Source organism: Sinohyriopsis cumingii, chromosome 17, assembly GCF_028554795.1.
Source record: "Sinohyriopsis cumingii isolate HCF-2022 chromosome 17, ASM2855479v2, whole genome shotgun sequence".
Lineage (NCBI taxonomy): Eukaryota > Metazoa > Mollusca > Bivalvia > Unionida > Unionidae > Sinohyriopsis > Sinohyriopsis cumingii.
Genome location: NC_142977.1, coordinates 99,173,335 through 99,245,423, shown reverse-complemented (window position 1 = coordinate 99,245,423; position 72,089 = coordinate 99,173,335). Strand labels below are relative to the sequence as shown.

Here is a 72,089-nt window from a genome sequence, read left to right as displayed (position 1 = left end):
GTTTACCAAAACTGTCTGGGCATATTTTACTTGTTGAAAATAATATTTCTTTGAATTGACACCTTTATACAAGGAATTGATAACTGAGGTTATCATCCCATATCTTTATTGCATATCTAAATGCATACATAACACAATGCTGTAGCTAAAACATATACCATCTGTATCTGTAATAATGCATAGTATAAATGTCGATATCCTTCTATAAAATATACTAGGCCGCTCTTACACTAAAAACACCAAAGAAGAAACAGATATTATCCACAACAACAGGTCAGTAAATACTTTAATCAATAGCAAAACACATATTCCTCTCATGCGCCATCTTTCGTATGAATTATAAAATAAATAATTACCGTGGTACTCGCCAACACCACAAGAAAGGTATAAATACACCAATGCATCGGCATTTGCTCGTACAGATATGAAAATATATAACGAATCGCAGATTGGTCAGCATTTTTCAGAACTGTTCTTGAAATTCGATTATTCCGTGAATATGTTACAATCGCCACTGATTAAGGACTATAAATAGTCCAAAGCTGTCGTTTGTATCACGAACATCTGCAAATGTATAAAAAAACAACTGTCATACACAATCGTCAGCAGGTTGTCCCTTTAGCACTTGTTCAACAAAGTTTAATCAGTCAGATGTCTAGTCACCTGGTCGATACTGATTGGGCCATATTTAAAACCTTGTCATGGTTTTACAATAAACCATATTGCTGGAAAAACTTGTCAGCGGAAAATCGAGGTCCTATTACCCTGAGCTGGAAAAAAAAACTGCAACGAGATCGAGAGAACCCGTTTGATCCATTTGGCGGGATTGGATTTATCAAGAACGTTTGCTTTGTCTCATCATATGCGCTACGATATAAGCACTCTACAACACACACACACACACACACACACACACACACACACCACGGGTTCGAAAAATACGTCAGGATCGAATATAATCTTTGTATGACTAGTGACCTTGAATAGACTTGGAAGTTTGCCTTGACAGATTGAAGAAAGGATTTTTCACCATATTGGTAGGAGTGTTCGTGTCATTCGGCCACATTGTCTATTTTTTACACGATTTAATCATATTAGGTTGAATGACCGTAAAAAAGCAAATAAACACTGCTGTTTACAGGGACTGCCATCTTCTGCGCGCTTCTCAATTTCCTTTTCTTATTCGGTGATATCTATATACTTTCGTGCCCCATAAAACACTTGAAATGCAAAATATTGTGATTGCTTGGAATTTAGTGGTAGAGAACGTGGTAAAGCCATCGATTCTGCTATCTCATGAACGTGTGAAGGGAAGGGAAGATAGATCTTGTTAATACATAGCTAATATTTTTCCATGATTATAGGTTAAATATTAGGATCATTATCAATGAAGGTGAATATATTTATATTGGGTTTGGGTCTAAGACAATGGCATTCCCTCCTCTCAAGAGAATCTGTTTATTAAAAAAAGTTTTCCATGCTATTTATTATCATTTTAGTAACAGAATATATCGCTTTGACAACTTAAAATATTCTAGCAGGGAAAGTTTGACTCTTATCCTCGTTATACTCAGGTTTCGTAGCATTTTACGTAATTTTGAATGCTTCAGAAATTACCTATTTGCAATCCTGCGTTTAACCTCTGAAGTATAATCGGTCTTTTTGTTGTGTTCGATTATTCATTGGGGGGGGGACTTTTTTATTTAAAGTATTACTCGATGGAAATACAAATGCTCATTAGCAATATACTCGGAAAGCAAAATTAATTTGGAATTATAGTTGATTTTAGACAAATCTAATGTGTATATTATATATTTCTATGACACAACAAAAGGCTATTAGCACATCGCCACAATTCAGGTTATTGGCACAGAACTACATTCGATACCATAGTCACATCACCACAAACATTATTGGAATTTACATGGAATACCACTGTTAATCAGTAGGAACTTTATAAATGTGGACTTGTAATAAACATTAAGAACTGTTTGGGATTTAATTCACAATTTTGTGAGTTCTTTTTAAATTTTCATTTTCTGTTATAGGGACATACATTATTTATTGAATTTTGCAAAAACTTGTTGGCTTTAGCTCGTTTCTGTTACTAAGTGTAAGACCATAGAGACGTAATACCACGCTGTAGCTTGAACTGGGTACTATTCATAAACTAAAAGCTGTTAATAAACCCTCGCTGTCCTTGTGAGAATGTCAGGTATATTTTCATATATGTTTCGAATGACGTTTATCATATTTGTCCATGCTGATCCGATGTTCTCCATGATCAAGTGACTATCATATAATGATTAGGAATCATAACAGTTTATTTTGCTGAGTAGATGCGTAGCTTGAGATCGCTTGATTAATGTGTGGTGTTACGGTATGTTCCGGTAATATAGCAGTGATATCGGACGCTTTCATTGTCAAGTTTCCTTAGATAAATGTTACAGTATACTACTTCCCGAAAATTCTTTCAGTCGTCTTTATTCAACCCCAACCGGCACAATGTCCGAACACCTCTCTGATCTCTTCTAGAGAGATTCTTGGCAGCTTCATGGCCTCTGTATAACGTGGGTTCCTTGTATAATTTCTCAAAGCGGACAACCAGATATCAAACGTCATGATGAACCCAGTCAGTGATTTTCTGCGTGCTGCTTTTATCCGGATTGCTAGTAGTGTTTTCTGGGAATAAAGTACCTTTCTCCATTCTGAATACACGCCGTAGTTTTTAGCTTTTCCTATAACAGATCAGTCTTTTAATAAGTCATCATTGTAGGACGACCAGGCTGGAGAAGAGGAGGCACTAGTGGCAGACGTACTTCTCATTCTTGTATTTGTTTTTATTGTGTTTTTATTGTGTACGATTACGGCATTTGTCTTTCATCTCGATGTTGTGTGTCTTTTTTGGTATTCCTACTGCCGCTTCATTGTCAGCGCTAGTCATGCTAGCAATATTGAGAACTTCAGTGTATGGGACCTTGTCTTGCATCTTATCCTCATTATTTTTCGCAGGCGGCTTATGTGAAAATTGTTCAGCATCTTCGTATGGCATTTGTACATTGTCCAGCAGGGTAAGCAACACAGTGGCTTTGTGAACCATGAGGCTTGGCTGAGACGGATGCCTCCGAGCTTCCATACGTTAGCGTGTAGTCTGCAAAAGGCCATCGATGTGGACTATATGTGAAGGGATGCTGCCGAGATACGTACACCTGTCCCATGACAGGAGGATTTCGCGATTTCTTCTGATATCATGCACTACGTAAGGCTTTGCTGGTGCTTGTTGCTGTATCAAATCTGTCTTCATGATACTTGTTGTGTGACACAAATTGCCATAAGCTGAAGAGGAATCTCAAATACTCTGTTTCATCTTCTACCTAGATTTGGCATTCAGAGAATCGTCATCATCCAATAGGAGATCACGATCTGTCCCTTTCTGTAACTTCTACTCCTTTAGTCTCCTCAGATGGTGGAGTTAGCCATCAGTCAAAATTCTGATATCAATGACAGTGTCATAATCACGGACGGCATCAATAAGCATGGCGTATTATATGATAACGTAGAGGGTCTCGGAAAACACGCAACCTTGTTAACTCCATTGGTGAATGGGAATGGTTCACATATCTCACTGTCGTCCCGGGCAGGAACGAGCATGACCTCTTGGAGTCCCCGAACCATTACGATAAGTTTCTCCGGGAAACCAAATTTTGTCAAGATCTTCTCAGGTCCATACAAGATTAAGTTCTGTTCCTGGCATTTCTCCTGGAGTCCACGAGCTACAAACACAATATCTATGGTACCACGTAATTTCCTGAATCTACATGGACTCCCAGGCAGGAGACCTTAATTGATGGCGATTCTGCAGAACTATGGCTATGGCCAGAAAAGAAATGCACTGATGGCTCTAGCAGGACTAAATACTACTTTTCCGCGTGTACAGGTGGACGATGGATGCAGTCTTGTGCCCTTGATGTTTAGTTCTTTGAGTCAAAGGTGACGGGATGAGTTCATTCAGTAGCTGTGTCATGTTCAAGTATCAAGCTTAGTAGACTTCTGTCATTTAAGAACAGGTCATTTGCCTTATCTATTTCAGTCAGCTTTGGAGAATGAGCAGCTGATCAATTACCTCTTCACTGACAGATAACTGTTGACTGAGGTTGTTGTTTAAGTGTTCCGCCCTTTCTGAAGCATCATTTATTTGTCAGTGAACAGTGAACTGCTGTCTGCATTCCGTATTGGATACTGTCATCGTTAATTTGGCCAGTTAAGTGTCTTCAAAGCATTATAGACATTATTCATGTCATTTCAATTTGCATAGTACAGAATTTCATCAGCCATAATGCTCAGCCGTGCAGCTCTCTGAGTTTGCACTCAATAGTTTTCTAGATAATGTTAAAGAATGCTTATATGATGCTGAAAAAACGTGTTCTAAATTGCCCTTCTAATGCATTTGCCAGAGAACAGACAACTCAGCTGTTTACATTAGGTGGTCGTTAATGTGAAGTAAATATGAGAAACGGGAAGATACTATTAACTTTTGATTTCCAAACTTGACCACTAAAGAAACTACAAACCCGGGACGATGTAAGGGCGGCACATGTGCCAGGCAGTATCCTGCCCTCTCTATTTGTTCATTAAGCTGTAGACACGTGTTCATTTGCATGCACTGATTGGGAAATATATTTGATATCAAATACGAATGGGATCTTCAATTGTCATTGGTCTTCCTGAATAAACAGACAACTGGATTCTGCAAGTGAAATAATTATGATAATTCAACATAGTTAAATGCAAGTTCTTGCATTATAGCATTTTCAGTAAAGTTGACATGATTGGTTGATCAATTGAGAAATTAAGTTACTCTTCAGGTGTATTGTTTGTACCCTAATGAATTTAAAATATAATATAAAGGGGACAATTCATATTAAATGTTAGGACATTCTTAAATTGCACGTGGTCTATCTGAAGAAACAGACTAATGGCAGAAATGTTTCGTCATCAAAGGCCGTGAATTACTGAATTTTCCAAATGAAATAAGAATGATATTTCATTGTAGTGAAATACAATTTTTTTCATGAATATAACTTTAAAGGAAATACTTTTGATTTGTTCGCTAGTCAAACGACTGGCATCAAATTAAGATATCATTCGGCTATGAAGACAGGAGACAGGATAAAGTGAACAAATGAAATATTAATTTACTCTTAGGTGTTATTACTCCACTTGTTTCTAACAATAGTAGAGAAGAAAGAAGACGAAAAAGGTCGTATTTTAAGTCTCCTGCTTATTTCTGATTCTTAGAAACAAGATTTAGATGAGATCAGAACAAAGCCCTAATTTGTTTTAAAATTAGTTAACGTAATTACATACGAGTAAAGTGTAGACACCCGAGGCAACTACGGTACAGTGATGACATATGTTGGAAAGCATTAACATCCAACAAAAGATATTGTACAATAGATAACATGTGTTGCAAAGACGTCAAGCAGGGTTAAACAATAGATCGACGCGAAAGGACATTTTTGGATATAAAATGAACAAAAGGAATCAAACAGGTACCACACATTTCACTTGTCAATAGACATATATTCAATAAGAGGATGTAATCAAGGACTCTTGTTTGGATACAGTAGTCTTTTTAATTGTTCTATCTCGTATCCCTGAACCCATCTCTTGTTTTGAAAATAAAATCAATCATTCTTTTGAGTCAGTCTTTACTCCTGCACTTAACCCACTTTTATTGATAAATCGGGCCAAGAATTGCGAAATGTCGTAGAGGATTATGTCAGAAAACGTCTATGTTCCTGGTTATATCCCACTAAAATAATGTTATATGACCTTTATCCCAATAAATAATTTCACAGTTATACACTTTGATTTGGGTTAATTTGATGGTTTATTAAACAGTAATTCCATTCAACGTCATGACCGTGCAATATCATTAATTATCTGAAATCACTTGGCGTTCGTTGCACCCATGTAAATGGCTCTCCAACGGTATTAATTTTATCATAATTACCACCAATAACCGCATGCTTTACTGGCCAATTACACACCAATGAACGCAAAAGCGGTTGGAGATGTAGCAGCACATCAAAACATTGGTGTAATATTAAATGGATCATTTGAGGATCAAGTATACACATATCAAAACAGTCACGACACGTGCAGAAACTGAATAATACACAATATTTAAGGAAAGATATGTTATCAGTCTTCTTGATCAGAATGTATGCATTAGAACTACCCTCTTGTTTACTCGCTAATCACTATGTCAATAACTATGAATTATCAATAACAGTTTATCGAATGTTTCCAGATTAAATTAATATAGGGTACGTGCATCCTATACCTATGTCCGTATACCTGTTTATAAGAGCTTGTGGATTTCAGTAACGATATAGCACTCATCTATATATATGGTTTTATTCATGTCTATTATATATGTATAACCCTTAAAAAATTAAACTGAAGATGAATGGGTCGATTGAAATGAATTTATGGATTGTTAGTAAATTGAGACTGGTTAGATGACTTGACGGATGGATACGGACATATACATGAGGGAAAATAGAAATAGACAGGGATGGAAGCATGCATTAAAAGTTGAGTAGACCTATTTTCCAGAGAGCATATTAAAGTGCATGCTGGGTTGTTTAGTCCTGAAACAAGGTGAGTAATATATTACGAAACCTTTTTATCCATAATTTAAATTACATATATGTAACATTTACATTTGTTTAGAGTTTTTCACATAATAAGGAATCCTTGCAAATTTGTATTTTACATCAACAATTATCAGTTAAAATAAAATTATCTATAGTCCTGATCTTTTATAGAGCAGCAGTACACAATTGTACATGCATAAACTAACTTACAAGTATTTTGCATAAGATTCGATAGTACATCGGAAATGAGGTGGTAACAAAACTACAAATCTGGTCATATCCTCTTTATTTTTCATTAAATGAAATATGAAATTAAATAAAAGAATAAGAGAAAATGTGGTTATGAATTAAACAACGGATACAACTGCATACTATCATACATATTTAAATGTTGGTCTTGTTTCTTCCAGTGACTTTTTCAATGGAAATCATATTGTATGTATCCTGTAAAATCACTAGATCAAGTGTGTTTCAGTCGTGCAGTAGGTACATTTGCCATATCACACGCTAATTGTATAGGTATTTTTTAATGTCTTCCCTACCTATCGGCTTACCTTTGAACTATGTTAACATTAATATGTTAAACACATTTAAAAGATTATACTCTTAAATTAAAAATACAAATTTGTTCTTGCCATTAATATTACCAGGTCAAGACTTGCAAGTTACTCAATCTTCTCAACACTGCGTAATGCAAAAGTATAGTTATTTACTCATTTGAAATTACATTTCGTTTCTTCGTACACCAAAACTCCCACTCATACAAGTTTGCTTAAAATATTTTAAATAATAAGCAAAGACAGTATCATATAGTGCAAATAGTCCAGCGACAGAGAATACATAATATATTTTATATCAGAGGTTCATACTGCCATTGTAGGCTATACAGTTGTCTCCCACCTCTTTGTCAGTTTTAAACGGTACGGTAGTGTGGTTTACGTCCTTTATCAATTTACTCTATATCTCTAGTCTACAGTCCCTCGTTGATTGTGGACCCGATTGAGTATGCAGCTCTATGATCAAAACTATGAAAATAGCCATTTGCTTATTATGCAGACGTTCAACGGCAGAAGTCATCAAATGATACAGATGTATTACTGTCTTGCATGCTCATTAGCAATTAGATGAAGTTAGTATGATATGCCCTTCCACGCAACGACTCTAACTGCAAATGCAAATATTAATTACAGTTCATGCTAACGTTATGTATGTACACGATCGTCTGCAAAACATGGACAAATGCACAAATATTTGTGTATTTAAGCCAGATTTGTAGATACACCAGCCTCAAGAGACAACACAATCACAGTAAAACTTAATGTCAAAGACTTTAAAAACTGATATTGCTATATCTTCTTTTCAAATAGTATTCCTTCAAAGTATGACCCATCTCTCTGTCTGTTTGTCTGTCTCTCTCTGTATATGAAGAGCAGCAAACGGTTATATATTCCTTCATGATGAAGGAATATCATCAGTCTTCCCTTTTCTGTCTCCGGTAAGAACATCAAGATGACCCTTAGCCGGGTACAATACCGATCGAGCATATATTTATTGATTAATATTTACACCAATCAGCATTATTATCTACATCTACATATAAACTATACAGATTTCTTATTAGATGTGACACCGTTGTGAACGAAAAATAACTTGCTAATGAAAGTGAACAACAGAACTCGATTAAGTTTAATGGGAAAGGTTTAATGGTAAAGGTTTTTTTTATTAATATATTTTGAACTTTTGAAACGACTCCTGTAAAACTGCTTAATTTTAAAGTCTTTACATTTAATATTCTCGAATGATGCTGAATATAACTGAAGATGACGGATAAAATTCAAGCTATATTTTGACCATAGTCATCTGATAGACCTTGACCTAATTTAGATAGAACAAACTATACTAAACCCAAATTATTTGCATACGATTGTGTTTTGAATATGGAATATGCATTGAGGTCGATGTCAGCAAGATGATCGATATCATTCGAGCATTCGACTTTTGTTGTATTTCTTTGTAATGCATGCTTTTTCACCGATAAAAAGTAAAGTTTCTCGAATTACAAAGAATATTTGTCAACCTTACATTTAAAAGTCACTTTTATTGCATCATATTTGATATATATAAAAATTTGCAACTGAGATCGCATACAAATTTTTCTTTCTATATTTCTTTGAGCACAAATTTTCATATGAATTCTCCAAAATTTCAAAACATAATATTTAATGGGCACATATATTAAATAAAGTAAATACAATTTACGTTTGGAAATTATTTGCTAAAGGAGGCAAATTACAAAATTGCAATAGAGCAAAAGAAATGTTGCATGTAGTATACGTTAATGTTTGATTAAATGTCGATTAAAGATTCTTTGTCTAATACACATTGTCTTCTACATTTAAATATAGAAAATATTGTTACCGACACTGGTAGAATATGTATGAAGAACAGTCTGGACTGAATCTATATCTTGAGGTGTAATAAATCTCTTTTCGTCATTGCTGCTCCGATGGGTGACTCAGACGCAGGAGGTAAATACCCCCTGTCAGAACAAAAAGTTGAATCTTCATCTTTGTAATCTACAAATCTTATGTAATTGCATTATATGCATCATATCTATTACGAAATTCCATATTATATCCTTTCATTAATCAAGACTTTATAAAATTTAGATAATATAAGTTGGTTACACCTACTTGGCCAGTTTGTTGTTTACTACTATTTTAAGATCTTTAGCGTCTTTCCTTCATTTAGCAATATCTGACAGAACGGACATGTTCAAGAACCTCGAATTCAAACTAAAACAATCAACTTCGACATTATATTGTAAATTCGGTTTTCCTGTTTCTTTATGTATATATTATATAAAATACAAATAATATTATCATACAGGTTAGATAATTTTTAATTCGTAATCTACGGAGATTCGAGCCCAGGTCCGTGGGTAAACGGCACCCATCGCGTTTCCTGCACACACGAGCCCATGTTCCCTCATGACTAAGCACATAGCGCCAAACAATGATGCTACTCAGTCGGTGTTATATGCAGTCGTGTGTAGCAGACAGACTCGCATGACGACCCAGTAATTAATTTTCATCTATCAACATAGTTATTCCGGATTCCTATGAAAGAAATAAAGGTACATAGAATTAAATATAGAGAATTTTAAATATACACCATACAGAACGAAAAGTGCTATTTGTGGATTCTATAGAAGAATGCTTGAAAATAGTAGGCATAATTAAAATTTTATACAAATATTATTATCATACGGGTTAGAGAATTATCAATTTTTAATCTCTCTCTCTTTGCACACACACACACACACACACATATATATAGATATGTATATATATATATATATATATATATATATATATATATATATATATATATATATGTATATATATATGTATATATATATGTATATATATATGTATATATATATATATATATATATATATATATATATATATATATATATATATATATATATATATATATATATATATATATATATATATATATATATAGGTAAGTTTGACGCTTACATCTCTTGTTTATTTGACAGTACTTCTGTTCCTCTTTATGTTGGGATTGCCTCTGTTGGTTTTCATCTTGATAATATTCCTGATTATATGGTGCTGTTGTTGCCGAACAAAACGAGCCAGAAGGTACAATTACATAATAACTTTGTAAATAATAAGATCAATTTTATTTGTTGATAATGCTGTATAATTGGAAATGAAAATTATTTATATACACCATTACTTGTCCCATGACCATTTACCGTCGCGGTCCCGATACGGTATTATTTTTCTCCACAGTGCGAATGTGTGTGTTTCCAGCTTTCTTTTAAGAGCAATTATGTTAAAGAAACATTCTATCACTGTATCCAAAGCTCCTTTACTGGAACGACACCTTTCCTTACCTTTTCGTTAAGTAGGGTAATGACGTATTCGCTTCATTATTAAATTGGCATGTTCGTCCATCGCCATTTACACATAGCTGTCAAAAATAAAATTAACATGAACTTACCTAGAACAAGGTTAGCTGGATGTTGATCGACCTTAGAGTTTCAGCTCCAGAGTAATAAATTCTGATTCATACAGCAGAATGTGTCCGATGAATGTATCCGGTGAATGTATCCGATAAAAGCCTAGAAGTTTACCAAGAAACCAATGAAATGGAAAGATCCAGCATGAATATATGATTTCTTATTCTTAGATGACGTCGATGGTTGTTTCAAAGTCAGTTAACTTTAAGTGCCTATATGTGTCCTTGCTCTTACTCAAATTTGCATGTGAGGACAACTAAAGTGTTAAAGGTGATGTTAAAAGAAAAACAACAGGAAAACAAAAACACGAGTTAACTCAAGATTGAGGTTGGTGGGTGGGGGTGAAATTGTGTAAATATGTGTATGGTAATATTACAATCATTTTGGTTTCGTTATTATGCATGCATTTCTTATAAACGTAGTAGCAAAAGTAGGAGTAGTTTTGAATTTTTGTGTTGCTGTTCTGACTGTTGTCCTGGTTGACATTTCTGGAACATGCGTGTAACTAGTCAAATTTCATAAATGCGAACTGCATATCCAAATCTAAAGTCAACTTAAGCGGGTGCTCCTTTTTAATTTTTCAATTAAAGTAATAGAGAAAACGTTAACTTTACATTTTACTTGTTCTTAAAACAACATTAAACTAAACGTTTTAGAATACTCTTCTATTTATACTTAAGCAATTTGTCAAAGAATAAGCAACTGCGTCTACTGCAGGTAAAACAACACTTTAAAATGTTCAAAGGTTTAAAGGAATAGATGATGTATTAGTGATATAGTCCTTATCAAACAAGTGCTTCTTAACAATTTAAATGATCATGAAGCTTTACGTGAGCAGTCTGCAACAGAGAGTGCCCAGTTTTCTCGTAACTATATGCAGATCAGAATTATACCATAACGTTAAATGCAATGTGGCAGTAAGGATATATGTTAAAATATGGAACTGTTAAAAAAAGTTATGTATTATTTAATTTCAAAGACAGCAATGCGTTTTGGGCACCAAAAAGTATGTATCTTAGGGAATGAGGAATAATATGTAAATATGTTCACTGTCTTCCCTATATCATCCACCTGGAGACTTATTCACACTTTCATGGTGATAACAGGCGTTTAAGAAAACATCTTCGGACGCCACCGCTCGCGTACCTTACCACTTTGCTATCAACGATTATAAGGGATACAAGTATACGAACATGAGTAAATGTGTATTTAATTGAAAATTTGCAGTTAATCTGTCTTTCTGTTGAATTTATGGTCAGGTGAATATCCATTGCAGAAAAAAAGAACGTAATGTCCTTGAATACATATATGCTATATTCATCAAACTACATGATGGGAAAGTAAAAATTCTCATTCTCCAGACACACACGCAGCCACACGCAGATACAACGATAGACGTGTACATGTATGAAAATATGAATAGGTCTACGTGTCGATTCACAGATATATAAATATATATGTAAATTCAGCAGGATATCATTTATCTAATATCTCTTTCTGTGTGTGTGTGTATATATATATATATATATATATATATATATATATATATATATATATATATATATATATATATATATATATATATATATATATATATATCGCATTGAGTCCGGAAAATCGGCTCACCATAATGTATTGTTCAGGATCTTTGTAACCTTTACAATGATCAAAGGAAACGTATTCACATTTTTAAGTCAAATAAACCAAAGTTGCCAACCTTATTTCTGGCCAACAGTCTCAAAGATGGCCTTATCATTATTTACTGATTTTCGATTGCCCGTGTAACTTCTGGACTGTCCATGTTTTAATATTTGATGTATCCGCTGTTAAGCATTTTTGTACGTATACACAATATCCTTAAGGTAAACTGTGTGCAATTTCAGTTCTCCTTTATAACACTCGTCTTCAAATAATCGTAGAATTTTCTTAGTTATTTGCTTCAGATCTTAGCTATATGCGAGTAGTCCTTACTAATTACCATGCAAGTGCCCTTCAGTTGATATAATTTGGTTATAACGATATTTCTGTTCTTGTGTTGTACTAATATTACTATTATGCAGTCGTTTTAACCCTTTCTACGCGTTGCATATCAACGTCCTCTTATCTTTTCAGATAGTTCAATCACTTGCGATTGTTCCGTTCGCACCGATCCCATGAATATTTTTCTGTTTCTTTCTTGATTTCAAAGGACACAAAGCTGTTTCTTCTAGACCGATTCTCAAAGTAGCAACCTATTCTTCCAAAACTATTGTTGCTGTTAATTATGACAATATAGTCAATAAAACCTGCCATCAGTGAGAAGATTCTACATGATTTTAGTAACGTTACCTACGTATTTAAAAGTGCCCAGCCTCTTTATATATTTTCAGCTAATACTTTTCCTCAAGAAAGTCTCCATCGAAATCAGGACAACAACTTGAAAAATAAAGTTAATGTCATTTGAAACCACGTCTAATTCCATGCTTTTGTCATGACAAAACCCCCAAACGTTTAATCACTAACCTCTCTCCACGATCTAGATTACAATTCCAGACGGTATCCCATGAGTCACAACCCATAGTCCTCTGCTATGATGTTATGTATTATGTATCAAATGTATATATATAGATATATATTATATATACATATATATTATATATACATATATATATACATATATATATATATATATATATATATATATATATATATATATATATATATATATATATATATATATATATATATATATATATATATATATATATATATATATATATATATATATATATATATATATATATGTATACATACATATATATACATACATATATATATACATATATATATATATATATATATATATATATATATATATATATATATATATATATATAGATATAGATATACATATATATACATATATATAGATATATACATATATATATACATATATATATATACATATATATAGATATACATATATATATATACATATATATATATACATACATATATAGATATACATATATATATACATATACATATATATATATACATATCTATATATATATATATATATATATATATATATATATATATATATATATATATATATATATATATATATATATATATATATATATATATATATATATATATATATCAGCAGGGTGGGCGAACAGACCAAGGATTTCGACGGACTAAAAACCTCTCCACGGAAATCTAATCCGGAGAAAGATTCTGTTTACCGAATTAAGGCTTCCTGAAAGAGTTACCTCGTTATTGACCCTCAATCCGAGAATAAACATTTCGTTCGAAGATCTAGCTGCAGAATAATATGTTCATGATTTTTTTGTTTTTTGTCGACCGACCTGAGGTAGGCGCCCTCCCTGCTGCTGTCGTATTTAAATGGATTTTTAAGATTCTCATCGCTAAAAGATTTTATCTAGACCGATTCGATATCTGGTTCTAGGATCACATAAATTCACAGTGACGAATCCATACGGCGTAGATTGAGCTCGTCCAAAGAAATTCTTGAATTTATTTATATCCATATCTCCGCTACACCAAGTCTGATGAATATTTCTCAGTGTATGTGTATCTACACCGTTGAAGATCGCCAACATGTTGCAATTATCTCTGATTACCTTAGGTATCTGAGTATATCTCTCTGAGTCACATAAATGACGTCAGTGTTTTTATGACGTCCACGTGAAAAGATTCTAGCAGGATTCGATTGTTTATCCAGCATGACGTCGACGTAAACTACCAAATTATTTATTGAACCATCTAGAACATCAACTGAGGGTGTTTCTTCTACATCAGTGATAAAATCAATTATATTCTCACCGTTATTCAACAACGCTGCGTTTTCATTGAATTCTTTCAATACCTGATAGCATCTCTGATCATCCACAGATGGTGCAACTAAATATAATTTGTCCCATTTTAACCACCTCATAATCAGATTCAATAATAATTGCGTTTTACCTGACCCTGACGGTCCTATTATAATCATTCTGATTGAATTAGGTAGCGCAGCATGATGTTTCACAGGAACAGATTTCTTTGTAGCTGAAAAATCAATTACATTCATGATATAATTATACTATGAATTTATATTGTGTGCGGTGTAGAACACGAACACCAACTGTGGATGTAGCGACTGTCGTTACAAAAAATAATAGATCAGCCGTTACGGGTAAATGCGAAATATGTGGAACAAAAAAATTTAGATTTTCCTCATCTGGTGAAAAACCGATTAGGGTAAAAACCATTAAAAAGAAAACAAAAAGACACGGAGGTGATATTGCCTCAGGATTATCGTCGTTACCGGGATTCTTCTAAATACCCCGGAGAAAAACACCTACCAGGATATAGCTACTGTGGACCAGGAACACGACTCGATATCAGATTAAACGATCAAGATCAACCTAATCCTGGTGAGGATCCTGTAAATGCAATTGATCGAGCGTGTTATATTCATGATCTTGAATATCGAAGCAAGGATTTACAACAACGGCATCTAGCTGACGTTAAATTAATTCACGCAATAAATTCGATAAAAAATAAGACCATCAAAGAAAGATTAGCCAGCTGGGTGATTAATGCCGCTATGAAAGGTAAGTTAGTTTTTGGTGGTAATTAGTTATATGGAACAGATTTATTATTCTCCTGTTGGATTTTGGAAAGGTAAATCAGCAATCAAGAAACTAGCAAAAGCTGCTAAAGTAAAACCATCAGTAGCTGCTATCTAAACAACCCATATGGCAGATTTATCTACCACCACCCAAACGAATCGAATACGCACATTTTGATGTCAGCGTTCCAAATGAGGTTCATCAGGTTGATATAATGTTTCTACCGCACGATACCGTTAACGATAAAACATACAAATACGTATTAACCGTGGTAGATATCACCAGTAGATACAAAGAAGCTGAGCCGCTAATAACGAAAACAGCAGCTGAGGTTGCTAACGCATTTGAGAGAATATATCAACGAGGTCCGTTAACGTGGTCGAGATTACTTCATGTTGATCCTGGACGAGAATTCCTCGGCGCCGTTAGTTATTTGATGAACAAGAAGAATGTAGCAATACGACGCGGTAAAGTAAATATTCACAACGATCAGGCTATTGCTGAGCGATTTAACAAAGCACTAGCTGAAAAATTATTTGGATATCAGTACGCGAAAGAATTCATTCAAGATAAACGATCCAGCGATTGGGTCATTAGGTTACCTAATGTTATCTCAGCAATAAATAACAAGGTAACAAGATCGATAAAGATGAAACCAGCAATAGCTATACAAAAAATTTTTATTCCGATCATTAGAAAAGATTTTTCAATTCGACCGGTATTAGGTGATGTCATCGTCAGATATTTATATAAACACGGTGAGGCTGAGGGAAGCAGAAAAAGAGCGACTGATCCTATCTGGAGCGTAACAACACACAAAATAGTATCTGTAACAAGATCATCAGGTAGACCAGCCATCTACAAGCTTGATGTTTTCGCCCCTCAACGAGGTTTTACTCGAGAAGAATTACAGGTAATTCCTGCTGATACTCAGTTACCCCTCAGTCACTCAAATAATCTATTCCGCGTCTGTTACACTCTAAACAGGCTAGAGTGACATTTTTTCTGTTATGTCCTAGATTGTTGTTTATTCTGTCTAGGGTAAATTGTCTTGAATCGTTCTTTTGATACGTCCAAGTCATAATACAATTACAACCGGAACAGTGATTATTTTGTTTTTCTTTCAGCGATAAAATAAATTCGACATCCAGATCGAATTCGTGATTATTTTTCTTATCAGTTTGTTTATAGCTGAACAATTTTTTTTTTAATCACGAATTCGTTAGTTTCGTCGTTAATAACCGATCTGTCTAAGGTAATTCTACCCAACTGAGATATTTTTCTCACTCTAGATGCAGCTAAATACACTAGATTAGACCATTCGATGTTGTCATCTACAATCCAAACCCGACAATCAGAGATAGTTAATCCCTGTGAGGAGTGTATTGTCATGGCGTATCCTAACGTCCACGGAGATTTTTCTGCATTTAGCATATTATCAACGAAATCAATATCAACGACGACGACGTCATTTAACACAAGATTCTGTTTACCTTTACCAGGTCCAGGTATATCGACGTCAATATTTTGTAGTCTGGTATCGATTGGTCTATAACACAACGGAACAGGCATCAGAGGGAATTTTTCTTGATGTATCTTAAATAGCTTTTGTTGAAGTACGTCTCTGATTATTTTTCTGGTTGCAACTATCAAATCATTCGGTGTCCACGTTGATAAGAAATCTTTCATTGATGTTTCTTGGATTACCTCTCTCATTACGTCACATTGAATTTTATTTGATTTTAATCGAATTAATTTCTTAAATTCACTCAATCTGCCGTCGAGAGATCTATAATCAGTATCAACCTCCTCGTAATAATCAACAAACCCCTTTAGCCATTCATGAGGAGATTCACCATCAATAGGATTAGGTTGACCGTGATCACCGCACATAATAACAGCGGTATTTTTTGTTGATAGCCATTCCAAGAACATTTTTAGTGTACCAGCGAATACTGTACAAATTTCGACCCATATGATTTTTTTATTTATATATTTTTCTCCCATTCTAGATGGATTCCACGTACCACCGTTGTACTTGAAAAAGCTGTGATACGTACACGAATTTACTCCTCGTTGTTTCATCTCCCGCGCTAATCGATGTGTTGGTGTCAACACAATTACATCAGAGTTCTTGAAAAATTCTATCATTCTGGTAGTTTTTCCTGATCTACCCCGTCCGTTTATGTAGATCGTCTTGTATCTTGCAGCGGGATCATATACAGATGGTGCTGTTGATGTTTCTGATACGCTATCAGCGTCTTCACAATACCACAAGATGTGTTCGTCTTTCACTCGCCATGTTCCCCACGATCCATCTCCGGTCAGTTTTTCTAACTCTGGCAGGTATTTTTTGTCAATATAAAACGAATCAGTAGCTACACTGACTGCGGTATCGGGAAATCTGTTTATCATCGATAAAAGATTTATACTCGCATAAGCTAACATCGACGATCTTAGATGAACATATTGCGGTGATTCTCCCTCAAGATAATTAACCACGTTACCTAATTTCATTCCATCAGCGACATAAATATCGTCTCTGGTACAAAATATACCTCGTTCAGCGGTATCAGCTATTATAAAATCTAACTCAGCCTCATCCATAATTAATCTGCAACTACGTCGTTGATGATCATAAGCGCCACCCTGAGTGAATTTTCCAATAATTTTTCTACCTAAATCCTTTGCGTCATCGTGTTCGGTTGGTAGCCAATCGTCAAATTGTTTCTGATACGAAATAATCGCTTCGCTGACCATCAACGACGTTAACATAGCAGAATCTAGCATGAATCTCAATAATACTATTGGAACCCACCTCTGTTCTGATAGATGCCTTCCAAACCAAACGTAACATATTTTATGTAACCCTGTGGCGACTTTGAATGATGTAACCTTGGCGAATCATGTCAGGGGGAAATCCGGCAACGGACCGTTAAATGATACTCTTGTCATCTCGTCGCAAGGATGACCAAACTGAGTGAAGTATTTGTTGCATTCTCCCATTCCGAGAAAACTACCAGGATAACACGCTATCATGTCAAACGAAATCATATCGATGAAACCGTAGTTGGTATTCCATAATCCACCATGACCATATTCAACGCAACTATCTTGAATGTCCTTGAGAAAATCCCTTCTGGTTGGCTTCCACGAATTTTTCTTTCGCGCTGCGTGAGCAACAACGGATGGTATCGTGAAACAATTAACCAGTAATTCTTCATTCATTGAGTATTTTTTCGCTATCTCCGTCATAGAATCTTGTAAAGATTCACTTCGATACATATCTCCGTTGGGCCTGACGAATTGATCATATCGATCGTCGCTGGAGAATAACCAAACAGATACTGGATCTAATTTACTTATTTTATGAATAAAGTCGAATATATTTTCAGAATAGAATTTAATAACACGATTCCGAGGTAAAATAGTTACTGCGCTACTCCAAGCATGCGAATTATGATCAATTATCTCAATAGGAGACCCTTTGGATTTATACGCAGAAGAATACAGTATCTCACCTGATATCGTTTCTACCGTGATAGGGAATTTGAGTTTCGCCGATAACGCAGCAACGTGGCTTATTGATGCACCATCAGCAACTGATTCCGCCCAGTCATTTATTTTCTCTTGTCTTAAATCTGTCAATCCGTTTCCGCGTTTTATGTTGGTAAATTGTTCTATCACTCGCTCAGCTACACAATTGATTTTTACTGACATTTTCGTCTTAGCGAGATTCTCAGCAACAGTCTTATTCAGCTTGTAAATACCATAAACAACAGCCGCTACAAGATGTGCTCGTACATAATACGGTTTATCTATTCCTGTCAGTAATCCTGGCTTGGAATTATTACTCACTGTGACAGATTTTTTACCGTTAATTACAGGATCGCGTTTATCCCGAGTAATTCAAACGTCATTTTCGTTATTCACAATGAATTTTATTCTGAATATATACTTGTCGTTGCTGAGTGAGCCAATTATTTTTTAGCTCTTGTATCGTTCATCGTGTTATCGATATCGGCTGCCTTCCAAGTCGACCACACATGAGCTGCTCCATCATCGTAAAATTCCTTTTTGGCCTGATCTAGCTCAGGAATGATATATTCTGCTTCGTCGAGATCAAAAACCATTTTGTTATATGTTAAACAAGTATATCTTTAAATAAATATGAACAATTGTAAATGGCTCATGGTTGGTTCGTTTACTTGCTGTGATAGATTGTGTAGAAAAGAATACTGTGGGATACATTTAGCTTATATACGAAAAGGTGGAATAGGTCCGACGAGATGCATCAGATGCAATATTGGAATTCGTGGAAAGACTAGAATATGTTTAGAATGCGGTGGAAAAAGATACAGAGAATGAAAACGACACTACGATAAAAAATCACCCAATAGCAATATCGCTATCAGATGCGAGGAGGATTATCTGAGTAGATTCTCAGACAAATTTTGATTTAGACAAATGGATATTATATAATGACCGATATATTCGTGAAACATCCAATCATTGATAGCTACGAAGCATCTGCTGATGGTACCATCAGAAATTGCAAAACAAACAAACAGGTTGGTGGTGGTGTTATTAATTCTGGATATCTTCATCTCAACGCAGGAGGTCGTCACTATCTTAATCACAGATTTATTTATGAGTGTTTTCATGGACCGATTAAGCACGGTATGGTAATAGATCACATCGACGGAGATATATTGAATAACTCCATAGAAAATCTGCAAGCAATAACACAGAGTGAAAATGATGCAAAGGGTGATACTGGTTACGGAAGAAAGATTCCAAAAGCAGTAAAATCAATAAATACAGAAACCAACGAAGAGTTACATTTTCAATCAATGAGTTTGGCCGCAAGACATTTTGGTATCAATATGAGTTCAGTGCGGTTTGTTGCAGAAGGGAGAAATAAATCAACTTTTTCATATAAATCTGGTAGCTGGATAAAATTTTCTTACTTTCCTCTCATATTAGACGAGTAAAATCATTATGAATATGAATCAAGAAAATATCAACGAGATAATCAAATCTATTGAGGCGCTGAGAATCAAAGAGATACCGTTATCAGATGATATAGATTATGATAGAATCATTGCTGATTTTGATACAATAGCGCAACACAAACAAGAAAACAGATACACGCTCGTCTGAATACAGACTCATCAAAAAAATACAATCTGCGATGTACAAATCGCTCATCAACATTGATGAAGCTAACATAGGCGATTTTCCTTCGTTGGCACGTGCTGTTGAAAAGATTCGATCATCGCTATTTGATGAATACGAGTCAAAAAAGACAATAGATACACGTGCGAGACAATTGCAAAGAATGATTGATAGTGAAACCCAATAAATATTTTATTTTCTGTAAATATTTTATTTTTTCTGTGAAATTTCTTTTTTTCTGTGAAATTTCAGTGAATTTTGGCTATTTTGGGTGAAAAATCGACTATTTTGGGTGATTTTTGACTGTTTTGGGTGATAAATAATCGGGTAGGATGCCCGTTTCTCTAAATGATTTCAATTAGAGATGATACAAAAGTCAGTAAAAACCAGCGATTTTTGATTATTTTGTTTGTTTTCTGAGCTGATTTTTGATTATTTTGCTTGTTTTCTGAGCTGATTTTGGTTGATTTTTACTTGTTTTTGTTGATTCTTGTATCTCTTCTAATTGAAATCATTTAGAGAAACGACCAGGTTGGGTAACTCATCCAGGGTAAAACAATCAAAGAAACGACCAAAACAGTCAAAAAACGACCAAAACAGTCAAATTTCACTGAAAAAAAATAAAAATCTGCAGATGAAAAATAAAAATCTACAGATGAAAAATATTTTTTATTTTTTATGATTTTATTAACAGATTTATGCTCAACGTTTCTCCGCGTGTATCGAGTAGATGTCCAGATTGATCAGTCAGGGAAAAATTTACATGCTGTAACATCCTATTGTGACATCGAAAATAAACAGGATTGATTGGCTCTTATATCAGTAAAAATCCTGGTGGATCCTTTGGTGAAAATGAATACAAAACAAAACCTTGTTTCGCCTGATCAGAGACGGATGCATCAGCGATGTAGCTATTCTCGACGATCTCACAATTAAGATTGACCGCGATGGTGGTTGTTATATTGACTATCTCAGGCGATAGATGCCTGCCAGTGCCATCACCCTCGGCATTATCGCGTTTAAGAATAGATGGTGGTTGTAGCAGCAATTTTTTCTCCATGCAGCGTGTAATTCAGAAAATTTTTCATCGATGATATCATCGATCGATTTTTTCATCATGCCGCCATCAAATCCAGGAAATTTATAATGAAATATTATGTTTATGTTAGTCGTTCCTCTCAGTGAATATGCATCAATAAATTTTTCCTCCATAGCAGGGGTGGTATCGTGCAATATCACGGTGTTCAGTAGATTGTTGATATTAATCATCATACTTAATACATAATTGAACCTCTGTATTTGATCGCGGATTTTTTCATATGAAGCTGTTGAATCAAAGATACATTCATCGAAAAATTGCCGCAGTATTTGTAAATGCTTCTTATGTTCATCGTTGAATTCTCTGTTCCATTTAACGACGTCATCAAATTCAAGAGAAAATTCATCTTCATCTCGATGATCATCGGTCCGCGAAGCTCGAAAAGTCTACATCATGTCATCCTTTCCTCGGAAAATATATCCGTTGTTGCGATTTCTTTTAGCGGTTTCATCGAATCTATTTGTTTCCTTTAAATCTCTTAATTTTCCCATGAAGCTGAGGTTTACTCCGTGATTTGATTTATCAGATGTATTGAAATCCTCCCTCTTAGGTTCTGGAGGTATCGGTGGTGCTGGTGGTTTGATCTCGGGCCAACCTAATACGGTTCTTATTGAACTCGCGTAGATATCTACCTGATAATTCGACCTGATTTCAATGATTGATTTTGATGTTGGTTCGTGTACGGTTATTTTTATTCCAGGATCGGATCCTGTTATATTTTTTATTCTATGCACGAGCTCATCATTGATTTGATCAATCTGGTAACCAACCACATTCCAATCAGGAGTACCATCGTCTTTGTTTTTATAAGCAAAAGCAAAAGAATTGTTTGAATGTAGTCCACCAAATGATTTCGATCTGATATTTGGCCAGTTGTAATAAACTCGCAACTGAGCTAATGCTATCTCGTCGATAGAGATAGGAGTAGGAAAAATGATACTGAATTCGGGTTTAGTTGAACTAGCTCAAATCATTGTTGCAATCTGTTGCAGTAACTGGGTCATTATTTACATTGATGTCTTTAATCGCTTGTTTGTAAATCCTAGATATCAGCGCGAATTCTACGTCGGATATAACACCGTCGTTGAGACTTTCTGACAGCAGCAAAGATAGTTTGGAGTACGCCGTCGATGCTGTATTTAGTTTGTCTTTATACGCGATTAATTTTATGTTGGTACACGAAGATATTTTTTTTTGTTACGATACCGAATATACCAGCTAACGTGGTGGTTGTGGAAACAATCACCCTAATAACAACAGGAGCGGTCATCGTTAACGCAGATAGGACTATTCCAACGCCGGTTATTATCGCAGAGACAGAATAAACAGCAACATCGATGATGACTAATCTACGCTGATATTTCTGTATTTTTACCTGATAGACGTCGATGATACTCTTCAGCGACATCTGCCATGCAAGAGCTTGACTGTATCTGTATTCCATTATATCTATCTATCAAAAACCAAATGAAGAAGGCATCACAGCGAGGAATTCTATGAACCACCATATAGATATCTCTGGTGGTGCTGGCTTATTAGCATCAGCTAATTCGAATTTAATTGTCTGTTCGATATTTGTATCTAACAAAATATTTAACGTACCGAGAAATCTGTCTGAGTGGTGTCGCTATTTATATTTTTCACAGGTAACCCTAAATTTCTCTGAGGAAAAATGATTTATTCTATACGCGCCAGTGACAGGTGCTGTATACTTAAAAGTATTTGATACACTCGTCCATTTTAATACTCCTGATGCAATGATGGTAGTTAGATTGATGAATAAATCCCTCATCGCTGATGGGATCCTGTTAAAATCAATTTTACCATCAACAGAGGTATTAATCACAGCGAGTTTTCTATTGATTTTATCAATATCATCTACGCCAGCTTTTTGAATCATTTGAGTGGATATGATCTCGATGTATCCGCGATTTCTCTCGGCGGCGTTAGTATTTTTCCTAGTATTTTCTTTAACAGCGTTAAAATCAGCCACGTGAGCGTTGTATTCGTTTCGTTTGATTATATCGCCTATCTTCACGTTGCTGGTTTTTAGTTTTCCATAATCATCCTGAAAAATGGCGACCTCACCAGGATCTGCTTCCGCCAGCGATAAAATTTTGTTAATGTCGTCCTTCGTAGCGTATCTTGATAAATCACCGGTATCAAATTTTTCTCTCTCCAGTATTTTTCTTATTGTTCTCGTCAACAGAGATCTACCGTAAATGTCAACCATTATACTGTTGTCGTTGATCTAATTTACTTGACGTGTATTCGTGCACTGCCTTATGATATTTTTTTTTACTTAGATATCGCTGATAAAATATTTATTGCTTCATCGCCACATATCGGTGGATCGGTCAGTGTTTGTGTTGGTAGCGTAGAGTACCACGTTGGAGTACTTAGCTGATCTACATGTTTTAAAAACTCTACAGGTGGGGCTAACCCGTATGAGTCAGCATAAATAATTTCACGTGGATTTATCGCGTGAGCTACCCAGTGAGTACCTGGTCCGGAGTTGTTATCGAGATTTATAATTCCTGTCTCGTATTTATTCGGACGAGGCGGTAATTGATCTCGCATAAATACGCCTCTGAAAAATTTTATTTTTCCCTTTATAGCAGCGTTAATTAGATCGTAATTTGACAACGGTGTTATCTTCTGTACCACACCGCGTGAGTTCCTGGCAGAGGAACCCCTTTCCCGTAGTACCATGGAGGTGTTCCTGGTAATCGGAGTCCTCGTCCTTTTTTTTTTTTTTGTTGTATCTGCCACCGGTGATTTTATCGACGACCTTTGAACCAACAGCACCAGCAGCACCTATCGCGATCGCCTTTGCCACAGCTGGTGCAGCAATAGCTGCCTTCGCCGCAATTAATGCTGCCAACGCAGCTAATAGTGGGAAAAATCCACCTACCTTAACCATATCTTTTAACGCAGCTGGAGATAGCGCGATTTGTACTCCTGTGTTAGATGATCTAGCTGCGTTAAAATGTTTTTGTTGTGTTTTTGTCAAAGATAGTTTATTTGGTCCACCTTGAATCTGATCGTGTTTTAACGTCAATTTCGTCCCGTATTTTTTTGCTAACTCTGATTGCAGCTTTTTTATCTGACCCTGAGTCAGAGTCACACTAACGTGATCATACGGCATTTATAAAATCTAGATTGAATTTAAATCACATTTTTTCTACAGGAGCATCGATGATCCTCATTTTGCCTTTGATACCCTCGAGAATCATGGTTCTATCGCTGAGTATAACAGCAACAGCTCTGTATTGAGTAACCACATTAGGTTCATTTGCCTTGAGTGGACCGACTCTGGCTTTAAAATGTATATCAACGACAGATTGTTTTATCAAATCTATGTGTTCCAGTGAAAAATAATAGATCGGATAAAAATTTCTGAAATCTAACTGAGATATTTGTAATCCGGTATCAATATTTTGATCTCGACCCATACAACTCCACAAACTATGATAACCACGTGCTACTGATCCTTCTGCGTAATTCAGCTGAATCTCTTCAGTTGGTTCTTGATGTCCGTTTATCCTCAGTGATACATCGCTAACATTAAAATGATCGAAGATCATGTGAGTTTGAGTTTGAACACCTACTCGTTCAGTTTTTTGAAGGGCCACAAAAATATGTCTTGGTGCAGATACACCCTGCTGAGACGCTATATGCCAAGTAAAATTGCCCTTGATGTTATTCTGAATGCTATCTGTGTACGTCGTAAGCCACGACATCACTGATTTACCACCTTGATTCATAAACGATAACAAATTTCTCTCTTCTTCTATCGATGGTGTCATCGAAGGCATCCACAACGTTAGTTTTTCTAATACAACCTTGCCGTCGTCAGGTCCATTCCTCCAGATAGCGTCGTTGCTGTCGCCTTTTCGATAAAAGACAACCGTGTGTTTAGCTCCAAATATAACCTTTCTAAAATCTCTGCAGAATCCAAAGATATGCGACAGCGGGATAGCGCATGAAAATTTTTTATTGTCACCCTCCAACATAGCTTTACGAGCGGCAAATCCAAGATTAAATGTGGGATTGGATTCAATTGCAATAGTCTCTATGTTATCAACATTCACTGCATTAGGAGCGACGCTCTGCTTTGGTATTCTGATTTCAAGTGGATCAGGATCAGCGGCATCCGAATTATCCTTGGTGAACATCATGCTGGGACCAGCCGATCTGGTGAAATCATCTGAGTACCTCGCTAAGCCTAAGACTGTGGTTGCTACATCGACGTTGTCATTGATTGATTCGATTTCTCTACCATCGGTCATGTACGCGGCACTCTTGAATAGCGCCATAATACCGTTGTTGACTAATCCAACCTTGACAGCTGCAACGTAATTGGTATCATTGTTTTTCACGATCTTGCCAACAACCTCAATGAATGCCTCGCACGGTAGAAAATATCTTGTTGTATCCTGTACTTGTAATTCAATTCTACTGAGACTGTTTGGTGTTATCGCGTCGTATGAATAATACTGATAATCTCGTACTGAATCATTTCTCTCTACTGGTTCACCTAATATGAAGGCTTCATTAGACGTCCGCGAGAACATGTTTTTTATAAAATATCCTCATCGTCTAAAACGAAGACGCCCTCCGAATGCAGAGGTACTGATTACTTCCTGCTGTGGTTGTGGTACCTGTATTGAGGGTTGTACCTGCTCTAACACCAGTGATGTTAATTTTTCATTGGCTGCGTTATTTATAATTTTGCTGACATCGCTAGGCATCTCAGCGGTAATAGGTAATTTATCGGCTGGTTTTGGTTTTTTTCTCACCAATCGCAGTATTCTATCTTTGATGGCATCATATGCTTTGCTGGTAACATCACCAATGGTGCCTGTGACCTTGTCGCGAACGACCCCTATGGCCTTTGACGATAGTTGCTTAGCTAACGGACCAACCTTAGGAGCTATTCGAGTGAAAAATTTAATTATTGAATCACCTATCCCCGATCCGTATTTGAGTTTATACACAGGTAACCTTGAATTCATGATACGAGCTTGTATCGCTCTCTGATGACTCTTGTGAGCGATCATTTTATTTTATAATCCAATTATTCAATCACTGTGATGATCATCTACGAGCTCATCAATGAGATCGCGATAGATAGATACATCGATGATTTTTCCTTGAAACAATCTTTGGCAGATATCGGTTGCTTCATTGACTATCTCGTGTGAATTATTCCCAGCTCGTTTCCCTCCAGAAAGAACCTCAAGCCGAGATATATCGTTAACAACGCTATCGGGACAAATGGTAATCCGCTACCTGTTTTTGGACTACCCCAAAAAGATCCAAAACATCCTGGTTTTTTTTCTTTTTCTTTTTCCTTATTTTTTATCATGATGTAAATTTCATCTCTAAAATTGTCGTATCCTTCATCTTCGAGATTGACATCTTCCCCCTTGCTGGCAAAATACAACAGAGTAATCCAATCATCAAGATTTAGACGTTTGTCGTGATATTCTTTTCTCAGATATTTATACCTGTTTTCGTATTCATACGCAGCTAAACGCGCTAATTCATTTTCATCTTCCTTAATATCAGCTAAAACATTGTGAGTAAAATATTTGTATGCAGGTTCACCACTCGTCCTTGATTCATCCTCTGGGATATCTAATTCTTCTTCCTCTGGACACGATTTTTCTTATTCTACCTCCTTGACAAATTTCTTGTAATCTGTGTCATTCAGATTATATTTTTTTTCCTGATAAAAAGCAAAATATAACACTGGAGTCCATCCAGATTATTCCACACGATCAACATAATCCGACATCAGATACTTGCTTCTTTCATCGTAATCATGTGCAGCAATTTCGGTGATTCTTTTACGATCCACGAAAAATTTGGCGATAGCCTCTGGTTTGAACATCCATACGGTGTTTTTGAGTGTAAACTGACTCTCTATTTAGGCATAAAAATTTAAAAAATCTGGATCCTTATCTTTAATCGGTGATCTTTTGGAAGCAAAATACACCATTGGAATCCACTCTGCTGATGGAATATTTTTTCTAGCATGTTCCTTTTTCAGATATTTATCGCTCTCATCGTGTTTTTTTAGCTATCTCGATCATTTTACTCTTCTTTGATATCTTGAAGAACATTTTTCTTGAATACGGTATGCGGCATAAATTCAGGTTTCTCTGCAGGTAGAGGTTGTGCCATAGGTTGAGGCGGTTGCACAGGTTGTTCCACAGGTTGTCTAGGTTGTCTAGGTTGTTTTCCTAAACCTTTTATCGCATTGAGATACATATTTTATCCAGGATCTTTACCGCTGACTCGATCTACGTTATAACGAACGTAATAAATCCACCTGTACCAGACTTTGCGATCAAGAACGTCAACATACTCAGGTTTCAACATTTTTTTTTTCGATTAAATGAAGCAACAGCAAAATTAGCGAGAGTATTGATATCCGCTATCGCTTTTATTCTTGTTGCGCTATCTTCAGTGAATTTGTCAACGGCACGGATCTTAGCGGTGGTTTGTTTTTCAATTCTTTTCAACAAGGGTAAAATTCCTTCCTTCGCTGCCTCTTTCAACACCTCAGGATCTTTTATATCACCTAAGATGATTTGCTCTGTTGCTTTGGTTACTGGCCTGAATAATTCTTGCGTTGTCTCGGCGAATCCTTCCTTTGCCTCTCGAGCAGCTCGTATTTTCTTTTTGACTTCCTTTTGCACTGGCAGATACTCTTTTATTGCCTTTAATCGCTCCAGCGCTATTCTTGAACTGAGTGATTCTCCAACATCCATATTATTTTATTTTTATTCGTATCTTGAAATCGAAAATTAAAAAATATTTTAATTCGATATTATATCTCATTAACGATGAAAATCTTAAATATCCATTTAAATACGACAGCAGCAGGGAGGGCGCCTACCTCAGGTCGGTCTACAAAAAACAAAAATTATCATGAACATATTATTCTGCAGCTAGATCTTCGAACGAAATGTTTATTCTCGGATTGAGGGTCAATAACGAGGTAACTCTTTCAGGAAGCCTTAATTCGGTAAATAGAATCTTTCTCCGGATTAGATTTCCGTGGAGAGGTTTTTAGTCCGTCGAAATCCTTGGTCTGTTCGCCCTCCCTGCTGCTATATATATATATATATATATATATATATATATATATATATATATATATATATATATATATATATATATATATATATATATATATATATATTACATACTAATCTTCACAGTTTTTCGTTATGTTACCATTATTCCGCTCTCCCATTCACAGGAGTATGGACCTCACATGATATCAAACCTAGCTGCAATATGCCATCTGTCAGTAGCTCAAAAATCCAGTTCGGCACTCTAAAAATCGATAAATTATGGATTACGTCTGGTAGATATCTGCAATTTGTTCTTGAATCAAAGACTGTTATGCAAATTATGCAACTTGTTTTTATTTTACATTTACTCCACTTATAAGAATTCCAAGGATACGGCCCAGTAGTATAGTCATCTCCAAATAGATACACTATAAGACCGTTTTAACTATTGTTGAAGTTTCGCCCAGACATTTAAAAGGATAATGTCACTTTAGTCATTCAGGACAAAAAGGCCGTCTAACATTAGTAACGATTCAAATACCCATTTTATGGTATGTATGTATGTGATATTTTTACACAGACATGCAGTAAACATTTTTCCTAAACTAAATGTATGACCAGCATTGAAAATGCTGTAATGATTTCGCTTTTAAATTTTTAATTCTACTTCAAGGCAAGTTCAGGAGAGTCTACAAAGATCTGGCACAGAACTGCAGGAAATACAACGAACGACACATATGGCGGTAGAAGAGCAGATTTACCATGAAATCACAGATCTATCCAATGATTCCTCACAAATACAGTACGGCACTATAAAACTGGATAAATCATGGGTTAATTCAAATAAACGTGTACAATCTGTGTCTCAAGCGAACAATGTCAGGGAGGGAGATGTTGACCAAAATATATATTACATTCCAAGAGCGGAATTTCTGAGTCATAAATAATGGCAATGGAAAGTCAAAATTCTTACATATGGCGCCAGTAGAATAAGTTGAAAATATACATCGATTGCACAAAGTACTTTGAATTTGAAGTTGCCTCGATTGTTTATAAACATACGCTAGACTGAAAAGTTAGGATCGTTTTCTCCGAACATTCAAGCCTTGAAGGAATCTCAGATTATGTCTTCACTCCTTGAAATTATTATATCCTAAACTTGTTTTGCAAACCTTGCTTTACTTATGGTTACGCATACTTATCGAATTCTTCAATATTGGTCGGAATGTCCCAAATGTTGAGTTCATCAGTACAGGGTCGAGGACGTTAATAACATACTATGTATTATCACAACTTCATAAATACCCTTTTAGGTTTACATGCTTCATCTTGCTTTTATGTTGTTATTATATCAATATTACATTATCACACAATGTTTGTTCCTCTCTGTTTTGTCGCACTATTTTTAAACACAGTGAATCAAATTTTATAGCTAGGTGTGTAATTAATACAAGGTAGAGAACTCGTTTATAGCTACTACTAATATTACTACTACTATTACTTATTATTATTATTATTATTAGTAGTAGTAGTAATAGTAGTAGTGGTATTATTATTATTATTATTATTATTATTATTATTATTATTTAGTAAATTTAATCCATCGGCCAATATTACAAAATACAATACAATTAAATTGAGGATACACCATGGTGTATATAAATTAAATGTAATGTTTAACATCAGTATAGACACGTAATTTCCTATAAATAATATGTACATACTATAATAAAGGTCTTACTACAACTATGTATATTAATCACCATTCGTATGAGTTATCAAAGATTGTCTAAGACGTAAAGCCAAATTGATAAATTAAGAAAGATTTCTTATAATAAATATTTTACAAAATATTTCTACAGACGGATATTGATATTAGACTTCATTAAAATGTTTCGTTCTAAAATGATCATAAGCTGGACAAACACAGTCCAAATAAAATTCATCTTCTACCAAATAAACATTCTTTTTCCGCGTAACTCACAGTATCTATTATGTTTCTCATTCCTATTATGCCGACCTGTTTCTACCTTTAGCACAAGCGTTGAGTACCTGCATTTACTAAACAACTTCCTAACATGTTATGATTCGCATGATAGGTATTTTTCTAGTTCCAAATCAGTTTTATACATACTATAACATGCACATTTATGTGAATTGTTAATGTCACTGTACCAGTTTTGGAATGTCGAATCCTTAATTGTTTGCAAAAATAGTGCGAAAAATTGTTTTGTTTTTCTTGATTTAAACAACGTACCCATAACCAACGCTAAATAACATGTCATTTTAACTTGGCTAGCATATGCGTCATGGTTGGTTTCATCGAATATTTTCAACATTAAAGAGCCTTGGTGTGGGTGGCGAGTTAAAAGTAATTTTACAGCCGGTATTTGATATGGGAGTGAGGAAGATACACTGAGGTACAAAGTGCGTATCTTCCTCACTCCCATAACATTATTAGTAGTGTTCAAAAATTGTGCACAATTTCAATCTCAATGTTAAATTCATATCCACAAATTCCTGACATATACCTCGCAATTGATTTTATCACAGAATCGAAAATGTTGAAAGAAATTACACTAAAACAGAAATCCATTTGGAATTGCTATCTTTGCCTCTAGCATCTGCTCAGCCTGTATCCAAATAAACTTTGCAGAAACAAATAGATCCGTATACTTGGAGAAAGGCATACACTCAAAAAATCTTTCTTTTTAAAACCAAACCCCCTCTTTTTGTTTGAAATACTCTCCATTTCTGAAAGCAATGATTTTAGATTCATAACCATTATAGCCGTTTTATCACAGAAACGTTCAATATCGTTTATTTGGCTCTAAAGTATCTTTAATGTATCAGCACAATTAGCAACATCATCAGCATCACGTATTGCAAATGTATTGTTATGTTTATTTGATTTAACTTATATTTGATTTGATTTGATTGTTTGTTTGTTAGTTTTAATTTTCTTTATTCCATTACATGCTATTGTAATGTCATTTTATTTACTGGATTTGATATTTCCAGAAATTTAGTTTAGTTTTTCGAAAACCTAAAATTAGAACCTTGTATCTAAAGCTGACCTAGTTCCTGACCTTATTTCATGACTTTAAGTAAATAAATCTTTTTATTTTTTTAGTTCTTTCTTAGTGTAGTTTTCTTAGAGTGAAATCGAGGCGATACTGGGAGTACATGACTTTAGACTTGTGAATAGCTTCTACGTTGTTATTTCGAAATTCTGGTTTTACCGGATTTTTTTACGCAGTAGCCAGATTTAATAGTGATGTTTTGGGAGATAGTTTCATTTGGTCTTTTAAACACTTAGACATCAAGTTGTTTTTTTCTGTTGTGACCAGTTGGAGTTTAATTTTAATTTTTCTTCAGATCGTTTGGATTCTAAGAGATTATGTTTGCCAGGAAATACTTTTACTCGGAATTAATTATTGGACAAAGATAGTTATTGAAATTTACAGAATTCAATCGCCGGATTATTGTTTTCTGTGGTTCAACAGGGAACTGTTGACAAGTCAGTACTATACTGACTACAGTATAAGTCATATCCTTCCATTTTGGATTTTCGTCGCGACTCGAACTCAAATTCATTTGGATATTTTGTCACTAGGACTTCCTTTTTTTAATTCTTGGATTATTCTTGGAGTATTTTTGGATTTGATTCTTAAAACCTTAAGTTTGTTTCTCATTTGTTACCTTGTTTTTCTAGGGAAATAAATTATTTGTTAAATTTTACAAAGCTTGTTGTCTTCACTATGTCCTTGTTACTGTTTAAAAGAGCATAAACAAGAAACAATATAATCAATCATCGTCCGCGATAAATAAACCTCTGTTGCGTTCGAGCATTAGCTGAGTAATAAATCATTACTGAAAAGGTAGAAAATTATAGGCACAATCTCGCCTTTTTACCTAATTTACATGCGAAGTATGTAATTAAACATCTACGTGTTCGGACACAGCATTTCAGGTTTCTATGCATATCTTGTTAAATCTTTTACTATTTTACCACTCATAGCCTTACGTACTAATGACAATCCTAATTTATCATGCTGTATTTAGCAAAATCATTTTTTAAAATCGGCAAAAATGCAATAAAATCTACCTTTTCTTTTAGAGACATATTTTATTCGCTAAAATGCCTAAATATATAGTGTTATGAAGAGTATTATTCCATTGTTTGACATGGCTTATGAAAACGTCTTAATCTGTCGCACTCATCGTATTCTTACATTATATTAAACATATCATTTCCATCTACTCAGACCAAACAAAGTGTGTAGTTATATCAAGGGACGTATGAAATGAACCACTGCACTTGACGTTGTAGTAGCACAGTTTGCTCTTCTCTAGCTTCATTGATGTGATCAGTTTTCGCAATGGACTCCTGAAATGCTTTACTTTTGATATACTGAATTTTTATTTTTATGCATGAAGTCTTGAATATTTGGACCAAGACTGTTTTAAAATGTCATGGCAAATTAGGATAAAGTTATTTTAATCACTTGAACAAAATCTATCGTATATATATAATGTGAAGACTTTGCATGTTGCATTCAAAAGTTCTTTTCAATTTTCATATTTATACACTTCTAATTCAAGAGATACGTTATCTAAGTACTCGAAATATCAATAAACTTTGATTTATAGCAAATATTCCTTTTATGCAAATATTGATTTTGAATATAGAAAATTAAATCAGTTCTCTCATAGGACAATGATGGGAAATTATAGTACATTATTTTTCCATTGCAATATTGACTCTTTGCTTTCGTTATAATAGCCTATAGATCATCGGGGCTTGTTTCCTAATAGGGACACCGTTTTATATTTTAAGCATGTAAACACTAAACTATATTTAAATTGAACGGGACTGTTTTTTGCTTTACTACTTTCTGTTCTGTGCGATAATATTCTTGGCAGCTGCGATCATATTTCTTAGTTAAAATTACTGTCAGAGGATAACATTGTCTCGTCATTAAACGAACTGGGTTTTGATTTTGATGTTTAACAATGTTATAATCCAAAATGTTTTTGTGTCAATTTACAATAATCCTAAATTAGTTTATGCCCAAGATGTCAGTCGTCACTTTGTACTACCAATGAATGATTTTGATATAAAATATTCCTTTCAAAATACATTCAATTTTTGAGCGTAATAATTTCCTTCCCCTTACCATATCATTTGTATCTGCAATATATTGCTAACGAAATACGCTCAAATTCGCGAATTACTGATACATTTCAAGATTTCAGGTACATAGAAGAACTCGCACAAAACATTTTTTACCACATGTAGCATACATATTATCCACAGGGTGATAACTCTTTGTCCAGGCTAAGTAGAAATTAATGAATTATTTACGATGTTCTCTGCTTATGACTGAATAAACCTTCCAATATTCTTGACTACTGAATAAACTTTTAATACTCTTGACTACAACATCTTAATCCGGATTAATTCATTCAGTCGTACACTTAAAGAATAAAAAGGTTATACCTTCATGGTAGCAAAGTGGTAAGGTACGCTAGCGGTATCGTCCAAAAATCTTTTCGTAAATGCCCGTTATCATCCAAAACAGTGAAAATGTGACATTTATCACTGACATTAATAGGGATGTAGGGACTATTATCACTGAAATTAATTATCCAGCTGCACATTGCTGCAGCTGGATAATGAATGCTACTGATAATAGTAATGATCTTCAATTATGTGTCGAGCATCTTTATCAAAATTACTCTTCGCAAGTACAGACCGGAGCTTTCGACGTTCGCTATATCTTCACAACCACAAAACCAATCCAGAAACGTATGACACGAGAGAGAATTATATCTGTATTAAAACTGACCTTTTATCATTCAGTACTCGATAGGCAGTACATTTATTTACAGGTTCATATTGTTTTGTTTACGAATAATCTTCAATAATTGTCAATCATTTGACCTTCAGTGATTGTACTTTGGATATAACGATATTTCTGTACTCGTGTGGTGTGTGTGTGTGTGAGTGTGTGTGTGTGTGTGATACCAGGCCGACCAGTCATAACACTAACCTCTTAATGCTGAGCGCCAAGCGAGGCAGCTGTTAGTACCATTTTTGTAAGTCTTTGGTATGACTCGACCGGGGATCGAACCCACGACCTCCGCATCCGAGGCGGACGCTTTAACCACTATGCCACCGGAGCGGTATACTAGTGTGGTAAAAATGCTACTAATTTACGGCTACTTGAATCTATCGTAGTGCATATTTTATTTGCACTCAGTGTCTTGCTAAACCTGATATTTGGCAAAGTGTTACAAGCCGAATTCTTATAGAAACATGATTTGACAAGAATCCTTAGGTGTTCTGAAGAGTATCACATCTAAAATACAACTGAAAAATATTTTGTATACTCTTACTTTGAGTTTTGTGAATGCGGGGGTCGATACCAACCATAATATTCAAAGAAACATGTTCAAATAATCTGGACCTCACAATGAATAACATATCGTTTTGAACTAGATTTGAAGTGTGTTTTAGTTGCATTTGCCACTTAGTTTCCTTTCATACATAAATATTTACATTAGTTTTGTTTATAATGATGACATAAAGATATCGGACAAAGTTTGCAAAATCTGTGGGGATAAAATGTGAATGATTATATGTCAATGTGATAACGAACAATCACACCTGCGTATTCTGCTAAATCTTGTGTATATATTGTTAAGACTCTGTGGTCTTAAACTAAGAGACAGAAAAGAAGCGAAGCAAAAACGTTTTACAATAAAATCCCAACTAATTTATTTCCATACAATACAACCTGAATCCAAATAAACAACTAAAGAATTGTGACTTAAATACCACACAATCCTAAATAGCCTATCTCACGTGCGAACATACGCAATATTCTAAATGAATTTCAACATTCCTGAATGTCCTGATGTATCACAGTAATATAATCGAGAATGGCTTTGAATGAAATCTCACTAATCCCGAAATGAGTGTTTAATTCGAAAATGTCAATGATCACATTTTATTAAAAATGAACAATTTAAAGAAATAATTCCTTAAACGTTAGCCATGCACACAAATATAACTTCTGATGATACATTCCCAAAGAGTGATATTAAAGAGGAATGATAATTGTTTACAAAATTCTATATATACTAGTTTCATTTGATCTACGACACGATATAATTTCCCAGTGAAGAGGAGTTCTTAAACTCAAATTCAAGTAAACATCATGTTTACTCCTTAGAACCAAACTTATTACGAGAGGAGGGTTTCAAATGTACGAGAGGGCATCGAAGATAAGAAATGCACGTTAAGGTACACAAAGAAAGCTTATGAGCCTTTCTGGGCAAGATACGATTTAGCATTACTAAAAATGAAATGGTTTCTGCCATCTCGGATAATTAGGCCTAGTAAGCACGGTCCAATAAATCCAATGAATTCATTTAAACCCCAGTTTCGCCGCTGTTAATATTTATGAGTGAATTGTTGTTGTTGCTATTTGACAGAGAGAAATGTTTTTGTTTGAAATGTTTGGGTTTAATGCAATTTTTTGACTGTAAAAGTATTTTAGATATAAAGAGCTTGTGGCTTTGCAGTTTATGTTGCCTTTGCTGTGATAATTTTATTTTGGTGACAAAAACAAATAAAATCATACACAGCATGCAAAGATCAGTAGAAAATAACGAATTTATTGTATGAAATAATATCAATAGCTTCAGAAAGATTTGTTTTACAACAAAATAGTTCTTGCATCAATTCAATGATTAAGTGGTTTATGGGTTATGGCTGATTTCTTTCTTTTCAGAAATAACACCATTTAAGGAGATAATGACATTCATCACGAGGCAAATTTTGCATAGTCTTTACTGTAAAGGCAAGCATTGCCATTGTCCCATCTCAATAGGCAAAAAATGATTACATTTATAAATCTTATGCTATTCCGCTTATGTCTGTTTTTATAATCGGGGATACAGCTCTTTACCTAGCACATTTACTCCTTTTTGGGACACAAATGTGTGACCAGTTTGAAACGGTAGACTCTGACATGTGCAATCTGCTTCAAGTTTACCAGTTATTGATACGTGAGTTACTTAGTATTCTCTCTCTCTCTCCACGTGCCATTATCATATTCTCTTTCTCAGGAACGGCAAGATTTATCAGTTTAGTGAAACTGCACTGGGCGCCATGTTTTTGGTAAATAATGTTGCTTTTACTTTCCTGGAAATCGATCATCCATCCTACTTTCCTACAGCTCTACAAAAAAAAGAATTAGAAGTTCAACGGTACTTTGCATATTTTAAATATATTGGATAAGGATAGAATCATAATTCGGAATTGTCACTGTTTTCCTTGCTTTAAAATGTATGAATGTATGTGTTCTTAGTTGTTTATTTGTCCGTTTATACAGCCTGTTAAATCTCAAATCGAGATCTATTGCAGCCGACCATGTTCAATTCCCACTGAGAGATACACTCACGTCTTTAAAATTACCATAACGAGCAATATAGATAATCGCTATTCCCACAGGGACATATCGTCGCAAGCGTGATGATAGCTTTGTACTGAGGGGCATACCATCACAATCATAATATTAAATTGCCATAGGTACAACATATGTTCAGACATGTCAGGGCTACAGCGACCCAAAGGTAATATTAGATTCCCACAGGGGACCAACGCGTAAAAATAGATTCTCATATGGGCCATAAAGCTTAAATGTAATATTAAAAACAGGTTGAGGGGGAAAACTCTTAGAGATTTCCAGAAAAATGTACCATTCCTGTCTATGTTCAACCATTCACGTGACATGAAATCTGATGTATGCTTATATAAGTGAGTTGTGTATACCGTCATCCATAATTGCCTTGTGTATTTCAAAGTGAAACTGATTTGAATATTTCGTGTACATAATCCATTTCTGAACCACTTTCCACATAATTTATTATCAATAATCAATACCATGCTTGCTGTAATCTCCACTGTAACGTCAACTTGACTTATTCTTAAAAAAAGAAGCTTGCTGTTAAAGGTTATCAAAATTCTGTATACCAATACTTGTAATAGTAACCCTTAATCCTTAAACTATAACGTGAGTAGGATATCAAGCGTAAACACCGTTTAATAACAATTTCCATGACAATATCAACTTTATTTAGCATCTAATATATTATTCATGATATAAGGTATCGTAAATGCTTCGGAAAGTTTACGGGTAGCTTTCCAATCAACATTTTATCACTATTCCGCCCAATGAACAAAAATAGAACAAACCTTAGAAGCTGTTGTACCCGTAGCAATTTATATATCTTATGAAAAAGAATTACTATTGGAAGTTTGTTGTGTACATTATTGATTGTACGTATTTAGGTAGAAACAGTAGTCACATTTTCATTGGCAATAAGGAATTTGCAAACAACTTCAGTTCTAACTATAACAATTAGGCTATGGTGATTATATATAATATAGAAAGATTCTAATACAGGATGCATCCCCAAGGGAGGATGGTATTGAGGTCACATTTTACACTTCGACATGATTTTCTTACACATGCGATAGAGCAATATAGCTGATTTAACAGCCTTACTTTTCTTATTCCCAGTCCGGTTGTCTTAGTTATGGTCTTCACGAGTTAGAAACTACTTTTTAGGGAAGGTAGCCTTGTTGACATCTGCTGTGCCTGGAGGAGTTGATTTAATATCAACCATAAAATACCATCAACAACAAAGATATGACTAAAGAGACTACACACCTAAAGCAGTGTAAGGTCTCCCATTCATTGCTAATACATCATATAAAATAGTTTTATGAGCAAGCATACCAACGAAGTCTAGCAATTTTGTAGAACTCGTGAATTCAAGTTTATTATATGACCCAAAACTGCAAAGGTCATCAGTACTGATCAAATGAATACATGTACACTGTTTAAATCCTAGCTTTTGGGCCCTAGCACAGTATCAACTTTATTAAAATGTTATGGTTTACCGATATGTTGCACTTTGGTATACTGGAAGGGCGTGAAGAACATAAACCTCAAGGAGGGAAATATCTCTTTAAAGCATGATTGTAGATTAAATTTATGATATTTTGAGTTTAAAAAGAGACACACGGAGACAAACTTGCACTCTACAATTCATCAGCATTTTAGTTTCCAATGAAAGGAATGACTTATCTTCGAACAAATAGCGAACGAAAAAGGAAAACAAGATCATCACAATTTGCCACGCGGTAATAGACTCTTCTCCTACAGCTACCTGCAGCATACTTGTAATACAGTTATTAAGGTTACAAGTAGTCCAGGTTCACGTATGGATTCTGATGACGTTGCAAAGCTAATCATTTCACCTTCTGTTTCCATTTCACTTTGGACTGCCTGATAGAAACTGACAAAAGTAGTACTCAAAACCTTTTGCAAGTTCTGCAAAGTAAATGCGTACAACTGGTCCACAGCATGACTATATTTCTAGGTTAAAAAGGAAGACGAGAAAACAATGCACAATGCCACAAAAAGAATACCATTGATCTAACTGGGCTGTCTTAAACAGCGGCTCAACTACGACTGCTCATCGTTAGCAAAGCACGGCATTATGTTTACGGAATCTATCAAACCACTTTACAAGTCGAGGAGTAACATGGATAAGTTGCAGAGATAATAATAGTTGCGGTGCAAAACATCTGAAAGTACTGCGGCTCCTATTTATTAACTGTATTGAAGTTTGCAGCAAAGAGAATGTGGCAGGACATTAGCCCTAGAAAGGAATAAATCATACATTGTATAAATGTATTTTAATAGTAGAACAACTCCAAAATAACCTAATAAAAATGTTGATATGACGCAGCATTAAAGAGGAGTGACCTAGGCACACGTTAGTGAACGACTTAGCTCATGGAGCATAACAGAGCAAAATAAAATTTGTCCCTCTAATTTAGTTCTAGTAAACACTGTGAAACTTCATTCAACTTCCTGCCTAAATATAAAGTAAAAGGGGTAGAGGAAATAGGTCTTGAACGTTGTGCGCCGTTGCTGCTTTTAGCTATATATCTGATAAAAATGAAGCAGAGAGTATCTGCAATGATCCGATGTACTGCAAAGGTTTCAAAAATCAAAAATCCTTCTGACCAAATGCAATGTTCGGTTTTGAGACGTTTTTAGTTCACTTAATGTTTGGCAGATGTAAAATTATGTCTTTTAATACGTGTTTATATGACAATGTTCATCTCATAGCTTATTCCAAGCAGAACTTATCATAAATTCAAACACATCGGGTTTCCGTTTCACGTGTGTGTCCAAAAAAATAACCATATTTTTAACCGTTATTTCCTTCACTACCTTTTGGCAGTGGTCTTTATTTAACTGTACAAAAAGATCGGGTAATATATATGGAAACGTATAGTGGTGTGGCAATAAAATATACAGCAGTCTACAAGCTTTTGGTATTGGGCTTCGGTTAGCAGGACAACAGTTTCAGGTTGTTTCGGAATGACATGACTCGTATTAGTTGTTGAAGAATATCCACCAGTGTAGCTCTATCATTTCACTATTTTGGTGCAAGGTTCTCACACAAAATAATGGTATGCTTTAAAATTTTTACAAACTTCATGATATGGTAATATCCGCAATAAGTAAGTTGCACAGTATAGACGGCAGGGAAATCTGTGATAATGAAATCAGCCAAGAGGAGTCAAATTTTGATCGACAGCTAGTACAATATATACACAAAGAAATAGAACTAAAAGCAACCAGAAAGAACAATATCAATAAATGAAACCTAGAGATATGGGGTTCACTGATGAACATAGAGGGATTGAAATAAAAATGGCATATTTAGTAAAACTAGCTCCTGGATAGTCTTATGTTAAAGTTATGCTAGATATTATATTCCTTGGCACAAATCTCAGGCATATGAAATTTCGCTTTCTGTGTAACGAAAGTGTGCGTAAAGTGAGGATCGAAATGTATTGCAAGTTATGACTCAGAGGCACGACGCCAGCTGGTGATGACAGATCAAGGAACCAATGTTACAGTATAAGGCAATTTGCCAAGTTAGTGGATATACTCATTTTGGGTGGACCTGTGAATTTTCTGTTAATAAACCTATATACTATATTATAATTCCATTCAAATATTTGGCATAAGAAGGCATTTCCATCAACAAGCAGCAATAATCATTGTTGAAATTATTACACAATTGTATAGTCAGAACTCAACAGCCTTGTTACCAAAACCATGCATAATATACATTTGACCATTGCAAATTAAGAATGTCCCCAAGAAATTATCTCGTTTTTCAGCGTAAATTCAGTCAATTTAGATCATTCTATGATGGCTGTGCATCCTTGCATACAGACGGTTGCAAGGATGGATATGTATTTATGCTTGTATGAATAAGTGTGCGTGTGTGGTATGTGTGTGTTCCAAAACAAATATTTAAACCTTTCTGATATGTATTTGGGACTTAATCTCTTCATTACCGAGGATACGATTTCTGTAATCAAGAGTTCAAACGTTTATAAATAAGTGTGTATACATCTAAGTAAACTTTCTATAACAAATGTGTTTTTATTTGATAAATCTCTTGAATCCAACATTCTAATTGACAATTGATAGTCAAACCTACCTATTTTTGCAATCCAGTAGACCACTACCCACTTTCAATGCAGGTTCTATTTTATTACATAATAGTAATATCACTAACTTAAACGACAATAACAAAGAACTACTTTAACGCATGCAATACATTCCGAGTAAAATTGATTAGTCTGTAACAATCCTGATCAGTTATCGATTCACGTTTTATCTACCCCCAACCCAATAAAACATGCATACTTCCCCATTATGACGTTGTCAGAGTAAATTCAATCACTTCACAGATAACAACTCTGCATGTTTAAAACGGTTTGGAACGAGACATTCAATGGTTGATCTCACTAGAACATTTTCACTTTCGAATATGAAGACAATATAGGAGTTCGGTTGGAACTTACGAAAAGGCTTAATTTTGTCTTTGCGATTATCATGAAATGTGATTTAGATAACTCATGTCCTTCTTGATCAGCCTTATTTTACTAGAAACAAACACTGAAGATAGAGCCCTGGAGAGGGTAAGTAAATCATGTTCTTTTCTATTTCGTTGCATTACTATGTGTCCGGAATAAGTCAGATGCGTATGTTTTATCTTAAATTTATACCTCACCAATATACAATAACATATTTGTCTTCCAAAAATATTATGATTATACATCGTTTTTTGTTGTTTAAAAATAAGCAATCGTATATGATATATATGTATGTGTAATTGTGTGTTTGTGTTCCAAAACAAACCTGTGAACGTTTGTGATATTTATTTGGGACTTAATCTCGTCATTACCAGGTGTTACGTTTCCTGTAACCAAGAGTTCAAAAGCTTTGGATTGAAAGGCACGGAATAGGTTGTACATACATGTAAGTAACCTTTATATAACCAAAGTATGTATTTTCATTTTTCATTAAACCTCTTGAATCCATCATTATAATTACAAATTGATGGTCAAGCATAACTTATTGTTCAATCCAGTAGACCACTATCCACTTTCAAATCAGATTCTGTTTTTTTTTTTACGTAATGACTTCTGAACTTTTAAGACAGTCTGATTATAAAGTGGTCTAATTAAGCAATGGTGTGACACCTTGCACAGCTTCAGTAAATAATATATGCAAATTCAGTTATGCTAGGTTCACCATGGAACTACGTTTGTAATGAAATTCTCACCACGGACTACCATATTATATACTATAGTGATAGAAAATAATATGCTAATTAGTACGGTTTATTTTCCTTAATTAACGATTTGTGAATTATCTGAGTAATATCACTAACTTAAACGACAATAACAAAGAACTACTTTAATCTATTCTATACATTCCGAGTAAAATTGATTTGTCTGTAACAACCTTGTTCAGTTATCGATTCACATTTTGTCTACTCTCAACACTATAAAACGAACATACTTCCGCATTGTTTCGTTGTCTTTTAAGAACACTAGAAAATCAATAGATAACAACTCCACACTTTAAAAACAGATTGGCACGGTACAATCAAAGGTGGATTTTAGTGGATCATGTTTCACTTTCGAACATTAAGACAACGTAAGAGTTAGGTGGAAACTTACGCAAAAGCATACTTTTGTCTTTGGAAGTATCTTGCAAAGTCTTATTTAACTGGGAAAAAAATGAAGATAGAGGCCTAGAGAGGGTAAGTAAATCATGTTCTTTTCTATTTCGTTGCATTAATATATGCACAGAATAAGTCAGATGCAAATAAATATGCTTCAACGTTTACCTCACTAATATACAATGAGATATTTTTCTTACAAAATCTTTTGATTATACATTGTATGATGTTGTTTAAAAATAGGCAACCGTACCTGAAGCTTTCAAAGGGTGCATTTAAATCACCTAATTGTTTCATCTCTCTCTCTCTCTCCCTCTCTCTCTCTATCTCTCTTTCTCTCTCTCTCTATCTGTATATATATATATATATATATATATATATATATATATATATATATATATATATATATATATATATATGTCCAATATTCCATGATCTACGCTCGATTCAACAATTTGTTTAATTTAGTTTGTGTTAGCATTCAAGTGACGTTACGTTTACTTAAATGATTGATGAGGACGGGTCTTTTAAGTTAGATAACATTCTGGCACTGTTCATTTTGTATTGTCTTTGTGCAAACTTCTGGTTGGCTTGATAGCTACATATTATGCTTTGATGTGTAGACCGTTATGGCCGATATATACGTTCATAATTATCATGTAATGTATATGTTGTGGCCTATGGGCGGACACTCATATACCCCATCTTAAAATTTATCCTTAGGTTCTGTGAATAAATTATATAAATACAAGTCAAAAATTAGGACCAGGCCATAAATGTCTCGCAGCTTCGTTTGCTTTCTAATCAAGGAGGATATATCAATGTTTTCCACTGACAATCCATTTTAATAAAATTATACAGTTTTAGTACTTACGTAATTTATGTGATTGTCATTGTAATTTCAGTGTTTCAAAGAGAAGGTATTTAATACAAAATATATGTTAACTGGCAATTGGTCTTATATTTCTGGCTTCTATATTCTATATTTTACTCCTTTGACTCCTCACGTTAATCAGTTTATATAATTATGTTCACCAATATACAGATCCAGTTAGCTATCAGACCAGTAGTAATTTGGTGGTAAGTTTTAAAAGGTCAAAGTCATCGCTCATTAGTTTGCCTTTTCCATCACACCTTTCTTTCCGCTCTTTAAAAGCAGTGTGAGGTTAAGAGACGAAATAAGATAAAAGTATAAATCATCACTATAATACGGGTCACTTGCTGCATGGTGTTCAATCTTCTTGGTCAAGGTTTTGGTTAAATTTGTTTCATAACTTTGTCATCATACTTTTCCTTTTCTCTTCCGCTCTGTAACTTTGATGCCACTTTAGTCTCTAGCTTGGTTTACTTGCTTACCTTCAAGGGTCAAGGTCAGGGCATAATAATATATGTATTTGTGTGCATGCTATACATGACACTTACATTTCGACTCTACAACTTTAAATATGTTTTGGATAATGTATTTGGTTCTATATACATGTATGATATCTTTGGCAGGTGTTCTGTGTACCGTAATGAGAATCTTATATTCAAGATCATTGCTAATGTAATATATGCTAAATATTGGCATTACAATCTCCGTTCTATTCAGTAATTATAGATAAATTTGTGATGAAGAGATTAAAGTTGGCATAAATATATATCATCACTAGAAAATGTAGTGTGTACCGGATTGGGACCCTATCATCATGGCCAAGGTCACAAATCAATGTGGAAGGTTTCAGGTACATCTACTATCTAACTTAATAGGCGTTTATGATTAATAGATAAGGACTGGTGTATTTCCGTATTGTCACTAAAAGATGTGTCGCATTAGATGTTTGATGAATAATCCTCAGGGTTAAGATTTTTGTCAATTGTGTTAAGTTTTCTTTTCATAATATTTATCTTATAAAAGCAGTTTGAGGTGAAAGGAATGAAACGCGGTATGCATATACTTCAGATTTTAATGCCATCTCTTGTATTAGAATCAAGGTTTTCCTTTCTGCCATAAGGTCACAATTTTAGAGCTTTTCTTCTGATGAGATATGGCCATGAAGCGTGGTTACTATCCATGTCCGTAGGTATACGAAAATTTGAACAAGAAACAAGAATACGAGCTTTATAGATTTTGCCAAAGAGAGACTGAGCACAAATAAAATATTGTACAACAACAACAGTAAGATAAAAGGAACAGGAAAGTATTTAAAACTTATTCAGTAGAGTGAGGCAGTAGGAAAAAAAGGCGAATTGTGTGACCAAAACAGATTCATTCCCATTGCCAAGAATTATGGCCAAATTGACACAATTAGAACTGTAAATTATGTCACCAAATTCGATATTTTGAAAGAATTATGTCAATATCTACTGTCGTTAAAAGCAAGGAAATTTTGGCGTTTCTGACTCCAGAGGGACTTTATCAACATAAGTAATGCTGTTTCGGATGACAGACTTGCCGTTTTCTTTTCCCGTTTAATAATCATGATTATATCTAAACTAGATTAGTGTGATGCGTTCATCGATAATCTACAGCTTCACCTAGAGACTATTCGGAAATATTTTGACGGACTCACCGATGCAAATTGGGCAATTGATTTATCCAAACGTGAGTTTTGCCTTGTTTGTGGTACATTTCTAGGACATTTCTTGTGACGTAGACAAGTTAAACATATACATTCTAAGATCAGGGCTATCTCTGAATACCCTGTACATATCAGTAAAGAGCAACTGATCTTTTCACTATGCCTGGATCTTATCGGAAGCTTTGTTCCAAGTTTTCCGTAATTAACGAAGCCCTGAAAAATGAATTGAATAAAAACAAACAAAAAACAATGGTCTGAAAATGTCAAAGACCTTTGATATGTTAAATGACATGCTTACGAATGAACCAGTTCCTTCAGCTTCAAAGTTTAGTCAATCATTTATAATGACTGCTGATGTAAGTGATGTTGGGGTTGGAGAGGTATTGATTCATGAATACAAAAATGGTGTAGATCATCTAGTCTGCTATTTTTTAAGACATGAAACAAGCACCTGAGAAATTATTCCACAACCGAGATGGAATATTAGGCATTGATATTAGCATTGCAACACTTTAAAGTGTATATTAGTTCAAATAGTTCTCCGATTATTGTGTTTGGTGATGATAACTCCCTTCTTAAGGTGGAGTATATTGTTGCAGGAATAAGATATTAACATCAAGCACGTCAAGGAAAAAACAATAAATTAATCATGCACTTTCATGCACACTTTGTGTCATTCATAACATTTCATCTTATGTCATATTTTATCACATGTACATTCGACAAATAGTTAGCAGGGCCTTTTGATCAGAATACATGCATTAGAAATACCCTTCTGATTACTCGCTAATAAGACATTTTGTAAATAACTACGAATTATCGATTACAGTTAACCAAATGTTTCCAGATTAAATTAAACTATGGATGGTGCATCCTAAGCTTATGTCGGTATGCCCGTTTATAAATGCTTGTGGCTTTCTATAACGATATAGCACATATATAACGATATGGCATTATTTCTATCAATTAGATATGTCCAGATAACAACCATGTAAAACTAAACTAACGATGCAGGAAGGACGGACAAACAAACAGATAAAGAAATAATTTATGTAATAATAGTTAATTGGGAATGGTTAGATAAATTCACGGATGGATACGTAACTATATACATATAAATTTGGGGTTATATTCATGTACATTATATATAAGAGTGAAAGACAAAAAGACTTATAAAATTTAACAAATAATTTATTTCCCTGGAAGACAAAGTCAGAATAAGAAAAAAGAACGTACTGTATTGCGAATTAATTCCAAAAATAAATCCAAGAATTACAGATACAAGTCCTAATAATATAATGTCCTGAGTACAACTCAGTACAAGTCCCGATGGCTCCAACACTGAAGGCGATGACGTGTCTGTTGTAGCTTATGGAGTGCTGATGTGTCATAATTATTTTGCTGAATCTCAGTAATATCATTCCAGGTTTGACTATATTATAAGTTCCATTGAATGTCTTTATTCAAGAATTTTATCGGAGCACCTTTGTATTTCCAGAGGAAATAATCACTTGAATTCAAAATATGGAAGAAAATAAAATTCAACCCAAACTGGTCACAACATAATACAACTTCAATGTGCTAGCTGTTAAAGCACGAATGACCAAGTCCTCACGATTACAAGATTATATATTTATCTACTTTAACTCAGGTCACAATTAGAATTTTCTAAAAGAAATTACCTAATGGAAAATAACCATTCAGAATAATCTAATGAGCCTTGTTTACTTACAACACAATATCTGTAAAATTCACTTAATAATCCCAAAAAAAGCCGGCCGAAATCAACATATTTGCTCTTTCGTGTTTACCTGAATAATAATCCTAATATTAAGTTCACACACAGAGAGAATAATGTACCTATGTATTAGTTGTTGACATAAAATGAAATTAAAAAGTTCTGACAAAATGTGATTTATATGCTGAATGTTTGACTTTTGCATATGTCAATTTTAATCTTCTTTCCTATTTAGTTTTCTTATTCCTGTTTCATTTTATTGTTGTCGTTTTGTTTTGTTGATTTGGATGCGGAGGTTCGAGGAGAGTAACAGCAAAATGTATATCTTTTGTCACGTGGTGGATGTTTACTTTTCATTTGGAGTTGGGGTATCCTTTGTGAAATTTAGCGTGCATTTCACAAGAGTATATATTTTGTATATTGTCTTTGTTAGACATTATCTCTCACGATTTATTCTGATGTATCGGCAAATTACATACATACATACATACATACATACATACATACATACATACATGCATACATACAAACATACATACATACTATCGAACAGACACAGTCTAATTCTGATTTACAGAAATATATATGTTCGTTTGGCTGTACCAATACCGAGATAAATCAAATTATACAAAGATACATTTGCATACTATCGTAAATATTTAAAAATAGGTCTTGTTTCTTCTAGTGATTATTTATTTTAGATCCTGTTCTGTTTATATTGTAAGATCATACATGGTGTGTGTTAATTGTGCAATAGGAATGTTTACCACATCACACTTTATTTGTATAGTTGTTTTTGCATGATATCACTACTTATTAGCTTATATTTGGAGTATGTTAACGCTAATATGTTAAACAAATTTAAATGCTTGTGCTCTTAAATTTATCTTCCACTTTGCTCACAACTTTAATATTGCCAAATCCAGACGAGCAAGGTGCTCAAAATTCCCTGTAGAGGGTGACGCAAACGTATTTCGATTTAACATTTCGAAATTATATGTATTGTCTTCGTAAGCTTAAGCTCCCACACATAGCATACCAGTTCCCTTAAAAATATTATAAATAATAACCAAACAACGACTGATTGAAGTGGCAGTATCATATAGTGCAAATATTGCAGCGACGGAGGATACAGAATATATATCATACCAGAGGTTCATACCTCTGCTGTAGGATGCACATGTGTGTCCTACGTCGTTGTCAATTTTATCTCGGCATGGAACTGCGGTTTGGCTCCGTTATTAATTGACCCTCCATCGCTATCCTATGGTCGCTAGTTGATTTTGTACCCGTCTTGCTAAGCAGTTTTATTATTAAATATATGGAAATAACCACCTTTTAATTATACTGACTTTCATCGGCATTTCTTAACACCAATCTGAAAAGTATCGTTATGACTATTTACGGATTTCCGATTATCCCTGTAAGTTCTAGACGGTCCATGTTTCATTATATGTTGCATCCACGGTTAAAAATGATCTTATGTATATAAAATGGCTTTAAAATAAACTGTCTGTAGTTTCAGCTCTCATTTGATACCTTCTTATTCAAATTATGGAAGAATTTTCTTAGATATTAACGTGTGTTCATAGCCATTTGCGAATAGTCCTCACTAATTAACGCGCAAGTGCTCTTCAGTTAATATACTTTGGATATAACGTTATTTATGTTCTTGTGTCGTAAAAATGTTACTACCACAAAGTTATATGCAACCCCTTTGGGTATTTTACATTTATCCCGCTCTCATTTTCACAGGAATACGGGCCCCACGTCATAAAATATCATAAATACCTGCAATATGGGAAATTTACACCAACTGTGTTGAAGATTTAAAAAAAAAATTTTCTGACAAAGGGAAGGACTAAGAAACTGAACGACGGAAAGTATGACTGTAAAGCGATTGATGGGTTAATTATGTAGTGGCCTTTAGTGCCACCTCAGTATATCGCGTTAATAAAAACAAGGTTTCATCCTTGCACAGGGGACGAATTGCATACACTGTGAATTTCAAGTCTTTTCGCAAGGGTTCGGTTCAGGGTGGGGGCTATTTTACATCCTGCTACTATAAAATATGGCTAATTCGTCATGTGTGAAAGTGTAAAACTATCTAATCATACTAATAATTCATATAAATTATATTACTTTTCACACATAGAACGGACAAAAGTATCCATTTCATAGCATGAACAAATGAAAGTAAATAAGACATTAAAAAACTTTGTCTAGAATAAATGCATTACCAGCATTCATAATACGATTATGATGACACTTTAAAGCCTTAAATGTTACATATAGCAGAAGAGAACAATGCACAGAACGACAGAAAATACAAGGAACGGAAGACAGGGCGGTAGAAAAGGAATTTTGCGATGAAATCACTGATCTACTCGACAGTTGCTCAAACATGCAGTATGGCACTCTATAAAGTTTGATAAATTATGGATTAATTCTGATAGATATGTGCAATTTGTTTCGGAATCGAGAACGTTACGCAGTGTGTTTTGCAACAACAATATATATTACGTTCTACTAGCGCAACTCTTTTTCCTCCTACCTGTACCCCTACCCCAACGATTCCAGGGATATAGACCCCATATTTTATTCATCTCAAAATAGCTCCACTATGTGCAACTTTTAACAACTGTGTTGATGTCTCGCTCAGACATTTAAAAGGAAATGTAACTTATTGTCATGCAGGATAAAATGTATCATTTTCATGCTTAATGCCGTCTAACATTAATGATGATTCATATAACTGACGCTACCTTTGTCCGTAAACAATATACAAAAACTACCCATTTCATAGTTTATGTATGGCATGTTCACAGGGAATACAGTAAACGTTTGTTTCTAAACTAAATGTATTACAAGTATTGAAAATAGTATAATGATGACGCTTTTAATTTTCTTATTCTACTTCTAGGAACGATGAAGAGAGGCAACAAAGATCTGGCACAGAACTGCAGGAAATACAAGGAATCTCGCCTATGGCGGCGGAAGAGACTATTTACGCTGAAATCACAGCTATATCTGACGATTCCTCACAAATACAGTACGGCACATTAAAATTGGATAAATCATGGATCAATTCTAATACAAATGTACAATTTGTGTCTGAATCGAACAATGTCAGGCAGGAAAATATTAATAAAAATATATATTACATTCCTCCAGCGCAACTTACACCGTCAGCATCCGATGTTAGTCATAAATAATGGCAACGTATCGTCAAAATTCTTACATATGGTGACATCATAATATATAACTGCATGGTGTGAGTATTTACTGTTATCAGTTTCAAATTGTAAAGATACAATGATTCTATTTATTTAATTTTCCATTTCCAACGATGTGCTATTTAGTATTTTCTACTCAACAAAATCTTTGATTTTGAAGTTGCCTGGATTATTTATAAACATATGCTAGATTGAAAGTTTTGAAGCTTTTTTTACCAAACATTCAAGACTCGAAGGGATCTCAGATTAAGTCTTCACTCGTTGAAATTATTATCTCCTAAACTTGTTATGGAAACCTTGCGATGCTTACTGAATCGCTAAATATTGGTCGGAGTGTCTAAAATGCTGCCTTCATAAGGACAATGTCAAGGGCGTTAATAGCGCACTATGTGTTATTAAAACTTTATTGATACGTTTTAGTTGTACATGCTTCATCTGGCATTTGATGCTGATATTCTATCAATCTTGCCGTATTTTCACTACTTCTTTTCCTGTCTGATGTTCGAACTTGATATTTTTCAACACTGTGAATAAAACTTTATAGCTAGGTATGTGGTATGTACAAGAGAAAGAACTCATTTGATGATTTGATAATAATAATAATAATAATAATAATAATATTTTTTGAGTACTTTAGGTCACCGGCCAGTATTACAAAATACATTACAAGTAAATATAGTCTACGCCGTACAGAAAATAAATGTTATGTTCAACAAGAGAATACATATATTTTTTCCTATAAAGAATCTTTGTAATATTATTAATGTGTTGCTACCACTAAGTATATCATTCACAATGAGTATGAGTTATGAAAGATTATCTAAGACGAAAAGCCAAATTAATATAGTAAGAAAGATTGCTTATAATTAATATTTTGCGAAAGTTTTCTATAGACTGATATTGATAGCAAACTTCATTCAAGTATTTTGTTAGATAATATGCTGGACAAATTGAATTCATATTCAGCTCAGTAAACATTTTATTCCGGCAATACTCACAGTAACTATCATTTCTCGCAATTCTACTACGTATCCTGCAACTACTTTCAGGATAAGCGTTGTGTATATGAATTTACCAAGTAATTTCCTAAACAATAATCCGCACCCTAGGTAGTTTCCGGATTTAAATCAGTTTTATATTTGCTATAATATGCACATTTATGTGAATTTTTAATATCACTATGCCAGTTTTGGAATGCTGAATCTTTACTTCTTTGAGAAAAAAATGGGAACAATTGTTTTGTTTCTACAACTGCTTGATTTAACCAACATACCCAAAATCAAAGCGAAATAACGTCTTTTTAACTTTGGTAGCCCGTGTGACATGGTTGGTTTCATTTACCCTTTTCAACATTAAATATCACTGGTGTGGGAAGCCGGTTGAGGACATTCTTACAAGCTTCAGCCAATATTTGATTCATCGCGGTAGAATGTTGGTATATTCCGCACTCCTCACAATCGCATTATTGGGTAGCTTGTAAAACTTGTGCACTATTCAATATCTCTGCTAATTGCTATCTCCAAAATGTTATACCTATATCATGCAATTGATTTTATCACAAAATCAAAATTTTGTCAACCTCGACAATAAAACAGACAAATCGCTTTTGATCATTAAATATTCTTGAAGTTGCTTTCTTTGTCTTAGCCGGTAGTATCTTCTTAGCTTTTGTCCAAACCTACTTTGGGATGACAATAGACCCGTATACTTCTAGTAAGGCATACTCTCAGTAAGCTTTTCTCTGAATGCCCAACCACCTGATTTTGTTTGAGATATCCTCTGTTTCTAAAATCAATAATTTTCGTTTCATCGAGATTCATCATCATACCAGTTTTTTCACAGAAATGTTCAACATTTATTTGGATCTGAAGTAGCTTTATTGTATCAGCTGAATGAGCAACATTATTAGCATAAAATATTTAACATTATTATCAATATATTCCGAAATTAATAAACCTCTGTTGCATTCAAGCATCGACTGAGTAATCAAATCATTCATGAAAATTGAAAACATGATAGAGGTCAAAACCTTGCATTGTGCCTAATGTGCATTTGATGTATGTAATTAAATCTCTAGGTGTTAGGACACAACTTTTTATGTTTCTATACATATCTGTTAAAATCTTAAGTATTTTGTCATTCATAACCTTACGTATTAATGACGATCATACTTTAACATGCTGTATTTTATGAAAAACCTTGATCAAATTGACAAAAAATACAACAAAATCAACTTTTTCTTTTAGAGACAATTTTGAGCTAAAAGCCTAAATATATGGTCTTATGCAGAGTATTTGTTCAAAACCTTGCATGTACGTGTCCTATCGTTTGATATGGCTTATGAAAATATCTTATTCTGACGGACACAGCGTATTTCTACATTACATTAAACACATTATCTCCAGCGACTCAGACCAAACAAAGTATGTATTTATACCAAGTGTTCTACCAAACAAACCAGTGTACTTAATGTTGCAGTAGAGTTTGCTCTTCTCTAGCTTTATTGGTGTGATCAGTGTTAGCAATGTACTCCAGAAATCCTTTTCTTTTTATATACTGAAAATATATATTTATACATGAATATTTGGAACAAGGCTGGAAATATTGTCATGGCAGATTAAAATCAAGTTATTTTATTAACCTGAACAAAATCGATTGCATATATATATATATATATATATATATATATATATATATATATATATATATATATATATACCTCATGTGAAGGCTAGGCTTATTACACACAGAAGTCCATTTCAAATGTATGCGTTTATAAAATGAGCAATATATGTCATGTAAATGCTCTAAAAGTCAATATAGTTTCATTGTGAACAAATATCACTAGGATTTCAATACTAATGTCAAATATAGAAAGCAAAATCAGCTCTCTGATGGAACAGGGTAATCATGTGAAATTATAGTGTATCGTTTTCCATTTCAATATAGTCTCTCTGCTCTCTTTAGAATAGTCTATAGATCATCGGGGCTTGTTTTCTAACTGATACACTGTTTATATATTGTAAGCATGTAATGTGTTAACTCAGTCAAACATTATGTTGTCATTGAATGATACTTTGTTTCACATGACTTAAATAATCGTTTTAAAAGTGTTATTTCTTCTTAATTATTAAATAAATGACAGGCTGCCGATGGTTGATGTTTTCCACGTTATTTCCTAACTTTCATTCTGTGTGATAATTGTCTTGGCAGCTGCGATCAAATTTCTTACATTAATATTACTTTCAAAAGAGAACATTTTCTGTTCATTAAACGACTTGTAAATAAGGATGATTATGATGTATCACAATGGCATAATCAAGAATGTCTTTGAATGAAGTCACAATAATCCCAAAGTAGTGTTTGTGCCCAAGATGCTAATGAGCAGATTGTAATACCATGCATAGCTTTTTATATAAATGATGCTATCAAATTATACCTGAACACAACTGAACATGATTCCATAGATTGTTCTTAAGACAGGAAATAAATAATCTTGCTTACATCAACCTTATTAACCCCTAAGACATAATAAAATGACCAGGATGTAGCTCTAAAGGTCGTTTCCAGAACATTCCAATTTTGCAAATAAGATTATATCTTGAACTTAAATATCAGTAACCACGTTTTTAAAAAAATGATAAAACGTCAGGTAGGTCATAGCTGTTCAACCCTCAATCACGGACAAAGTTCAAGACTCAAAATAAAGTAAATATACATGACACGCAATTTCAGCAAGCCCTCTTAATCATGCTTCTTATACTATTGCTTATGTTTTTTGGCGTAAATATAATAGGTCTACTATTTTATGAGGCTACAGTAACGACGATATTTTATACTCCTCTGTATGGCTTATTTACTTTGAAGTCACTACATATATAGACTATTTTGTTGCAACCGATTTTGTTATAAAAGTATTTAATTTACATTCCAATTTTAAGTGTAGAAATTTCTTGTCCCTTACCATATTATTTGTATCTGTAATCTTATGCTATATATGTGTGTGTGTGTGTGTGTGTGTGTGTGTGTGTGTGTGTGTGTGCTGGAATAAAAAATTATTGTTTTATTTCAAGATTTCATGTACATAGAAGAAATCACCACAAAAAGACATTTTTACCACAGGCAACATGTACATTAACCACATGGTGAAAGCGTTTTGCAACTACTAAATGGAAACGAATGCATTGCTTATGATGTTCTCTGCTTATGACTGAATAAACCTTCCAATACTATTGACTATGGAATAAACTTTCCAATACTATTGACTACGGAATACACTTTCCAATACTATTGACTACGGAATACACTTTCCAATACTCTTACCTATGACCTCTTAATCCGGATTAATTTGTTCAGTCTTAAAACTAAAGAATTAAAAGATTATGCCTTCTTGACTTCTTCCTGTAAGACATTCCAACCTCCTTATATCTGCAGTATTTCCGTCAGTACCAACTTTGAAGTACTAACATTAGTTTAGAAAATAAAGAAATCAGGTTTGCTCTGCTTACTCATTACTTCAGCATCAATACGTCGATCTGCTTCTATTGAAGATAACGCTTCCACATAATATAGTAACGAAGAAGACAAAGCTAAAACGTGATGGGTAACTAAATATTTGGTGCATGTAACACGATCTGAATATAAAGGCGGGTAATGTTAGAAAGTTTTCCTACAACTTTATGTAGCTTCCTATATCTTCCTGTAGTTCTTACCTGGGTTGTCTCGGGTTATTCCACCACTAGCTATAGTGTCCACCATGTATAGCCTATCATGTGCTTAAAAAGGATGTTAGAAACCCAAAACAAAATAATCTGAACCTGTTAATATATGTAATGAGCAGATATTTACGTGTGACGTAATAAGTGATTGACAGATGCGTTAAAATGTCGGAAAGTACTGACTGATATCAAGGACGATTTTAATACAGATTTAATTTTCTCCCATATGCTACGTTTTTTGGGTGTGAATGTCATTTTAAAGATGATAGGGAACGTTGGAAAGTGGTTGTCTGTACTTAGAGATGTGGAGGTTGATGTTGTGAAGGGGGAAATTGATAAAGATGCTCGACACAGAATTGAAGATCTTACTATTATCACTGACATTAATTCGTCCGCTACGGTAGTGTGTTCTTGTGATTTCTGTCGGACGGGTCCTGCTTTTGTTGGCAGCTGATAAAAACTAGATTGGTGTTAAAATTGACAAATATGTACTCGCCAAATATGAATAGAGTGACCAGAGATTATAGACTGAGACTTAGATTGTCATAGGTCATTAAACATGCATTTACATTCCGGAACCAGACCTATGATCGGGCTATCAATAGAGTTTTATATGCATTTTGTTTTTCGATGCAATAGGTTCGGTCCAACGTAGAAGTAACTGCCTCTGCTAGGGTAACTGGACATTTGTTTATCTACAGAACTGTAAACACTACAGAACCACCCTTCCGTACTCTAGTATAGTAATTATTCATCTGTACTATGACATTGTACAGGCGCATTAATCTGGATAGACCTTCGTTGGGAGTATAGCGTCTAAACTTTGCCACATCCTCCAGTCATCGCTGATTTAGCCGCAAGGGATATTTAACTAAATATTGCTATATAATAGTCGTCTAGTGGCTGTCGATTTGAAAGCTGAAATGCAATTGGAACTGCAGCTTTCCGGGGCATGAATAGCTATAACGCCATTTCTGAACTATTAAACTATTTTAGATATAAAATATCTCGTGGCTTTACAGTGTATGTCTCATTTGCTATAATAGGGTTCTCTTGCTGACAAGTGAAGATAAGTAGAACATATCGAATTTATTTTATAAAATAATTCAATAATTTCAGATTCTTTTCTTTAAAAAGAAAACAGTTTTACAGCAATTCAATGATTATAGCTCTCAGCTGATTTCTTTCTTTTCGGAAATAACTACATTTAAGAAGATAATGGCATTCATCACAGCTCCAACCTTTAATGTCAGGGCAGATTTTGCCACTGTCGTATTATTATATGAAAGTAACGACCGTATTAATATATGTTATATTATTCCGCTTATATTTGTTTTGATAATGTGGAATACATATCTTTAATTAGCACAATAATAGCTTTATTGGGACAAAAATATGTTACCAGTTTATAGAAGTGGGCTTTGTCATGTGCAATCTGATTCAAGTTGAACAGTTATTAATACACGATTTACGTAGTGCTCTCTCTCTCTCTCTGTATCATACTCTCTTTCGCAGGAACAGTAACATTTATGAATTTAGTGAAACTACACTGAGTCCTATGTTTTTTGGCAAATAATGTTGCTGTTAAGTTCCTGGAATAAGATTATTCATCCTACCTTCCTATTGCTCTACAAAAATAGAATCGGTAGTTCAACCGTATTTTGCAAGATCTAAATATATTCTATAAAGATATAATCAAAACTTGGAATTATTACTGTTTTCCTTGATTTAAAATATGTGCATTTATCTGTCATTAGTTGTTTATTTGTCCGTTTTTCTAGCCTGTTAAATCTCCCATAGAGGTCCATTATAGCTGATCATTTTCAATTCCCATTCAAAGATACCCTCACATCCTTAAAATTATCCTAGAGAGCTAAAAAGATATCCGTAATCTCATACGGACATACCGTCCCAAGCGTGATGATAAGTTTGTATCGAGGGGAATACCATCCCAAACACAATATTAAATTCCTATAAGGACATTGGATACCCAAACATGTCAGGGCTATAGCTACCCAAAGGTTCTATTAGATTCTCAAAGGGGACCAAAGTATCCTAAGCGCCACAAATAGATTCCTATATGGGCCATATGGTCCCAAATGTAATAGTAAAACCGAGTTGAGGGTGGAGAACTATTAATGATTTCCAGAATAATGGAAACAGCTATGTAAACTTATTTTAGTACATCCTTCCATAATAAAATGTTGTTAGTTTTAAGCGTTTCTTTTCTGAAAAACAATTACCCAAAAGAGACACAAGGAAGGGGCTGACCACTTACAGATATAAATGCCTTTAGATAATTAGACCATACGATATAATTTATGCTAGCTTCCACATACCCAGGCGTCTGGAGTTGTACACAAATACAAACAAAACTTCAAGCTGTAAGCATTCAAACTTAAAGTAAATACCAAGTGATTATAATCAGGTGACCATTTATCCAAATATTCACTTCCTTCTGAGGGTTACTAAGACTGGCACAGATTTTTGCTCAAATCATATCCACATACTTGAAAATTCTATTATATCCAGCAAACGGTGAACCCCCAGCGCAAAATAAAAAATAGGCTAATCAACAGGAATGGTAAGACACCGTATACAATGGTTAGTTAATTATGACAGAAATTTCAATTGTGTAAGATGCTCTTAATGGAAATTCTGGTAGATTACAATAGACAGCTAACGTGATTCGAGATATATAATTGTAGCTCTGGGCGATGAGCCAAGTGCGCGAATCTAACACCCACTGGTTACTCCATCAAATCGTTCCCACGTAACCCTCGTAACTTTCCGAATCTCCTGGAGTATGGAAATTTAATAGGTTGCAACCTGATTATTCTTGGAGATTTCAATTTTCACCTTGACTGTCCCGGAAACCCAAACACATAAAAACTCATAGATTATATTAATGTTTTCAACCTCAAACAGTCAGTTAACCAACCCACCCATAAACATGGTCACATATTAGAATGGATTCTTCATAGACCTGATGATAACATTCAACGGTCTTCCCTGGTATCCCATGAACTTGCATCAGATCACCTTTGCATTATATGCCATCTTGACGTATCAGTCCGTAACCTTCCACCTTTATCTGCTACTAAGAGAAACCTCCGTATGATAAACAGAACTAAACTAATGAATGACATCCAAGCAAACCTAACAATTGCTTACCTCCTACAGCAGAACAACTCGATAACTGCCTGCGTTCATTGCTTGACAAGCATGCCCCAGCTACCAAGTGCAGAGTATCAATTCAAAAGTGTTCTCCCTGGTATAGCAGTGTTAGGGACCAGCTTCGCACTGCTAAAAGAGACCGTCGTAAAGCTGAGAGGCTCTGACTTTCCACTAGACTCGCTATTCATAAGCAAACGTATAAAATCGCTAAGAAGAATGTCACAAATATAGTCCATGCAGCGAAATCAGCCCACTACTCTACTAAAGATCATGGAAAGTTCCAGCTGCAAAGACCTTTTCGAGATTACTAACAGGCTAATATCAAGGAACAAATGTACACCACTTACAACTACCGTCTATCCAGTCGACCTTCGGGACATGTTTGCAAATTTCTTCCGTGACAAAGTACAAACCATTAGAGATAAGCTTCTCACCACAATTTAAATAGACTTGTCGTCACCATACAGTTAGGATACAGTTTGAGCGGCAACCATTACCAGCATTTGAATCTGTCTCTATGGATTTCGTACGTACAATCCTGATGAAAAGTACACCGGAGTCATGTGAACTTGATCTAATTCCAGCAGCACTGCTGCTTGAGTGCTTAGATCTAGTATTCTCTTCACTAACTTATGTTACTAATACCTCTCTCTCATCCGAGGAATTCCCATCATTTTTCAAAACTGCCATTGTTAAGCATCTGCTGAAGAAGCCAACACTAGACCATACCGATTTAAAGAACTACCGCCCAGTTTATAATATCCCATTCATATAAAAAATCTTAGAAAAGGTTGTTCTATTCCAGCTTGCATCTCATCTGAATTCAAACAGTCTTTCTAGCAATGTACAATCTGCATATCGCCCTTGCTACAGTACTAAAACTACTCCTCTAAAAGTAGTTAATGACATTCTCCCTGATTTGGATTAAGGAAAGATTACAGTCCTCACCCTTCTTGATTTGTCTGCAGAATTTGACACAGTAGACCATGATATATTACTTCACCGTCTCCAGCATGTATTTGGCATTCAAGATACAGACTTACTGTGGTTTCAATCTTACTTGGTCAATAGGACACAAATTCTGTCTGCAAATGGAATATTCTCCAGCCCAGTTGATCTATGTTGTGGTGTTCCATAGGGGTCTGTTCTTGGACCTGTTCCCTTCATTCTATACACTCGGCCGTTCTCAAGTGTCATAGATCATCATCCAGTGTCTCACCAACTGTACGCTGATGACACCCAAATATAAAAATTTAGCAATCCACCCGAAGTTGATGCTACCATCCAAGGTGCGTTTCTGATGTGAAATCATGGATGACATGTAACAAACTGCAGATGAATGATGATAAAACTGAGGCCATTCTGATCACAACACAAAGACTTTCTCATTCACATCCTTTACCTCAAACAATAAATATCAGCAACACCAACATTAAATTCATACAATCAGTACAAAACCGAGGTGTTACTCAGGACAGTACTCTCCAATTGCATCAACATGTCATGAACATATGCAAGGCGGCATATCTTGAGCCGAGTCGCATCAGCTCCATTCGCAACTATCTTTCAGTTGATGCCACTAAAACATTTGTGTTTTCATTAGTACTTTCGAGACTGGACTATTGTAACTCAATTCTGTCTGCTTCATCTCAATATCTACTCCAGAAACTTCAAAAAGTTCAAAACACAGCTGCTCTGATCATATTTAGAGTACCACGATCAGAGCACACCTTCCCGCTGCTCTGTACCCTACACTGGCTATCCATTCGATCCAGAATCAAACACAAAATTTGTTCTCTCTGCTACGTTTCATTGACGGACTGCAGTCCAACATACCTATCCGACCTCACCGATGTGTACACACCAGCAACATACACACGCTCCTCTTCTGACAATCGTATACTCATTATTTACAGAATGAAAACAAAGTCATATGGTCAGAGTTCTTTTGCATGCCAGGGCCTAGCAACATGGAATGAATTGCCCACTGAACATAGACACAAAGATACGGTGATCCCATTCAATAGTGCTCTTAAAAACCACTTATTTCGACTGCATGAACAAACTTAAAGACCTAATAATGTTTCCTACCTTAAATATTTCAGCATGTTTTCGTGTTTTTCAATTTCATGGTGTTTGTTTTTGTAACTATATTATTATATATGTTTTTATGTTATAGGTCTTGCCAAATGTTGTAAAGCACTTAGAGCTTCTAAAGATTAAGCGCTATACAAGGTCCTCATTATTATTATTATTATTAGTAGCAGTAGTAGTAGTAGTATATATTGTTATTTATATTTAAATTATTATTTGTCTGTTAGTTTTAATTATTATTATTATTATTATTATTATTATTATTATTATTATTATTATTATATCTTGTTATTTATATTTAAATTAAGTATTTTTCTCTTAGTTTTAATATTTTTCATTACATGTCATTGTAATGTAATATTGGTTCCATTGGACTTGAATTTGTTACAGAATTAAGTTTAGTTCTTTTTGACCTGACTTTTTATTTCATTTATTTTAAAATGTTTTTTGATTCTTTCTCAGAGTAAGAAATATTAAGTGCAGTCAAGGCCATACCTGCACGCCGTAATAATTATCATGTAACAAACTTCTATTCCTTCTGTAAGGTGAACTTTTGACCCCATCTGGGCATCTGTTTTGCGTTTTAGTTAGTCTTTTAACTCAAGCTATAATAAATATTCAGTCATTTGTGCCATAACACTTGAAAAGTCAAGTTGTTATTTTTGTGTCCAGTTTGGGCTAGTTATTTTACTTTCTTCAAATGAATTAAATTTCAGATTATTCCTTTCCCTGGAAATAAATAAGTGCTTTCTTGGACAAAGGCATTCACTGAAATTTATACGGAATTCAAAACTGGAATAATATTTGTTGTGATTCAACAAGAAACTGTTGATATAACAGCACATCGCAGGTAGCAACAGACGTCATCGTCTTCCATTTTGGATTTCATCGGGATTCAAACTCATTTTCATTCAAGACTTTTATTACTATGACTTTTATGTTTTAATTTTTGGATTACCTTTGGATTTTATTCGTAAAACCGTAAGATCTTTTTTCTCATTTTTCATTGATATTCTAGGGAAATAAATTATTTATTAAGGTTTACAAAGCTTGTTGTCTTCACTCTTTCTGTTGCTTTTTGTAAGAGCCTAGATTCATATATATATATATATATATATATATATATATATATATATATATATATATATATATATATATATATATATATATATATTGCGTTTGCAGATGGAGGAAAATGTTCATATGTTCTTACAACCAAAATATATGTTCAGCCTCTAGCAGATATTTATTTAATACGCTTATTTTTCATTTACCGTCGGAATATATAATAACGACAACATCTTGATATCTGACAATATCGGTTAATGTACGCTTCAATATCCAATCCGTTGATTTTATCCAGAAATGTTGCTTAGAAAGTTTGACTATAGCGACTGCACATATTGTAAATTGTTTATTACACGCTGTCAGTCAGCAGTATTTGTACCTTTAGCAGATATTGTTTAATACTTTGAATTAGTTTTATCTACACAACACTTTATTCAATGTCGAGCGGTCGAAATAAGGAATGTAATATTCGCAGTAAAAAAAATAGGAAAGACTACATCTTGAAATCGAATAATGATCAGTTAAATTTAGCTATTTGGTTGGGATTAAATCAAGAGTTCTACCTGTTCTCCTTTGTGAGTTTGATTGGGTAGTACGTGTCCACAGTTGCCAGTCGAAGGACACGGAGTAAACAGTTCTTAATATTATTGTTAGAATTGAATGGGTTTCTTTAGGGTATCAATGACAGCGGATGCTATACTTTCATAGTATATATTTTCTCTATCTCAATGTAGCACTGCTAAAAAGTTATTTTTAGCCACATCTAACATGTCCTGCTCCTGCTTTTATTTTCTTTGGTCGACTAATGGTTGAAATGATCTTTTAAGTTGATTTATTTTTATACTAGCTTGATCCAGTGCAGATATATTGTTCGCATTAACAGATTTTAATTACATAGAGATAAAACAGTGATTATTTACTTCAACAACTGCTGATGGTATATGTTACATGGTTTGAAAACAAAATCTGTGAAGACGTGATACAGTGGCCTGTGTAACAAAACCACAAAATGGTTTTTGAATGTGTCTGGAGTAAGTATATCCAATTTTAGGTTGATATGTTTACTTTGGTTGGCATTTTCCACAAACCGACGGTTCACTGTAGCCGTAACATCATGCGTGGACATCTAAACCTCGGAGCGTGAGTCTGATTGCGAATTCCCACTAACAGCAAAAAACAGATGTAACACCGCTTGCGACTGCTCAGGACAAAATCTCGAGCTAGAATTTAAACGTTTCGGAATTTCCGGGCCTGATCTTTTAAAATTTTAATGGCAATGAATAACAATGACATTGAACAAAAACATTGACATTATTCGGTTACCTACTGTAATGAATCTAATTTATTTTGAAAAGAAAATTAATTTGCAATTTTGATAATGCACAATGTGTACTTATAACTTACCTCCAACTTTAGAGGTATGCAGTGCAGAATTGCCCACGGAATAAAAGTTAGGTTCCGGAGTTCAAATTTTATAAACATATCTATTCATCAAAACACTTAATGTAGCCAAGTTCAATGTTACGTTCCGTTCATATTGTTATTAAAGATATTAAAGGTGTTAGGAGGTAAGCAAATGCAGGTAGGTTAAGATCTAAATGAGTCAATGATTAAAAATACGTGAATGAAGTACCAGCCAAATAATTAAAAAATATTACACTGCCCTTTCTAATGTTAATTATGTTTCACGGAAATAAAAGAACGTATGTAACCAGTTCATTTACATAATATTGCAAGAAGGGTAATGCCCACACATGAGTTCTCTCCAAAATCATTTAAGAATATAAACCTGTAAATGTTCGACTGGGAATTGTCATGATCGATTCCCATTTACATTCGTGGAAAGGATGCACCGATTCCAGTTCATGCATTTCCAGTCAGTTTAAGAAATCACGTCAGGTTTTTATCAACCCACCCCCCAAACTTTTTTGCATGAAATACTATATTTTTGAGTCATACACAAGTTGAAATTATATGACGCTTCTAAAATGGAATGTTTTCTGCTTAATTTGAGTGTGCAGATTTAAAAAATGAACCCATCTTTATGATATTTTTTCAAATAAATTCACAGAAAGCATTCAAACACATGTATTATCCACCATTTTCAATATTGGTCATTGGTCACTTTTTGAAAATTCTTGACCTCATGTTACTTCATGCTGAAAGTTGCATATTTTTTACATATGGTTATATATAAATGTGTTGTGAACAGTCAGCTTCAAGAATAAATTCACTTTTTCTATGTTCCAAGTACTTCTGAAGACTTTCTCTGCCTTTTTATCAAACACCCCCTAACATTTTTGCATGAAATAGCATAATCATGAGTCATGCCATCTTAAAACCAATAGTGCATATTCTTTACAGTGTTCTTGTACATATATACATTTATCTGAAATCACAATTTAGTAAATAACAATTGCTATTTTAGAATTTAGTTATCATAAGATATATTTGGTCAGTTTTCATATCTATAAAATGCAATCAATGACATAAGGTTTTCCACTAAGTTTTCATTACAGTAAGTCAGGATTTCTACAGTGTCATCTTAGGATGGTGCAACATTAAATTTTGGATGTCCTAACTTTGCAATATTTTCATAATATTTCTGACCATTGTTTTGAGCAATATTACATAGTTCATGAAGTAAAGGCAACTGTGGTGTCTGAGATAGAGAAGAAACTGGCACTGAGATGGTTCTCAAGAAATATTTATGATTATGTATTTGTTTAAACTGAGAAATACTACAGATCAATTTCCTATTCATTGGCTTATGATGACAATATTCATATTGATATTCACAAAAAATGGCATGACAATTTTAAATGAATTTGTTTTCATTCTTCAAAATTCTGAAAAATAGTTGAACTTTTACCTCTTTTCCGTCCCTACTAAACATGAACATTTTAATTTTGTTACCAGTGTATCTAGATAAGAATTGTACTAAGGACAGATGACCTGACATTGATAATATCTCAGTGATCACAATCACATACATATTATCAATACATCTAGTATCACTGAGTCGGTGAGTGATAATTCCCGTCGAGTCTCTAACCTCAAAAATATATTACACAACAAAAGTTGTACAAATATTTTGTAATATGTTTGATATAATGAATGACATTACGTCTGTATAATCCGATTCCTTTCTATAAACGTCTGCCTTTTCATACAATCAAGTTTTCGTTCGTATTTGAATCCAAATTATGTCGTATTGTTGTCATTGTTTACATATTGTACGTACCTATGTGCCAGGAAGAGTTACCGTTCTTGCTCGCATGGGTGACCTTTGAAAAAGACGTAATTTTTAGTTTTCCACAAATATTCGCTCACATTTTATCATTATTCTCTTGAAAAGAACTCCAAAGTATTTAAAAAGTAGGCGTAGGTGAGCGTATATGTTCGTTTATTTAGTTTTTCAGCGTTTTGAAAAATTCGGTTCCGCTGAATAAGTTGTAGAAATGGCCCAGTGTCATATACGTTAAATATAGACATATGACCTTTCAACCATGAATACATTCGGACGTAATAATGTCGGCTTTTTGCATATTAAAGTGGAGAAAGTACCGGGTGTAATGAGGTTGACATTTTGAGAAAACGTTAATCTTCATCGCCAGTGTCCTCTAGCGGCCTCCCCTGTTGCTACAACCATTGTTATGTCCATTGACGTGTGGTGCACGTAATTGAAGCCATACATTAGCTTGGTCAAGCATCAGTAAATTTCTTGTTTCATTATGTTAACCATTCTTGTCTTCAGATGTCTCGTAAGTTTTTCTTCTACCGATGTATTCTTGTCTCAGATAAAACGCACTCTGTGTTTTCCATGCCAACGATGAAAAACTCTTAACCCTCATCAAATTGTATATTTTCAGACTTCCTCTCTTTTCAAGATCTCTTAGGAAGCTTCGTATATGTCATCGTCTTTGGTACATTCACCGCCAAATCGTATTTAAAGAAAATATAAATCACTGTCACAATATATAAGCACCTGTTCCAACACCTACTACCAAAATATTTACAAGTGTTTTACGCTCACTCATACAAATACTACATACTCAGAAACACAGACGCACACAAAGGCCAGAATAGACTGGTTCTTAAATCTCGTAAAAAATGCATTGCATTTACATTAATGGCCTTCCGTCAAATAATAAGAGATTAGAGAATTCAATCAGGACAATGCTAGTCCATTGCATATATCTTTAACGCTGTTTTTATTTTTCAAACTGCTTGTTGTAAGAATGCAAATTGGGTCAGTATAACCTGATTTAATATAGGAACTTACGAATAACGTTCACGGTGTATTGTATGCTCATCTCTATTTCAATAGTCGTCTATGTAGCTCTCTATGGAGCTTACTGAACAATGGGCTTCAAAGACCTGGACCTTTTGTAAAAGTATTCGGTCATGAATTGAAATGCTGTGCAGAAACCCCTCTATATTTGTTAGGACTATTAACATGATTGTGACCTCAAACCTCAAGACTACAGATGTCTGTATTACTCTACTTGCAAGCCATCCAAAATGCGACACTACAATAAAGGTTTTTCGTAAACCCCATTTTTCTTTGAGGCACAGTGACCTTGATTTTGTTTCCCTTATGAACATAAAATGAATAGAACTCATCAATAACTTAAGCGCAATATCTCTCAAGCCTTAATGTACGTACATGGTCAACAACTGAAACAAACTTCGCAGAAGTCATTTTCTTCTATCCATCACAGCGACATTGACCTTTGAGAATTGGACACCCAATTCAGCGAGCTTTTTTCTTTTCGCAAGAGCAAGGTATGAACAAATTTAAATGAAGGTTTGTAATGTACAACAAATGTTATTGTTTCTTCTTCCAGTCAAGGTGACCTTGTTCTTTGACTTTTGACCAAAACTTATTTTCACTTTTTATACTCATGGACTTGTGAGATGTAAAACTGATGATACTGTGCGGAAACTGCTCTTTTTGGCCAGTCACATTGACTTTCATCTCTGACCTTTGATTCCAAAATCAGGAGGCTTCTTCCTTTTCCAAAATTCAAAGTATGCAAGAAATTTTGGTTCAGGCATATGATGCAAAACGAATTGCATTGTGTTGCGACAATGTTATTCATGTAGGAGGAATTGCATTGTGCTGACACCATGCTATGTCTTTCATACACATTTACCATATAATTGTAATTCTTGTGCCCGAAAAACGAAGGTTGCTCCTTTATCCCATGTGTAACCCTTCTACGTTTCTCAGAGATACGTGCTGTTGAACTGAATTTGTCTTGAGGCAAAAGAAATTAACGTAGCAAAGAGCAAAGGTTAGCCATTCCCATAGCATTAAACTCTGAATAGGGACACATGTTATAACGATTAACGATACGCACATTGCCGTAGTCGATCATTCCCAGTTAACAAAACTGTGTATCCCTTGCATTCCTAAACATATTATTATCATTTGAGTCTCAAGAGGTTTCTTTAAATGTAGATGTAGGAGATTAGAGTATTTTTCTCTTTGTTGAAAAGAAAACTTTTTGGACCATTTGTACAAAGTTGAAATTCTAGATAACATAAATGATTTGTAGATTGCTGTTTTCATCGCTAAACCGTGGCTTATTGATTTAGGAATCGCCAAATCTGTAGGGATTTTAAATAAAAGGATTGAGTCTACCTATCCGCTCTCAAATTTGATTCGTAGGGAATAGAAACATTTCTCAATCGAAATGGTTCAATTTCCATATCTATTTATTCTCAGCCTGTTAGTTTTGTAAGTTATTAAAAGCATGCATTTTCCTCGACTCCCAGCGGGTAACCGTTTTTTGTTGGATTGGATCTTACCGGTAAATTAGGTGAGCTCAGTGGTTTTCTGCCACTTTTGTTGGCTGAATTGAACTAGTTGTCCATTGTATCACTGTGGTCATATTTCCTACCACGTGCTAATGATTTCACTTATCTGTTCCAATCTATGTTTGGATGACTACAAGACTTTGAACTTTGTTTTATCTTCTGGACATAAGATGTTTTTATTAGAAAATATAGTATGTGTGGACTTTTCCTTCTTTTTCGTTTCAGGTCCCCAAAGAGTCTTTCGCCGGACAGGATGAACTACTGTTCATACTCCTGTCTACATATGGGACAGACTGGTTTCCTCTTGGAGCCATCTTCGTGCTGGTCATACTTATTCAAGTTAAATCACAGCAGAGGATTGGAGATGGAATGTCAACTGGAATATTCAAGAAACTGCTGTTGATATATGGATAAATTAATCGAACGTCTAATGTAAGTGTTTGTGGTAATCATCATGTTGTTACGGTTAATGATGTTTCATTCACTTGCGTTATGTTCTGAAATCTGAGATATTCAAAACTGTTGCTGAGATCGGTAGTTCTTTTATGCAGCGTGTCTTTGTCTCAGGAGCAATCTCATGTATAAGTACATGCAAACCAGACGGCATTCTATTTTATGGTTATTTTATTGGTTATTGCTTCATCGTTTTCACCTTTGACGCTAGAACTTATATTTCCTGTTATAGGCTTGATACTTGTCTATTTTTTGCATTTTTTTATTATACCTAGCATAATGAAGTCTTATTTATTTGAATGATAGTTATCAATAGCTTTTGTCGTTTGCCTTTGAAAGACACTGAATATTCTATCACAGACGTAAATATCTATTAATGTAGAATATAATTAATAACTTATTCCAGTTTTATTTGACGCAAGCCTCCTTTTGCATAGAACTAAATATGTTCATAAATCACCCATTAAAAATACAATTTAATTTCCATTTTTGCTGAGAATTTTACAAAATATTCAACTTTGTACCAAAATTTACAAAAACCACCATGTTTAAGTGTTTCATAACTACAATACTTATTGTAAATCTATGTATCCACTTGACAATTCAGTTTAAATATCTTTTTAAAAAACCGTTAAATATATATATATATATACCAGACAGGGAAGAAGAGAGTTTAATATTTGACTGCGCAGAAAGACAAATGGATTATTTAGTATCAACTTAACTGGAGCAAAGTGCCTTGTCCAAGGCGACACTAATGTTGCTAACCCAACCACTGAGCCACCACAGCTACTCTGAGGCAGAGGAGGAAGAGAAATTCATTGCCAGTTGGTGCAATACTCATTTAGGTCGAAACATATGACAGCTAATAAAGATGTCTGAAGAGGGACCATATCATAAAAACAAGAATTTGAGGGGAAAAAATCTAAATTGTAATTAATTCTTTAGAACAGAAATCAAATGCGATAGAAAAAATTTGTAAAACGTTAACGTGGGGTAATGAATATTCTTATCTGAAAATATTAATATAAAATCGTGGAAAAATGTAAATATTGACTCTATTTAAAGGGATAATGATCAATATAAGCTTCAATGTGGAGTGGGAAATGAATCATATTAATAAAGGTCGATTCATGAAAGTGGAAGAAAAAGGCGACTTTAATATACCTAGCATAATATTAAAGCGGAAACAAATGTTATTGAACATAATAAAGATAGAGCCAAACAGAATTAAGATGGGCTAAATTATATGTATGTATGTATGTATGTATGTATGTATGTATGCATGTATGTATGTATGTATGTATGTATGTATGTATGTATGTATGTATGTATGTAAAGCTGAATTGTGAAACGATAACTTGAGTAGGGACTTATTTTTATCTGCTGAAGTATTTTTTTATAAAATTGTGTACCAATGTTATATTGATCATCTATTAAACGTTTGTGTCTGTGTATGTGGTTATTGGTCACTTGGTCACAGTGTTCAGTATAATTTCCCACGGCAAAACTTTCCAACCTAACATATTTTTAACGGTCATCTGCATTCTACGGCCAGGTGTTTGCGAATCAAAAAGTGCTGTCACCGTGCCATAGGCGGTCAGTGGAGCATATCAGCAGTGACCGCTTCAAGTGTACATACTAAACACTTCCTTTGTTTGATGGTCAAGGCACTGTTTACATCAAGTTATATTGTGCGAATTGATGTATAAGCTTTTCCTATCTCGGTTGCACTTACCGTGCTCCAGGCACGCTGAAATGGAAGTCAACTTATGTTCCAATCTGGCTGGTATAGCTAGATATATTGATCTATTTCCTTGTATATGAAAGTTATCTCTGAAGAAAATATGTTCGTTTTTCAGAGGATATACGAGTTAGATCCCCTTTTGTTAGGGTCATTTAATATTTAAATCGTGCAGTGAAGGCAGGTGAAGTTTGGATTCATTGGTCACAAGGAATAGAATATACGGCTTTTCTCGAGATACTATTTATCTCAGGCTTCCCACGTATTCGAATCGTCCTGGAGAGGAGACCATCTGACTAATCCAAATACTGCTTATGTATCCTGAACACACGAAGATCGGCGAATAATTTTAAGTTGGCGATGACATCATTTATGGTTGATTAAAGTGAGCAGGATACGGGAAACGTGTGTGGTGAGAACAACACACACGTCATTATTGTTTTGTAGTGCAGTGCATATTAAACAATCTTGACAGTGCAATAATAATAATAATAATAATAATACGAGTTTCAGTGTATAACATTTCTTCAAAACTCATATTTATAATTTGATAATGTATAGCGGCCAAGTGTGCGAAGGCAGGTAAACTTAATAAAATTATGACAAAAAGCAGGTACGCAGGTAGCGAAAACTATACCCAACAAATAAAATAAACTCATTAAATAACTTCTTTTCTTAGTTACAAACAGAAAATTAATATGAAATTATTTTTAATTTAATCCCAACTAATCTAAAATGTTCTATTGCAACTTCAACCGTATAAAATGTTCCGAATAAATTTCAATAACCTCCAATCTGCTGATGTAACAATAGTCTTGAACGTGATGATGTACCAATAGTATTTTATTAATTCCAATGACTGATTTAAATAATTCCTCTAGAATTTTATCTGAACACATCCGCAATCTATAATGATGGTTTCGTAAAGACTAATACCAGATATATATATATATATATATATATATATATATATATATATATATATATATATATATATATATATATATATACTGTCATCTGATCTATTACCTAACATAATGGTCTATGTGAACACGGTCCATACTTGAACTTTAAGCTAAGTAAATATCTTAAATATTTCTTTAATTCACGGAAAAGATCACGCACACTGTAAAAATAAATATGCATAACATCACGAGTCCAACACATCTTGTCATCTTCGGAAATATATCAGGAGAAGACGAAGAAGAAATTAAACTTTGGTTTACACGCAAAAGACATCATCGTCATATCAGTGTTATTTACATTACCCAACATTTTATTCGACAAAGTAAAGCCCATCTTAATATCAGTCTCAATGCTTCCTACAAGGTTTTGTTTAAAAGTTCCAGAGATAAGTCGCAAGTGCAAGTGTTAGCCAAACAGTTAGGAAATTCCAGGCGGAGTTATACGTACAAAAATGCCACTCACACACCTCACGCCTATTAACTCGTCGACTTAAAACCCAAAACACTATATTATATGCTATGTTTGTACCCAGTTGTTTCACGACTGGTGTCAAGACGGAGGACCAATTGTTTACACGTCCCCGTCGGAATTAATAAAAACTATTAAAACCGCCGACACGTCTTGTCTGTCTCACAAACCATCAACATAATTTTGATTAAATATCATCTTCCAGCAACATTTATGCGTGAAAGCGAAGTGTTAAAAGAAACTTTCTACTTCCCCAAGTTACAATGAGAGTCCAAAACAGACGATAAGGTGTACGACATCGAAAGCATTCTCGATCGAAGAACCCTTAAAGTAGGCCAACGAATAGCCACAGAATTGAAAGTGCATTGTAAAGGATGCCCACCAAGTTTTGACTCCTGGATCGACCCTTCGCAAATCATCGACTTTAAAAAGAAGAGTGCATTATGACATTGACCAGAACAGCTTCATCAGCAACATAATTTCTTCTCTGATTTCTTCTCTTTAATATCTAAAAATGCAACCCCGGCGGGTGTGGCTCAGAGAACATGTGACGGAAATCTGTCTTTCTGCCAAATCTTTGGGATGCATTTTGTCATCCGCTCCGCCATCATCAATCTGAGTTTGCAACAAGGAGACAAAATAATTGTGGACCATTTTACTCAACAACTGCATCGGTTCCTTCTGCACAATCTTTCCCTGAAATATAACAGTCCAGTGGAGTCACCGCTAAAGGTCCCAAGAAATCCATCAACAGCAACGAGCACTTTTTCAAGCATTTTAAATACTAAGGACTGAATTTGATGTTTGTGTACTCCAATATAGTGGAGTATAACGTTGTAGGAAACAACTACGTCGTTACTGCGAGTCATTCCTTTTAAAGTTGGTGCTGCCGAGAAGGGTGGCAACACGTTTCACTTTCCCCGTGAATTGGTACATCATCACTATTTGCCTGTCAGTAGGTCGTATGTAGACAGAGTCAACACTGCTAAAAATAGATGTAGGACAAACTATTCCATTCTGGAAATAAAGGTCAAGGTGAAACTACATTTTCGAAAAAGATTCTCTAAGGATTTGTACGTCATGTATCTTGTGTACCGAGGAGTCATTCGACAGTGAGTAATTGGTTTAGGAGATATGCTGAAATCTGCGATTCATTCGGTGGTTCCCGTCTTAAAAATCGATGATG

At 34.4% G+C, this 72,089-nt stretch overlaps 1 protein-coding gene and 1 long non-coding RNA gene across 2 annotated transcripts; both read left to right on the top strand.

Moving 5' to 3' along the window:
- The first annotated feature begins 6,496 nt into the window (after positions 1 to 6,496).
- Positions 6,497 to 30,180, top strand: LOC149779526 (uncharacterized). Its single transcript, XM_089938643.1, has 4 exons — positions 6,497 to 6,669; positions 9,071 to 9,193; positions 10,234 to 10,336; positions 29,383 to 30,180. The coding sequence occupies exons 2-4, from the start codon at positions 9,172 to 9,174 to the stop codon at positions 29,654 to 29,656; spliced, it is 399 nt and encodes a 132-aa protein (XP_089794769.1). The 5' UTR covers positions 6,497 to 6,669; positions 9,071 to 9,171; the 3' UTR covers positions 29,657 to 30,180.
- An 11,404-nt stretch (positions 30,181 to 41,584) lies between these two features.
- Positions 41,585 to 54,423, top strand: LOC149779525 (uncharacterized). Its single transcript, XR_016415665.1, has 3 exons — positions 41,585 to 41,805; positions 42,075 to 42,145; positions 50,077 to 54,423. It is a non-coding gene; the product is annotated as an uncharacterized LOC149779525 (long non-coding RNA).
- Positions 54,424 to 72,089: the final 17,666 nt, after the last annotated feature.

Bases quoted from the DNA above. Each gene is read 5' to 3' on its own strand.
- LOC149779526 (XM_089938643.1), top strand. From the start codon at position 9,172: ATGGGTGACTCAGACGCAGGAG. The intron at 9,194-10,233 runs GTAAATACCCCC...TTTATTTGACAG, and splicing joins GGGTGACTCAGACGCAGGAG to TACTTCTGTTCCTCTTTATG. The intron at 10,337-29,382 runs GTACAATTACAT...TTCTACTTCAAG, and splicing joins CGAACAAAACGAGCCAGAAG to GCAAGTTCAGGAGAGTCTAC.